At 42.8% G+C, this 66,077-nt stretch overlaps 1 protein-coding gene across 3 annotated transcripts; it reads right to left on the bottom strand.

The window, feature by feature from the left end:
- Window positions 1-9,340: 9,340 nt before the first annotated feature.
- Window positions 9,341-52,517, bottom strand: LOC124015127 (homeobox protein OTX1 B-like). 3 transcript variants are annotated; one of them, XM_046330081.1, is made up of 4 exons: window positions 52,477-52,517; window positions 12,740-12,915; window positions 11,969-12,171; window positions 9,341-11,103 (listed from the first exon to the last, which is right to left on the bottom strand). In XM_046330081.1, exons 1-4 carry the CDS (start codon window positions 52,512-52,514, stop codon window positions 10,312-10,314), a joined length of 1,209 nt encoding a protein of 402 aa, XP_046186037.1. In that variant the 5' UTR covers window positions 52,515-52,517; the 3' UTR covers window positions 9,341-10,311. The 3 variants fall into 3 exon arrangements, with proteins under 3 accessions (XP_046186037.1, XP_046186038.1, XP_046186039.1); XM_046330082.1 differs by having other exon boundaries at window positions 11,969-12,120; XM_046330083.1 differs by lacking the exon at window positions 52,477-52,517 and adding an exon at window positions 14,928-15,243.
- Between the last annotated feature and the right edge of the window lie 13,560 nt (window positions 52,518-66,077).

Raw genomic sequence — 66,077 nt, 5'->3', positions numbered from 1 at the left:
TGTCTCTGTTCCCATATCTCTGTCTCTGTCTCTGTCTCTGTTCCCATATCTATGTCTCTGTCTCTGTCTCTGTCTGTCTCTGTTCCCATATCTCTGTCTCTGTCTCTGTCTCTGTCTGTCTCTGTTCCCATATCTCTGTCTTTGTCTGTCTCTGTTCCCATATCTCTGTCTCTGTCTCTGTCTCTGTCTGTCTCTGTTCCCATATCTCTGTCTTTGTCTGTCTCTGTTCCCATGTCTCTGCCTCTGTTCACATGTCTCTGTCTCTGTCTGTCTCTGTTCCCATGTCTCTGTCTCTGTTCACATGTCTCTGTCTCTATCTGTCTCTGTTCCCATGTCTCTGTCTGTCTCTGTTCCCATGTCTCTGTCTCTGTTCACATGTCTCTGTCTCTGTCTGTCTCTGTTCCCATCTCTCTGTCTCTGTCTGTCTCTGTTCCCATGTCTCTGTCTCTGTTCACATGTCTCTGTCTCTGTCTGTCTCTGTTCCCATGTCTCTGTCTCTGTTCACATGTCTCTGTCTCTGTCTGTCTCTGTTCCCATCTCTCTGTCTCTGTCTGTCTCTGTTCCCATGTCTCTGTCTCTGTTCACATGTCTCTGTCTCTGTCTGTCTCTGTTCCCATGTCTCTGTCTCTGTCTGTCTCTGTTCCCATGTCTCTGTCTCTGTTCACATGTCTCTGTCTGTCTCTGTTACCATGTCTCTGTCTCTGTCTGTCTCTGTTCCCATGTCTCTGTCTCTGTTCACATGTCTCTGTCTGTCTCTGTTACCATGTCTCTGTCTCTGTCTGTCTCTGTTCCCATGTCTCTGTCTCTGTTCACATGTCTCTGTCTGTCTCTGTTCCCATGTCTCTGTCTCTGTCTGTCTCTGTTCCCATGTCTCTGTCTCTGTCTGTCTCTGTTCCCATGTCTCTGTCTCTGTTCACATGTCTCTGTCTGTCTCTGTTCCCATGTCTCTGTCTCTGTCTGTCTCTGTTCACATGTCTCTGTCTGTCTCTGTTCCCATGTCTCTGTCTCTGTCTGTCTCTGTTCCCGTGTCCCATGTCTCTGTCTGTCTCTGTTCACATGTCTCTGTCTCTGTCTGTCTCTGTTCCCATGTCTCTGTCTCTGTTCACATGTCTCTGTCTCTGTCTGTCTCTGTTCCCATGTCTCTGTCTCTGTTCACATGTCTCTGTCTCTGTCTGTCTCTGTTCCCGTGTCCCATGTCTCTGTCTGTCTCTGTTCCCATGTCTCTGTCTCTGTCTGTCTCTGTTCACATGTCTCTGTCTCTGTCTGTCTCTGTTCACATGTCTCTGTCTGTCTCTGTTCACATGTCTCTGTCTCTGTCTGTCTCTGTTCCCATGTCTCTGTCTCTGTTCCCATGTCTCTGTCTCTGTTCACATGTCTCTGTCTCTGTCTGTCTCTGTTCCCATGTCTCTGTCTCTGTTCACATGTCTCTGTCTCTGTCTGTCTCTGTTCCCATGTCTCTGTCTCTGTTCACATGTCTCTGTCTCTGTCTCTGTCTGTCTCTGTTCCCATGTCTCTGTCTCTGTTCACATATCTCTGTCTCTGCCTGTCTCTGTTCACATGTCTCTGTCTCTGTCTGTCTCTGTTCCCATGTCTCTGTCTCTGTTCACATGTCTCTGTCTCTGTCTGTCTCTGTTCACATGGCTCTGTCTCTGTCTGTCTCTGTTCCCATATCTCTGTCTCTGTCTCTGTCTGTCTCTGTTCCCATGTCTCTGTCTCTGTTCACATGTCTCTGTCTCTGTCTGTCTCTGTTCCCATGTCTCTGTCTCTGTTCACATGTCTCTGTCTCTGTCTGTCTCTGTTCACATGTCTCTGTCTCTGTCTGTCTCTGTTCCCATATCTCTGTCTCTGTCTGTCTCTGTTCCCATGTCTCTGTCTCTGTTCACATGTCTCTGTCTCTGTCTGTCTCTGTTCACATGTCTCTGTCTCTGTCTGTCTCTGTTCCCATATCTCTGTCTCTGTCTGTCTCTGTTCCCATATCTCTGTCTCTGTCTCTGTTCCCATATCTCTGTCTCTGTTTCTGTTCACATGTCTCTGTCTGTCTCTGTTCCCATATCTCTGTCTCTGTCTCTGCCTGTCTCTGTTCACATGTCTCTGTCTCTGTCTGTCTCTGTTCCCATATCTCTGTCTGTCTCTGTTCACATGTCTCTGTCTGTCTCTGTTCCCATATCTCTGTCTCTGTCTCTGCCTGTCTCTGTTCACATGTCTCTGTCTCTGTCTGTCTCTGTTCACATGTCTCTGTCTGTCTCTGTTCCCATATCTACATATCGGCAATGACATCATCTCGGTACAAAGAGAGGTTATGGTTTAATCGCAAATAAATCTTATCCTAATCTGCAGCTTTTGAAGGTTAATCCATGACTTAAAAGACACTAAAGACCAAACACTAAAAACCATCCTCAAAAAGTAACTTAAGGGAATGGGTGACATTAGTGACACTGATTTCCAAGTCCAAAGTAGACCACTAAAACAAAGTAACTCAAATGTCCATTGGCAAACAACAGAAAGCAACTGATAATGCAAAATGAGAATGCATTGTTTGAATGAATTGTATGTCAACTCTTGGCGATAACCTCAAAATAGTGGATACCACTACCACTGTTTCTAGGGGCACATTTTCAACCTTTATGGGGGTGCCCTGACATGAACCCGACACCCCCGGGAAAAGCAGTTGTTCAAACCCCAATGAGTTATAAGGGCTTTACCGAAAAAGAGTGAAGAAAAGTACCAGTGCCACATGAAGGTAGTCAAATGTCTCTTGGACATGTTGGTTGCTGCCTTTTGGCCCCTAAAATAGCAGTGTTTGTTTATGCTTGGTCAACCTTAATCCCAGGTTTCTAGTGTTGCGCTGGCCTGTCAATCAAATGGTGACAGCACCACCGAAGGGCTCTTCAGATCCGTACACACACACACACACACACACACACACACACACACACACACACACACACACACACACACACACACACACACACACACACACACACACACACACACACACACACACACACACACACACACACACACACACACGCACACGCGCGAAGACACGCCACCAAACACCTAAACAATGTCAAATGGAAACAAATACTGATTTGTCTCTTTGCTGTGCCACAATTAGTAAGACTACCTTAGAAGCGATGTTACGCCATGTAGGACTAACACATCGAGATACTGAGTTAGAAACTGAGAGGGGAACGGATACAGTTCACTGTAATATTGTAAATAACTGGTGAAACACAGTGTCAATTATGGCAAGTCGTAACACAGTTGTAAATTGACCCATTAGGAGTCTGTGTAACCACAAAGCAAATCACAGGGCTCGGCTTCCTTTTACACCGAGGCCGACTGAGTGATGTCACATGACTCCAGAAGGCCCAACTGTTACTTCCTTTCAAAGATCTCCCTCATGTCCTCCTTTTTTTTTTTTGCCACAAAAAAAAAAACCCTGAAATGATTCATTTGTGAGAAAGATGGGAGCGTTCTTTCTCTCTCATTTGTGTAAGTGTGAGACAATTGTGTCAGGCCCACTCCAGCGCACACTGTACACACAGCACGTTGATATACCAGGAAGGGGAAATGAGTCACTTGGTGAAAATCAACCACTGGTTAATGTACTCCATGTGTAATGGTTCGGAGAAAAACATACACTTCTCCAAACAATGAAGACTCCCATTTGATCTGGAGCTTCGACGGGGTGTAAACGTCGACACTCTGAGCCCAAGTTATTGAAACCCGGTTAAAGGGAGTCCAGAAAATGTCCAAAATAAAATGCTCTGTAAGTACGTTTGTATGAAGTGGCGGAAGGGATTTTTTGTATTTATTTTTTATTAAAACGGTAAACATGGTCAGACATTTGATTATGGGGAATTGTGTTTTCTTTGGGGCTATTTGGTGACCAAGTTAAAATGATCGAGGCCCCAAGTACAACACCAGTAAAGAGCTATTTTTGGGTGTAGTGTAATGAATTAGTCCCTTTAAACCTGACTTCAATCAAAGCTCAGCAAAATGTCCAGCTCTCGTATTCCTCCTGGCACTCCAAGACTGAAGTTAATGGGGGTTGCCTTTAAGGCCCTAGTATTGAAAACATTTTTTTTGGGTTGTTTGTTTTCATCCTTGGGGAAACTTCCACCCGTATGGGTTTGTTTGAACCGAGCCACTGGCTATCCCACTAAGTACAGCCCCCAGTCATCTGAATCATTAGATTAGGCTTAGGCATGGCCTGACAAAGGTTCCCCATCAGTGTTTGTTTCAAGGAGAGGCCCTGCTTTAGCTCATAGATACTCAGCTGGAAGAGGCACTTGGTAGTAGTGCTTCCATGCCAGGGTATCCTTCATGATACACACTGTGTTTTTGTTCAGATACATTGAACTCTTGCTCTATATATTGAAATGCACTGTATTTGAACTGAAATACGGCATTATGTATGAAGGATGTTTTCGTGAAAACCGTAGCATCTCATACACACTACATTTGAGTGTACTGAACTTGTACTTCCATATCAACAAAGTTACTACAAGCGAGGAGTTGTTTCAATTCGTGGACTGTCCTCGGCTCCTCGTGATAGAATAACGAGTGGGGGAATATTCATGACGGGAAGGCCCCAGATTTGCTTTTTAAGTCGCGGAGGAAGGAGCCATTTTGTGTGAGAAGAAGGAGTCCCGTCCCGGACATGTCAGGGGCTGTTGACAGTCTGCGCTTGGGATTAGCGAGACAGCGGCGCACGGCGATCCTTAATCCCCCACTATATCGTAATCTATTTACCCGGCATGCTAAGGGGATTTTCATATGAAAATATACACAAGGAGGCTATATGATGGAAGTGGCAAAGTGCACGATATCAGAAGCCATGATTTGCCCCCCTCTGTGGTGTTTCGTTCATGCCCGAAGCACTGCTGTTGTGTTGTTTCGTTTGTTGGTGTTGCACAGGGTTGTGACTGAGGAAAATGTGTTCGGATGGAGAGGAGCCCTCCATTTTGTATTTTCTCCCAGATAAACATGTTAAGAGTGAGTTGGAGGATCTTTTAGAGGTTCGTCAGCCTTAGGGTATGACGGAGGTTTGACAAGGTGGGTGGAGAGAAAGCAAATCAAATGGTTAAATAGCGTTTGCGGGGTGTGTACGTTACACGACGGACCTCATCGCTTTAACATAATTCTCCGAAGACAATTCAATGCATTTCAAAATCTTAGCAATTCAACTCCCAACACAACTCCTTCTGAACCTTCTCTCCTACCTAGTTACATCATAATTACAATAACACGCTGCCAATTTTCTGTAGCCAAGGGAGGAGCAAGTCCAATCAGATTGGAAAACATTGAGGTATAACTGTTTCGCCTATCAGACAGAGATTCACTCATATATTTGATTCATATACTCATTCATAGATTTGATTATGGCTTTGAGTATAGCTGTTGTTTAGAGGCCCACAATCAGATGGCATGAGTGAAGCCTCCTGTACTGCACCTGATGGTAATTACTACAGCCTGTATCAGACCTGGGTTCAAATCACTCAAATACTTGAGCTGTGCTTGAGCTTGTCTGGCACAAAGGACCCAATGGAATATTCCAGAACCTCAAACCCTGCCCATCTGGGACTCCAGGCAGGTTCAAGTAAACGCTCAAAGTATTTTTGGAAGATGTTGAAAGATTTCAAATACTATTTGATCCCTGGACGGGCCTGTATCCAGCCATCTCTCTGAGGATCTCCCTTCCTTCCAACTCAGCCGGCCCTCCACATGCAAACTTTAGACGACTGTCGCGGTTCAGCTGGCGGACAGACGCCTCGTCTACGAGCACCCAGGTCACCGGCAGGTTCCAAGGCAATCAAAAACGGAGCTCCGTTCACTGTCGGCTGCCACATCCCCTGTGAATTATTTAGGCCGAGGTTGACTAAGGCCGCCACGGTCAGAGTGTCACCTGGTTCTAGTTGAGATAGGACTCAAGAGTGTCTTACTTGAGGGGTTACTGAGGGTAAGGACGGGGTGAGGATGAGGATATCCCCTTTAAAGCAATGTCAACTATATTGATCCAAGTTTATAACCGCTTTCTGTACTTACAGTGGGCTCCAAAAATAATACTTTAAAAAATATAAACAATATAATTATAGAGACAAACTCAAAATACCAACACGTGAGAAATACTGTACTTTACTAATGCTTCAATGGAACCAACCAATCATTTATTGATTCAAATAAGAATAACTGTCCTCCAAATGAAGGTTTCATAATTAATGGCACACTTCAAGATTATTGCAAATAACATCTGCCAAAATTAAAATAGGAATTAAATTCCACTTACATTTAAGTTTATATAAGTCTTAAGGAACTATATTGAGCCATTTTCATCCCTTCCTGTTTCACTAGGGTATAGAAATGAGGTAGCACGCATGCAATATCCCTTTGTCATCCAACACCATGAAGAAAATAAGAGAACTGGCAGTTCAAAAGAGACAGATGGTCGTAGTCCTTCATAAACCCGGTAATGGCTACAAGATCCACAAACGATTGAATATACCACTGAGCACTGTCAGGGCAATTATTTAAAAATTAATAAGATATGGAACAGTTGAAAACCCCACGGGTAGAGGAGGCAAATGCATTTTGCCCCCCAGGATAGGGAGGAGGATGGTGAGAGAAGCAACAAAATCCCCAAGAATCACTGTGAAAGAATTGCAGGCCTTGGTGGCGTCTTGGGATGACCAGGTTTCAAAAAGCACCATCAGACTTTAATTCCAGAGGTCCAGGGGTACGTACTGGTTAAGATTGATGGCATAATGAATTCCACCAAGTATCCGGCAATTTTGGCTGACAATCTAGTTGCCTCTTGTATGATTTTAGTTGGTTCCATTGAAACATTAATAAAGTACAGCATTTCTCACATGTTGGTATTTTGAGTTCATCTCTATAATTATATTGTTTATATTTTTTTAAAGTATTGTTTGTGCATTGCTGGTCAGGGGTGGCACTCATTATGGAGCCCACTGTAGTTGTTTTTGGTTGTGTGAAAGGATAGGCCACTTGATATGTATTAAAAATGTAGATTGATTGTAGGTCTATCCACATATGGATGTATATCCACCTGTAGATTCCCCAAGCCATGGCGGTCAGCATAGTCAGAGATTATATGCTGACTTCAATTCTAATCATAAGCAGTTAAGTAATCTAAATGTTTGACTTTTTAGTATGCCATCATAAGCAAATGTTGCTGTTCATCAAACGGTGATAATCTAACAGGACAACGTGATGCTAGTAGGACAATGCCATTTGTCAATAACGACAATACAGAGCGCTGTCCCCGCACTGTCGTCAAAGATTCCACATCTGAACAGCACTGTTGTCAAAGTTTCCACATCTGAACAGCACTGTTGTCAAAGATTCCACATCTGAACAGCACTGTTGTCAAAGTTTCCACATCTGAACAGCACTGTTGTCAAAGTTTCCACATCTGAACAGCACTGTTGTCAAAGTTTCCACATCTGAACAGCACTGTTGTCAAAGTTTCCACATCTGAACAGCATTGTTGTCAAAGTTTCCACATCTGAACAGCACTGTTGTCAAAGTTTCCACATCTGAACAGCATTGTTGTCAAAGTTTCCACATCTGAACAGCACTGTTGTCAAAGTTTCCACATCTGAACAGCACTGCCATAGGAGCAGTTGGGTGCTGTCGTGATGGGACATCAGAACAGGTGTTTGGGACGGCTCAGCAAGATGAACTGCCATGATTCCTTGAACATGGCCTGGAGATGAGTTCTTCCTCGTTGGATGCAAATGTAGTAAATTCAGGCCTGTTTGCATGGGGGTGGGGGGGATTGGTGGCGGCATACTGGCACTGCCCAGCGGGAGACAGCCAGGCAAACACACGTCATGTCGGCTACTTCTCCTGGGCGCCATGTTTGCCCAAACCTGTTTGTCCAGCTGGTCGACTGTGGTGTGGAACAGCGCAAGAGCAGGGATTTCTGTTAATTAAAATCGTGATTTGTCCTCTTTCTGTGTCTTGGATCAACAACATTATATATTACTGTCAACATGCAAAGAAAAATGCTCAGCATGCCAGGATACATGTTTGCTAATCTGAATTTGTTTTGATTGAACCTCTGTGAAGTTTATTCATTGAGCTGGTGGCCACTGGAGGGATTGTGGTCGTGGAAATGCAAAGAGGCTTGTGATTTCTAAGTATAGGAATATTACAATTTGCACCACATAGTTTTACATATATACACATTCATAGTTTTCTGTGTCCCCCCGTCCCCTGTCCCCCCCCCCCTCACACCACCACCACACGTGTTTTACTATCCTTGTGGGGACGAAACAATTGATTCCCATTCAAAATCCTATTTTCTTTTTTTACCTAACCTATTTACCTAACCCTAACCTTAACCCCAATCCCTTAACCCCTAAACCTATTTTTTTTATGTCCCCACCTGTCTGAATTTTCCTTGTTTTACTATCCTTGTGAGGACTTCCGGTCCAAAAGGATAGTAAAAACAAAAACACACACGTTTGACAGCCCTTCAAATTAAATCACAGAGCCCAAAATAAACATGAACATAATTTTGGGTGTTAACATCGAATACATTTGAGGATGCATGATGGAGTTGGCATCTTAATGTGGATCACAATTACAAATCTCTTGGGTAAAAACACCAAATTTTCACTCCACAAAACAAATAAACGCAAAACCTGAAAGTTATTATGCATTTTGTGACGAAGGATCGCTACAAATATGTAACTTTATGTAACACAAATTATAGGAACCGATAGCCTATTGCAATTGTCATTCTTAGGCCCATTTCATTCCCATTTGAGGCCGCAACTTCAATTTAAAAAGACAAACGTGTTAATGAATAACCTATATCAATGCAGTAGGCCTATTTTAAAATGCGATAATCTAAGGACAATATTTTTGCTGTTTTATTTTGTTTTTCCACCGAATGTTCAGTCAAAAATAATAGACCCGTCTTCGATTTGACATGAATAGAGACGGGTTGAAGAGGAGGTCAAAAAATGTGTGTGTTCATCATAAAATGTGTTGCGCTATTTAGTCTCATCAACATTCATATTAAAAATAACAACTTCTCTCAAAGGGATAATGAAAATAAATCATAATTAGGGCCCTGTGTTTCTGCGTAACCTGTATTTTAAGCGTTATGCAGAAACTAGAAACACACCCAAAATGAAAGCATTTGTCTAAGGATGGTGCTGAAATATCTGACATGAAAAGAGGATAGTTTGATGAAAGTTTTTTAAATACATGTTCAAATCCAGGCATGTCACACGATTGCGCAAAAAACAGAGCCCTAAATCACAATGGCAGTAAAGTGGCACATGGATAAAGAAATTAAACCATCTTTAGGCCAAGTCCATTATTATCCTTTGAATTAAAAATTAAATTTGTTTACAATATACTACTTGTAAAATATGTTCTATCTTTGGTTATATAGTTCTGAGGCCCGTCTAAGTATTTAAATTAATGTAATCTAAACCTGCCAAAAAAAGCACCACTAGGCACCATTACAATTCAGATAAGAACACTCTTTATATTGGAAAAACCAACCATGTTTTTAACGAATCTTTATTATAAAGACACGAATGTACATTTTTTATTTCATTGGAATACTGACATTGCGTGTCTAATTCACATTTTCTTCGTAAAGAACAATAGCAAAATATTTTACCTTATAAACAAGTGCTGCAAATAAACTTCCAAAATACAACACTACAGTTCGGACAATGAACAATATTCAAGTTGGAATTAACATAAATTTGAATATCAGCAAACTGAAAACAATAGCAGCATCTTAATTTCTCAATTTAAATGGTCTCTAATGGGTAGGCCTATATCAAATACATGAAAATAAAATATCATATTTTTCCATAAAACAAATTTTGTGACAAAAGGTACGCCCTCAATTGATCGTTCTTGGGAATATTTATGGAAAATCCATAACACAGAGCTCTTGCTCCATCCTGAAAAAACAATTCTAACTCAAAGGGATAAACTACATACTTTAAACTTGTTGAAGGGCAATTTTCAGAGTTCACGTGTAGAAAAATACTCCTTGATGTTCCAAAGTACGGGTGAGGGGGTCCAATTCAAGCGTGTTCTAAAGTTGATTCATGAAATGGTCAAAGAAGATGCCACCCTTACAGGCTTTTTCATCTGTGAGCTACTTGATTTTTCCAAACATTAACTTAAAAAAGGCTTGATAATTGTCTCTACTATTAGTTAACTTCTTAATGCTTTGAAGAAAAAAGCTCTTCGACAAAAAAAAACGAAACAAAAATACTTATTTGAAAGGAGTAAAAAAAAAAGTCACAAGACTTGGAAACGCCAGGAGGAAGCCTGGTCTTTGTAGTCCAAGCAGTCGGTGGTGTTGAAGTTGAGTTTCCATGAAGAGGCTGCGGCCGCGGCCGTTTGTTCTTTGTAATCCAGACAGTCTGAGGAGTTGAAGGCCAGGCCGGCCCCGCTGTAGGCCTGGTGGTGGTGGGGGTGGTGATGGTGGTGGTGCCCTGAGGTCTGCCCTATGTGGTGGTGTGGATGGCCAGACATAGAAGAGCCCGTCATGGGGCTGAGCTGGTGCGTATGGTGGGGGTGGTGGTGAGAGTGCATGGGGGCCAGGTACGAGCTGCATTCCACCCCTCCGAAGTAGGAGCCCGTTGACGCCGGGGCGGAGTAGCCCTGCCCATAGGACGCCGCTGTCTGGCTGTAGGACACCGGGTAGGAGGACGTGCCTCCAGTACCTGACACAGACCTCTGCATGCAGGAGGCATTGGTGGGGGGAGTGGGGTCGGGGACAGGGGGTGGTGCGGGGGCCGGGGAGATGGGCGCAGGGCTCCAGATGGAGGACACTGGGGCGGTGACGGAGGTAGAAGTGCTGCTCAGGCCTTGGCCTCCATGGCCGGAGGGATGAGAGCCACCGGACGAGGCAGAGGAAGAGGAAGAGGAGCCGGTGCTGGACACTGCCGGAGGGGTGAACTGACCACTGCTCTCTGAGCCTGTGCTCTCCCTGGTTGGAGAGGACTTCTTCTTGGCCGGCCGGACTTTAGCATTGTTTCCACTCTGGGCCTGCTGACGGCACTTGGCTCTCCTATTCTTGAACCATACCTGCACAACAAGAGGCAAGGGGTCGACTTTAAAATGCTGTCTGTCATCAGGCCAAACACATTTGCAAAACATTGATTCATTACAACAAACTGAAAATCTATTTCCATTTGAGAATATTGAATGCTTTGTAATTTGTACAATCGCAAAGGCATAACTAGTGTCAACTTTATCAACCAATCGTTAATATCTTCTTGTGGGTCAACAAAGCACCATTATTCTTTATTCACTGGTTCTCCTCTCCCATTTTAGGCATAACAAACACTTGGAAAGGACATGAAACTGTTGTGCAGTCAGTGTTCCATTTGCAGGCTACCTCTGCACAGGCTTGGCTGCCTACCCTGCATACTGTGCACATTTCTCAGCTAAATCTGTGAAACTCGAGAGGAAGCTGCCATAATTGCAGTAAGCCTGTGAGAGGGGTACAAAAGCTGGTTACATAAAGGCGTGTCACGCCCATTTCAAAAGGGGTCTCATAACTTCTAAAGATGGCCCTTATGTGAGAGCTGAACATAAATGATATTTGAAAACATGGAATTGTATGCATTTGTTGAACTATCAGAGCCAGTTATGATAACAGATTATGCATATTGTTTATTCCTGTAGTATGCAATTGCAGATAAAAGCTGAATTGTAGTGTAGGATAGATAACATTTAGCCCAATTAAATACTTAACTGTGTTGAAACTCATTCAAATCCAAAATAAAAGGTAACGTTTTGATTGAAATGTGCAGTAATAGGCCTTGTCCTGGTCGCTGCAGTTTTGCACTGGAAGTTCAGCAAGTTCCCACAAATGGCAAACAAGTTCACACAAACAATAGTAGGCTACAGTACAGTAGTAACTATATAATTGAAATTCTGCACAAACCTGGACTCTAGACTCAGGCAAATTGATTTTCAGTGCGACTTCTTCCCGCATGAAAATGTCTGGGTAGCGCGTCTTGCCGAAAAGGGACTCCAGAATGTCCAGCTGAGTGCGTGTAAAAGTTGTCCTCTCTCTCCGCTGTTTCCTCGGATGCGCTGAAATGGAATAGAAACCTGTCAATGGAAACTCTTCGAAGCCATTTCGATCTGATAATGAAACGAAATGAAAAAAACATTGTTCATCAAAACAAACGAGGTTCAATATAAGTATTCAAAGCTTCCATCTCAAAATGTTCATATATTTCTGAAGTAGCTAGCTTCAAAATCAAAGTCAAGTGTTTCTTCAAAACGAAATTAACCTACGAATGATATATATATATATATATATATATATATATATATATATATATATATATATATATATATATATATATATATATTTAACCGTTTTAAATCACAGAATATTATGCACTTACAATATACCTTCACCGTAATCACACTAGGTCTAAAGTTACTTAGTCACGTAACATGTGGAAACGGAAAATAGTCTTGTTATTAAATCATCCCATCCTATAGACTGACAATAACTTGTGCTTAATTATGCGTTTCCGTGCATATTGGAAGTGTCATTCTCCAGAATGTAATTGCGGGAGAGCAGTGTGTGCTAACTGGTCCTATATTTGTTCGTGATGAGCAGCAGATAACTGTCCAATATAACTTCACAGGTGATTCGGATTTGGCACAGTTAGTGTGAAGTGTTTGGGGGGCGTTTTACCTGGATACCCCACTGATGGGTGTAGTAGGTCCATGGCCGTACCGCTGAGCCCCATTCCGTTCATGCCGTACGGGGCCTGTTTGAGGTATGACATCATGCTAGAAACGGACACGGGGAAACCAAAGTCCGTGCGGAAATGTTCGTTTCCCCCGATGTTGCAGTCCCTTGATGAAATCCTGCAATGGAAAACTCATTGTGAGTAGAATGTGAAAATATATATTTATGTTGGTTACTCATTTATATTTAGTAGCCTACAAAGAGCAATTCAGCAAACTACATTTGATTATAATAATTGAAATGGCCTTATATTTAAATGATGGTTAATTCCATTGGAAATAGACTGAAACCATATCAAAGCCAACTTATATTTCCAATTTCAAAACGTTGCTATTTTCGAGTTGCCTATAGGACTTTTTGATTGAGACTTCCAACTTTTACGCGAGTCGTATCAAAAAAGGGAATCAAAAAGCCGATTCCCTCTCCAAAAATCCAAAGATTAGCCGTTTACAAAGGGTTCCAACAAAGTATGACATGACGCGTTAACGTGGCTAAACGATATCCAATTATAAACTCAGGTTGCAGTCATCCATCACTACAGTAAAGAAATAATTACGGATGAAATCTGTCGCCAGTCGTGTATTAATTCCATTTGACGCATGACTCCTTATGGCCAACCTCTAAACCCTTGTTTTGATCAATGCATCCACCGTTAAAAACAGTACATTCCCCATTACGCACATTTTCGGTGCATGGAGAGGCCTGCAATATAAGATTAATGACTTTGATCAATAAAATAAAGCATGCATTTGGATCCAGATAATTGGGCACACACAAATACGTAAAGTGTCATAACAGCCTGCATAAAAGACAAGTACACGCACACGCTTCACATAAACAGCTTTATAATCCATTTCACTGTTAATGTAGGCCATGTTATGGCAAAATCAGCCCAATTTATTAGACTAGTTCATACGTAGTTTGTCTAGGCCTATAGGCTATAACAGGGCCGAAATGCTACCCTGCGTAAAATAACAAATGGACCAAAGTTTAATGTTGAAACGACAATGGAGTCGGCTGCTTGTCAAAATATTGCATGACATTATATTTTACAAATACATATTCTAGGCCTATATAATATCCACATCTTCAGGAGTGTGTTCCACAGGGTTGCCTTTAATGGAACATTCTCTTTCAGCAGAGACTAGATGTGACACATTATCAAATGTCTTGTTTTTAATCTTAGATTTTTTTATATATACAAAAATAACACAAATTCTGCATTTTAATAGTTGTTTTCGGTGTTATTACATGGTTATATCCTGATAATAAGAATATCTATCCGATTGAAATATGCTCCAAGCCTATCAAGTTATAAAAATATTTAAATACAAATTTGAAATCAAACCAACAGGCCTGATGGCATATATGATATCATATGTAGATGCATTTCAGTAATTGGACGGGGGTGCCTTAATGTAAAGGTTGAAATAAATCGTTTAAAAAAAATGTTTAACTTCATTGACTGGCTATAATGTCTTTGGTCCCTAAATAGACCTACTTGGGTCCATGCTGTGGACACGGACCAGCTGATGGATTTGTATTGAGGCGTAAATACTTCACTCTATTTCCATAACCGCAGGAAGGAGTTTAAGCAAATGTAAATGGCGAAAAACTCTGTGCAAATGAACTCTATTGCGATTCAGATGAGAGCTCCAGGGATACCATTATGAGAAAAGGTCTTACGAGCAAAATAAATTAACAACACCTCAAAGATATACATTACATTTGTCCTGTCAGGCCTCGGAGTTTTTCCATTCAGATAATAAGTGCACAACCAAACCAGAAGTAGTATTTAGAATATTAATTGACCATAAAAACTACATTTCCAATAGGGAGTTTCAGGTAATTATTAATAGCTTCCCCTGACGAGCGTGATTGTTTACAAGGACCATGTACAATGGCCATTATCAATGAGCGCACAACCGTAGCCAACGCAAATTACACCCAAATGCAAACTTCGTAGTCTTATCAAATACAAATATATCGTTTTCGAAGAATGCGAATAGCTTAAAGTAGGCTCAATTGTATAAATCATTTCATCAAAATGACGAATAACCCAGAAGGAAGTAGCCTAACTGGACGACATAGGCCTATATAAGACAACGAAAACTTTGCATTTTCCACTCACCTTGCGTTTGGGATCCTGTTTCCTTATTTGCTTTATTTGTAGTCAAACCAAGAAGCTCCGGTAGATCAAAAATATCCACATGGAGAAAATGTTCTTGAAAGCGAGACAACGGTAAGAAGGTGCGCACACAATTGGAGGAGAAATACGCAAACTGCAAATAAGGAGTTTACGTCAACCAACGCTGTTTTTCCAATCCGAACCCCAGCGGTGCGTCAGGGGAAGATTTCACAATTGGAAAAAATATTATAAAAATCAAATCAATCGCATTATCTTGTGCGTCTTGCACAGTGGTAAGGTGATTGCCAATGTTGACGGATGGAGATTGATCTCCTTCTGCCTACCCTGCCCTTCTATGAACGAAAGACACATGCAGAACCGCCCACTTCGTCCAATCCAAGCGCCCGTGCGGCCTTACAGGCAACAGCGGTAACCAGTCAATTGCGAGGGTTGTTAAGAAAACCCCTCCCCTTCAAATGGTTAAATAAATCTATACCACGTGAGAGCCCACAATTGGAAAAAGTTATACTGAATAAAAAACGACATTACATTGAATGCTCTACTTAATGTAGGCCCACGTCGTTCTTAATTTCATTTGCATCTCGTATATTTTGCGTTTGCATAAAAACAAAGTGTAGGCTACCGCAAAAGGGACATTTAAACAGGTCTCAGTGTATATTTCACTCATCAAAAAAACAAACCTATGAATTAACAATTTTCCCATCAAAAGGGATGAGTTGAAAAGTGAGTTGGGAACAAGGCCTACATGAAAAAAATGCGAACTAAGTAACTAAATTAGAGTACCTAAAACACAATGTAATATCTTAAAACGTAATATAGCTTTAGTGTAGCCTATGTGATTGATTAAAATAACAAGAAAACCAGCCCTGCCCTCGGTAGTAATGCATTTTGGACCCTGTGTGTGCATCTTCAGAGAAAATCACCTTTCAACGTTCTCGTTTTGGCTGTAATTGTTTGTGAACAACACCATCGTTTATACAAATTGGAGCATTTTTTTCCATAGCAGCGGAATACTTTCCAATCGTGGTAAAGAGGCTCTGATTTTAACCGTGTAATATATTTTCATGAATATTAATGAATGAGATAATCCTCACATGGATTTCCATTTCAGAATAATAGTGCAGTTCATCCAAACGAGGGTGGGTCTCCTCTCAAATAAAGTTTTATATGAATTAAACTGGAGGTGGAATCGACCATTCTATATGCTATAACCTCAAATAAAAACATTTAAAAAAAATCAATATATAAATGTGCATAAAGAATGGAAAATACAAGTTATATTTATATTCGGGATTAATTGTTGAGACCGTCATGAGGCGTCTGTCTCCACTGCAACAGCCTTGGCTGGTGCTTTGTCGAGTTCCTATTAAAATGAACTCTAATTGTAGCCGGAGCTGCAATAATCAATCACGAGCAAATAATCAAAAGACTGTCATGGACATAAGTTAACTAAATGTGATATCAAACGAAGGCATTTATTTTTAACATCCTCTTTTGATCTTTAGAATGACGTAATCGAAACAAGGATGTAAACAGCGCTTAAATACAAACTGCTTCTGGTTGGAGGAAAATCAAAGAGCGTTTCGAATGACAACAGGTTTGCACTTTACACTTTACACTTTACATTTATTCACACAAAATCATAGGTGGCATTTCATGTGGTGGGCTTTGGCATTGAACGAAATAAGGCTAATATTATTCATTCAAGGTAAATTCCAATAGGCAAGTCAATTACGTTTTTGTCAGGGCCACACAGGCCCAATGCATATTACAATGGCCAGAGGAAAATATAAAAGCGCTATTTCTCGGCTAAATCTCACACGTTTGACTCAGGCGCCCAACATCTAGGCCTCGACCTGTCAAAGCCAATGTGATCGATCACACACAAGTATCAAGATATCAAATAGCAAAATCCCATTGTTAAAAGAGTATTGGACCTAATCCCAAATTGCAGTAAAATTTTCTTAACGCTAAGCCCGTAAAACCAGGGATCAGGGCAACTCAAGGGGTGGGGGGTGTAGGTTTGTCTATTTAGCTGGCAGGATTGGAGAAGGTCGTGTATGTTGTCGGTGCTTATTAAAACGATGATGCATAAAATCCCCCCAAGTTGTCAGAAAGCATGAGCACACGGAGTCGGTATTCTCTCCCCCTACTTTTGTTTTAAAAAAAAAAACGTTAAAAAAAAAACTCTGGCTGTGGACGGGGCTTTGCAAAATTCACCCATGATCAACACCTGCATGCGCGGTAATAGCGACAGACTTCAAAGCTTGCACATCTGCAATACCCAGGGAGGCTATCCGTTCTCCCAGAAAGATATCTATGGCATGTATGCTACAGCTATAGCACTACGCAAAAAGACCAGCACTTCATTTTGAACTAAAAAAAAACTTTATCTATGGGTTTATTAGTCGGTGTCAAGGATTGAGTGGCTTTTTTTTTCTTTTTTGGATACACGCGTAAAAGGGAAGCATTACGCAATGGTGGAAATACACAGAGGTAAGGTACGCACCTTCCTCTGGATGGAGGCAGTAATCAAATGATCACGGTTTGTCATGCACATATGTGGAATTTTAGTTTTGAGGCTCGATATTGTATTTTAAAGATTTCTATAACAGCAGGTTTAACTGCAAATGTCAAAATAATGGTGAGAACTGTTTTCAATAAATAACATATGCCATTCATAACGAAATAGCCTATAGGCAAGTTATAAATAGGCTTTATTTTTTTCTAAACTATTTCAAACATTCTTTCACCGAGGTGTAGCCTATAGGCTACGACTGTAAAAACGTTCAATTGAGAGATTTCCACTACATTAGTCAATGGAGTATAGGTCTACTACAATGAAAACTCCCATGCAGATTAAATGACTATATTGTTGACGTACATGGAGGCCGTGCCATTTCTTTGACGGAGCTGAAACTGAATTAGATCCGACCACAGAAGTCAAAACGTTTTTTCGAATAATAATATTCACATGATAATACGTATGAGTAAGACTGGTGCTAATTGCATTCCGTTCCATCCACACATTATTATAGATGAAATTGTGTTGTGAAATAGTAACCCATGTGAATAATCTTCTGATTTAAAAAAAAAAAACATTCTAATCATGAAATTCAAATCTCGGCTCTATTTAAGGAATTAGTGGAAATAAATCCAGGCTATGTAAACACTTAAACCATTTGATGCAAAAAAAATCATAGGAAAATTGATCCATGCTGGAATCCTAATCATGCATAAAACAATCCCATATCAGTTTAGCTTCAAATGCATATCAATATCAAAGTAAATTGTAATATTTGTAAAATATAAAAATGATGAATGCATTGTTATTAAGATGTTAGCCATTTTGTTTTAGAGTAGCCTAGTCTGATCCTCTAAATTGTAGGCCTATACCATAAGTGAAAGTAGGTCATTAAATCTCACACGTATTACTATCGCAATAACATGCGGAATTATGAAACCACATGAAAAACAAAACAAAATCTTGTTTACAGTAAAGTCAATTGCTACGTCATATTTACAGCAAGGACTATAAAATTATTATTAAAGGGAGTCGGGGGAGACTTTAAAACATATTTGTGATGCATTTCTGTTTTAAGTTTTAATCTCTCTGCTCATCAACTGACTCCTTTGACTAATAGATAATTGTTGCATCCTTTCCATTAACCATCTTTACATAATTTATTATCAATCATAATAAACAGGCCTATTAGGCTATGAAATAGCTCTGCAAGTGCTTAGAGATCACATGACCAATAGGGTGAGTGAGTGTGATGTGTCGTGATACTCTGCTGCTTGATACTGTGCTGTAATGATGTAAACACTTGGAATAGGCATGTACTGTACTGTTTCATATAGAGCTAGTTTCCCAGTCTGAAATATCACCTGGTGTCCTCCTCACAATGGAGACACGAGCATCATGTAGTCCTAGGCACGCCAGCCTTCAACAGGGCACTGGGAGGTCAGATGGGTTGACAGGTAGCTAGCCTACTCACTGTCCCTGCAAAATAAAAACTGCTCGCCTACAATCAAAGGTAACAGTAGCCTATCATATGCATTCCAAATTTGTCCCCAAGGCAGTTGAAGGACAGTTTTCCCATACAGTAGGTGGTGGATAAAAACAAAAACAAATGGTTCTCATGTAATGTGATCTGAATAACACAGTCAGAAGGATATACATTTTGAGGACCATGCACTTATCACGCAAGGCTTGTCTACTGCCCTGGCACTCAGTTTCTCTTTGTCCCACACTGGCACTTAATGGGGGAGTCAAGGGTATAGTCACTTAGCCAGGGTGCCCAGCACTTTCTGCATTCAACAACATTGTATCATTACCTAGCCTAGAGAATGACCAAAACTCAACAGACTGGCACTCAGGCTAGCAGTTAGTAGGCTCCGTACACCTCATATTATTTAAAAGACGGACAAATGTGATATTTTTGAGTGAAAGAAACAATATCCGTCTATTTTGTTCTGCACACAAATGGATAAATGGGCATGACGTCCCTGATGTGACATACATGACTTACATTTAAATGTGAGTCTTGAAGACACCATTACTAAAGTTGGTGTTGGTGAAACAGTAGTGCTTCCATAAAGAATTGAGAGTGCAACATGTCATACCTATTTTTAACACCTCTTAAAATAGACTTCATATATTGAACATTGTGCAATTTATCTTCTTTAAAAAATTACGTTCACTTCATTTTCATAGGCCCTATTTGTAGTATTGGCATGATGTCAATTTCCGAAGTGAGTGGAAATACTAGGCTACACTGCAACTTACAGCTCACATGAATAAAGGACTAGAAAGAAAGTCATAATTCATGACGTGTCATGAACTTAGCAGTGAAAAATATTCATACATGGACAATGGGAGAGACAGAAAAGGAAGAGAGAGAGAGAGAGAGAGAGAGAGAGAGAGAGAGAGAGAGAGAGAGAGAGAGAGAGAGAGGTGAGCAGAGAGGGAGAGAGAGCAAAGAGAGATAGCAGAGATACAGAGAGTGAGCAGAGAGGGAGAGAGGTAGAGAGCAGAGAGAGAGAGAGAGAGAGAGAGAGAGAGAGAGAGAGAGAGAGAGAGAGAGAGAGAGAGAGAGAGAGAGAGAGAGAGAGAGAGAGAGCAGAGGGGAGCATGTAGCTGTCTGTCACAGGGCCGGGCCTTCCCGCCCCTCTCATTAGGAAGGTAAACAATGAGGAGGAATGATGAGAGACACGGCAGAACAAATGAGGAGCAGGAGGGAGAAATCAGACACCGGCTTAAAGATCCCACAGCCCACAGTCACCCAACCAACCCAAACCACCATACAAACACCCCCATCGCAATCCCCCCCAAAACAGAGTGAGTGAGGGGGTGGTTGGGGTGGGGGGGGTGGGGGGGACCCTGAGCAAAGAGTAAGGCAACTTTCAATCCTTTTAGGATTAGGCTCCCCCCCCCACCCTGTATCCCTCACTCTGTTCCTCCTCTCTTTCACTCTACTGCCCCCGGGCAATCACGTTAAAACTTGCATGGCCAGTGCTCATTCAGATATCCCTAACAATGCGCACCAGTGGTAACCATGTGAGCGTTGGCAAGCCACACAAGAATGCACAGGTTCAGTTCCCCGTGACCCTCCCTATGCACAGAAAAGAAGAGGAGGAGAACATACTGAAGGCGACGCTGCATTTCTCAGGAGCTTGAGGGAAGAGAGACTCGGGGTGCTCGTTTACCAAACCTAAAACGACACATTTTACGCCAATCACGATGGTTTTAGGAATCAAACTCGTAATTCAGTGCTTTTTTACTTTTCGCCGGATGAGCCTAAATCCTTTGGGAAACAGGATAATCAAATGTATGACGCCACACTGGCAAGGGAGGAGTTAACCGGGGTAACAAATTACCTGTAGAGTTCTTACCAGCCCAATCTATTTCTACTCTTTTCAGGTCATTCAAATGCCGTTAGAATGGCCTACTTTTGAGTTGAAGTGGATTTGCCTCATCGATATACAATGAGCTGCTGAAAAGGATTCACTTTTAACCACAGGGTTACTTGGTTAACAAAGACCTGGCAAGATCAGAGACTAGTGCATATTTGTGAGGGTTAAAGTGCTTTGAAAGTAGGCAAAGGAGAGACGCACTATGCAACACACGATTATTTACCAATTCTGAAAATAGCTACAAAAGTGCAATTGGAGCACAGGAGCAAATAACAACTTCCTACTTACAACATATACTAACACTATTTTTCTTTTCTTTTTTTCTCTACCCAGAGTGCAGCAGGAGGGAAGGGAATTGCCATCCAGCCTTATCTCCAGTTCCAGTCAACTAGAGGCCCTGAAAGAGTGTGCACCATCATCAGAGCTGGCCATTTGATAGGATTCTGGCACTGCACCTAATCAATCTGTGGCATAGAGCCGCCAGAAGACCTGTAACAAAGCTCAAAGAGCCTCACAAATGGCCTAGTGCAGGGGATAAGCCCCTGCACAGGATTACATATTGATTTTGAATGTATAAAAAAAAATATATATATATAAAAACGTATCATACAAAACCCGAGACGGACTACAAAAGTAGGCAGTAGTCTGTGCATGAATCTCCCCTTTAAGAGCAGGAGCGTCAACTTTCAAATACGGAGACCCCGAGCATGAACCAAAACCTCGAAAAAATGCCTAGAGAAATCAAAAGCCAGGGGGGTGAGGTGTGGTAGCAGTGCATTGTTGCAGGGAATCACTACAGCTCCACTTTGCCTTTTTGAGGTGAAGGGTCAATATGGTGGCTACACATATTACTCAAATGAAAACGTGCATACTTGCTACGTGTCAGCCGCTACATCCGGGTGTAGTGTACGACACTCGACAGACAGTTGCCCCCCCCCCCCTTGAAGCAGGGCAGTGTAAACATTATTGTCTTGTTGAGCCCACAGTATGAATGGTACTAGCAGTGCAATGTTTTTGAAACGGCTGAAATGTATAGACATTTTCATCATATTTTAGAGTTGTTTTAATTGAGCTTTTACCTGAAATTGCAGTGATAGCCCGTTACGTTCTGGAATTGTTGCAGTAGCTGCTGGCTGCACTGAGCCACGTAAAACTATGGAAGCCCATCCCTACCACCAAAAACATGTCAAATGCAGATCATACAAGTATGTTTTGCCTTTTTCCTTTGTAACATTGTGTGATGATTTCAGAGGTGGCACCACTGGTCCCAGAGTGGTTGGGGGGGGGGGGGGGGTGGGATTGTTTTCCTGGGGCTTAGAGTTTTTCCTAATCTGGTAGTAGGCTATCCTAACCAACTCCGGACCCTATTTGTTGCGTATGACGTTGTTATAAATCAGCAGTAAAAAAATCCTACTTTTTTTTTTGTGGGTTTTATACGGGCTATGATGGGACCACATAACTTTTCTAAACATATGGTTTAAAAAATATATTATAATACTCCCTGGGAAAACTCCTGCCCCATCGGGAGGATGAAAACATTAAAACCCTTCACACAGACAAAGAGAACAACTGCGATTGGCCCAAAACGAACATGAAAACGAACAGGGCTGAGTTCGCTGTATGCAGGGTTGCAGGGTATAGACCTTTGCGTCTGTAATTCAAAAGATACTCATACATTATGACATCACTATTGGGTTGATTGATTCATTCCAGTCAATACATTTTGGATTGAAAAGGCCAAGGCAGCCAAACCCCCTGAAGTGTGAATACAAAAAAAAAAAACACATTTGATCACATTTTCTCAAATCACAAATAAATAGGCTCTAAGTAAATAGCTTAAGCTATTAAAAACATGACGCTATGTTTCCCCTTGGCCCAGATGGGATCAGAGCGCACAGGCTTCTCTTAGCTACCTGCAGCTGTTGTTATCAGTAGGCTACAGTTGATCAGACTGAAGCACAGACTAATTGTGCACGTTGACAAATCATAAGGGAAATTGTATGACATTTTTGGTGTGGCGGTTTCGGGCTTCCACATAAAACAGCTTGTTGGGGTGAATTCACATAAACCCATGTTTTCAAGTCGCAATTTGCTTGTACCACATGTAATGATTTGCATCGCATTGATAAAAATGACGCCTGGTCTGTTTAGGCTAACGGTACTCGATGAAGACATGCTGTCATAGCAGCTGTGTTACTGTCTTGAAGCTCAAACGTAATGAGTGTAGCCTACAGATATGAAAAGAAACCCTGTAATTGTCTGCACACACACGCTAGTGAATTGTTGCGTTATTCAAGAGTGTAATATGGTCAGGTTGCACTATTCAATAGTGTAATATGTTTTAGGAGAAAAGTTTGAATAGTTTGTGCTTACTGGCTACTGTGATGTTTACAGTCAATTTGAGCTGCGGACCAAGAATGTCGGGTTGCCTGCCACAAGGAAAGGTAAGGCAGGGATGTAAATGTGAATTGAAAAGTAGAATTCTCTTCCGACCACCCCGCCACTCAGACTCTCCTTCATATCTCGTAGTGAGAATAGTAGCCTTAGTAGTAGGTTGATGACTTCATTTGGCAAACTTTCGACACCTCACTGTTTGTTTGCTGTCACCTTGCAGAGTCGGTCTCACCTTCACCTCCCTTTGACTACGCTAACGTTTGTCAGTCTGACAGCTAGCCGTCAGTCCCAACAAGGGAGTCTCACACACACACACACACACACACACACACACACACACACACACACACACACACACACACACACACACACACACACACACACACACACACACACACACACACACACACACACACACACACACACACACACACACACACACACACACACACACACACACACACACACACACACACACACACACACACACACACACACACACACACACACACACACACACACACAGGGCACACACAGGGCACACACACACACACACACACACACACACACACACACACACACACACACACACACACACACACACACACACACACACACACACTCACACACACACACACACACACACACACACACACAGGGCACACACACAGGGCACACACACACACACACACAGGGCACACACACACACACACAGGGCACACACACACACACACACACACACACACACACACACACACACACACACACACACACACACACACACACACACACACACACACACACACACACACACACACACACACACACACACACACACACACACACACACACACAATGTGGTTCTGACAGGAGCAGCACTGAGTAACCAAGCAAAGCTATTCAGAGGACAGATAGATCTAGAACCTCATGTCCTTGATAGGAGTGCAGAACAAAATACAGCTGTTCCCCCTTCCATCAATAATCCTCACTTAATAATCAGGAGATTAACTGATATCAGGTGTGCAGATGACTGGCGGCAGAATAATAAACAACTACGCCGAAAGAGAAAAAAACAAGAGAGAGCGCAGAGTCCCCTAAGCCAAGCCCCCCCCCCAAACTAATTACAATTGATTTCTTATGGATCGGGTACCTTATCAGAAGGAATTACCATGGCGAGCCAAAGGGTTGTTGCGGGTCGTCGTCGAATGGCAAAATCAATCTGCGTGGAGTGACTGACTGTACCCGTCTCCCTATTGTAGAGAGGGCAGACATTGTCACTGGTGTAAAATGTACATAAGAGACGTTGATTCAACGTAACAGGGATATAACACAAATTGGAAGACGTTACAGGGAGATGGACAAAAGCCCTACATAACTTTCTTACAAATAGATAAATATGTTGTCTAAGAGCTACACTTTATCCACAAAGACTGGAGTCTAACCCAGATGCTACATTTACTACTGTATGATAACATTATTCAAAGTCAGCAATAATGATATTACAGGCACAAGCATTATTTAAGAAACGCCCCAGAAACTACTGCTCAAATCCAGAGTACTAAACATTGACTCTCCACCTCAGTGTTGAAACTGGCTTCAGTTCAGCCTCTCCACTACAAGCTCTTTTCTCCCTGGGCAACTTGGGAAAAGTTCATCAATATGTTAATTACTTAATCTTTAAACACTTAAAGAAACCATTAATAAACATTGATTTGAACACTTGCCACCAGTGACTCGCATTAATCCACTGCAAATAGCTGATACACAAACTGCAATGGGGGGCAATTTGGGTAGGGATTACCAATAGTAATAGACGAGAGGAGAAATTGATCACACTTTCTCTTAACAGGGAAGAGAAGAAAGCTCATTCAACCACTTTGCATTTATGACTCTGCTTTTTGTTGTTGTTGTGGAACTGGAATGAACTTCAATTGATTTTCTAACTGCTTTTCTACTCCAAGGGGGAAAATACAGTACCTTCAGAAAATATTCATACCCTTTGACTTATTCCACATTTTGTTGTGTTACAGCCTGAATTAAAAATGGATTCAATATTTTTTTTTCTTCTACACACAATACCCTATAATGAGAAAGTGAAAACATGTTTTGGGATTTTTTGCAAATGTATTGAAAATGAAATACAGAAATATCTCATTTACATAAGTATTTACACCCTGAGTCAATCTGTTAACTTAGATGAGGAGCGGTGGTGAACAGCAATCTTCAAGTCTTTACATAGATTTTCAATGGGGATTTAAGTCTGGGCTTTGGCTGGGCTATTCAACAACTTTCACATTCTCGTTCTGAAGTCATTCCAGTGTTGCTTTGGATGTATGCTTGGAGTCATTGTCCTGTTGGAAAGTAAATCTTTGCCACAGTCTAAGGTCTTTTGCACTTTGAAGCAGGTTTGCATCAAAGATTTGCCTGTATTTGGCCCCATTCATTGTTCCCTCTATCCTTACCAGTCTCCTAGTCTCTGCTGCTGAAAAGCATCCCCATAGCATGATGCTGCCACCCCCATGCTTCACGATAGGGATGGTGTTAAATGGCAGATGAGCTGTGCCTTGTTTTCTCCAGACATAGCGCTTTGCATTCTGGCCAAAGAGATACATTTTTGTCTCATCAGACCACATAATCTTTTGCCTTATGATCTCAGTCTTTCACATGCTTTTTTGCAAACTCCAGGATTGCCGTTATGTTCCTTTTCCTCAGGAGTGGCTTCCGTCTGGCCACTCTGCCATAATACCCAGATTGGTAAAGTCAAATCGAATCAAAACTTTGTCACATGGGCCGAATACAACAAGTGTAGACCTTACCGTGAAATGCTTACTTTTACAAGCCCTTAACCAACAGTGTAGTTCAAGAAGAGTTAATAAAACATTTACCAAATAAACTAAAAGTAAAAAATAATGAAAAGTAACACAATAACATAACAATAACGAGGCTATATACAGGGTGTACCGGTACCGAGTCAGTGTGCGGGGGTACAGGTTAGTTGAGGTTATTTGTACATGTAGGTAGGGATGAAGTGACTATCCACAGATAATAAACAGTGAGTAGCAGCAGTGTACAAAACAACTGGGAGGGGGTTCAATGTAAATAGTCCGGTGGCCATTTAATTAATTTTTCAGGGGGTAGAAGTTGTTAAGGAGCATTTTGGTCCTAGACTTGGCGTTCCGGTACTGCTTGCTGTGCAGTAGCAGAGAAAACAGTCTATGACTTGGGTGACTGAAGTTTATGGGCTTTCCTCTGATACTGCCTATTATTTAGGTCTTGGACGGCAGGAAGCTTGGCCCCAGTGATGTACTGGACTGTATGCACTACTCTCTGTAGCACATTAAAGTCAGATACCATACCAGGTGGTGATGCAACCGCTCTCGATGGTGCAGCTGTATAACTTTTTGAGGATCTCAGGATACATGCCAAATCTTTTCAGTCTCCTGAGGGGGAAAATATGTTGTAGTGTCCTCTTCACGACTGTCTTGGTGTGTTTGGACCATGATAGTTCGTTGATGATGTGGACAACAAGGAACTCGACCTACTCCACTACACTAAAGTGCTGTAGAGACGCTTATCCTTCTGGAAGCTTTTTCCTTCTCAGCCAAGGAACTCTGTAGTTCTGTCAGAGTGGTCATTGGGTTATTGGTCCCCTCTCTGATCAAGGTCCTTGTTGCCCTGTTGCTCAGTTTTCTTGGATGGCCAGCTTTAGGATGAGTCTGGGAAATTCCATATTTTTTCAATCTCCCAATGGTGGTGACCACCAGGTTCTTGGAAACTTTCAACATTAGACATTTTTTTGTACCCTTCCCCAGATATATGAAAATATCTATCTAGGAGATCTAGGGACAGTTCCTTGGACTTCATGGTAAAGTTTCTGCACTGTCAACTGTGGGACCTTACAGTATATAGACAGGTGTGTTTCTCTCTAAATCATTCAAACAATTTAATTTGCCACAGGTGGATTCCAATCAAGTTGTTGTGACATCTCAAGGATGATCAAAGGAAATTAGTTGCACCTGAGCTCAATTTGGAGTGTCATAGCATGAATACTTTCTGAAGGCACTGTAGCTAATTACTCCAACTAGAGACAACACAGTATACAGTGCCTTGCAAAAGTATTCACCCCCCTTGGCGTTTTCCTATTTTGTTGCATTACAACTGTCACATTCTGACCTTTATTTCCTTTGTTTTGTATTTATTTAGTATGGTCAGGGCGTGAGTTAGGTGGGCAGTCTATGTTTGTTTTTCTATGTTTTGGGGTATTTCTATGTTTCGGCCTAGTATGGTTCTCAATCAGAGGCAGGTGTCATTAGTTGTCTCTGATTGAGAATCATACCTTGGTAGCCTCGGTTTCACTGTGTGTTTGTGGGTGATTGTTCCGGTCTTTGTGTTTGCACCAGATGGGACTGTTTTAGGTTTTCTCATGTTTTTTGTTAGTTATCTCATGTGTAGTGTCTTTATAAATTAAAGAACATGAATAACCACCACGCTGCATTTTGGTCCGCCTCTACTTCACCTAAAGAAAACCCTTACAACAACCTGCAATTCAAATTGATTTTGATTTTGATTTCATGTAATGGACATAAACAAAATCATCCAAATTGTTGAAGTGAAATGAAAAAAAATACTTGTTTAAAAAAATGTAAAAACGGAAAAGTGGTGCAAGCATATGTATTCACCCCTTTCGCTAGGAAGCACCTAAATAAAATCTGGTGCAACCAATTACCTTCAGAAGTCACCTAATTAGTTAAATAATGTCCACCTGTGTGCAACCTAAGTATCACATGATCTGTCACATGATCTTAGTATATATACACCCGTTCTGAATGGCCCCAGAAAATGCAACACCAGTAAGCAAGGGGCACCATGAAGACCAAGAAGCTCCCCAAACAGGTCAGGGACAACGTTGTGGAGAAGTACAGATCAGGGTTGGGCTATAAAAAAAAATCAAAAACTTTGAACATCCCACGGAGCACCATTAAATCCATTATAAAAAATGGAATGAATATGGCACCACAGCAAACCTGCCAAGGGAGGACCACCCACCAAAACTCACAGACAAGGCAAGGAGGGCATTAATCAGAGAGGCAACAAAAAGACCAAAGATAACCCTGAAGGAGCTGTAAAGCTCCACAGCGGAGATTGGAGTATCTGTCCATAGGACCAGATACTCCACAGAGCTGGGCTTTACGGAGGAGTGGCCAGAAAAGACATTGCTTAAAGAAAAAAATAAGCAAACACGTTTGGTGTTCGCCAAAAGGCATGTGGGAGACTCCCCAAACATATGGAAGTAGGTACTTTGGTCTAATGAGACTAAAATGTAGCTTTTTGGCCATCAAGGAAAATGCTACATCTGGTGCAAACCCAACACCTCTCATCACCCCGAGAACACCATCCCCACAGTGAAGCATGGTGGTGGCAGCATCATGCGGTGGGGATGTTTTTCATCGGCAGGGACTGGGAAACTGGTCAGAATTGAAGGAATGATGGGTGGCAGTAAATACAGGGAAATTTTTGATGGAAACCTGTTTCAGTCTTCCAGAGATTTGAGACTGGGACAGAGGTTCACCTTCCAGCAGGACAATGACCCTAAGCAAGTTTTCAGTTTTTTAAATCTTATTTCTTGTTTGTTTCACAATAAAAACATATTTTGCATCTTCAAAGTGGTAGTGGTGTAAGTGGTGTAAATCAAATGATTACAAACCTCCCAAAAAAATACATTTTAATTCAGGTTGTAAGGCGACAACATAGGAAATGCCAAGGGGGTGAATACTTTCACAAGCCACTGTACATGGGCAACAATCATAGTTGATGATTACCATATACAGTTTCTTCAGAAAGTATTCATACCCCTTGCAAATTTATTGAAAATGAAATACAGAAATATCACAACAAAGTCCATACTTTGCAGAAGCACCTTTACAGCTGTGAGTCTTTCTGGGTAAGCCTTTAAGAGCTTTTCACACCTGGATTGTGCAACATTTGCCCATTATTCTTTTAAAAATTCAAATCGGTTCTTGATCAATGCCAGAAAGACCTTTTTGGAGGTCTTAAATTAAAACTGTGACTCGGCCACTCGGTAATACGTTCACTGTCTTGATAAGCAACTCCAGTGTAGATTTGGCCTTGTGTTTTGTTGGATTTGCCCCCTAACATAACACTTTGTATTCAGGACCAAAAGTTACATTTCTTTTCTTTAGTGCCTTGTTACAAACAGGATGTATGTTTTGGAATATTTGTATTGTGTACAGGCTTCTTTCTTTTCACTCTGTCAATTAGGTTAGTATTGTGGAGTAACTACAAGGTTGTTGATCCATCCTCAGTGTTCTCCTAGCACAGCCATTAAACTCTGTAACTGTTTTAAAGTCACCATTGGCCTCATGGTGAAATCCCTGAGCAGTTTCCTTCCTCTCCGGCAAATGAGTTAGGAAGGACATCTGTATCTTTGTAGTGACTGGGTGTTTAAGCTATTTATTTTTATTAATTTGTACACATTTCAAAAAAACATAATTCCAATTTGAGGTATTGTGTGTAGACCAGTGACAGAAAAATCTAAATATAATCCATTTTAAATTCAGGCTGTAACACAACAAAATGTGGAAAAAGTCAAGGGGTGTGAATACTTTCTTAAGGCACTGTAGCAAAAAGCAAACAATCCAATTTTAATAGCACTGGTACAGACTTGTAAAAACAGGCAGGCACACACACACACCCTGAAAAAGAGGACTTTTATTTGTGATCCAGAGAACTTTGTTTGAACACCTGTGATTGACAGCGCACCACAGGACGTGTGCTAAATGTGTATTAAATAGACAAACATGAGACACTTAGGACGATGCCCATGTCAATAGACAAACTGGTATTTCTTTGTTGGGCAAACAGCTTAGATTACTGCACTTGCAAGAGCAGGTGTGTGACTTTGCTAGGCACAAGTGTGTAGTAGCATCACCAGAGAAGGCATTTGCACGCACGCACGCACGCACGCACGCACGCACGCACGCACGCACGCACACACGCACACACACACACACACACACACACACACACACACACACACACACACACGCACACACACACGCACACACACACACACACACACACATACACACACAACATGCTCAGATAGATAGAATAACTCAAATACCATTAGGTGTCATTGTACGTGAATGAGGAGAAGTAGAATGGGAGGGTGGTATGATGTTTCTGTTTCCTGGGAAGAGAACCATCTCTTAACTGCCGATGCACAGAATGGCATTTTCATATTCAGGCGTGAAGTGTTTGAAAAAGAGATGAGACCAAATAACGATGAAAAGGCAGAAATATGAAAGAGTTAAAACAAAAGCTTCAAGATGTTTCCTCTTGTCCCACTCCAGATAAAAACACTTCAAAATGTAATTGTTGTACTAGTTTTTGTGCTAGTGGGAAGGTAATAAAATGGGGTTGTGTCTCATTAGCCTTCCTTGAATGGAAATAAAAGGTCGTCACAGCTAAACATTTGGTCCTGGATCAGGGCCTGTACTCAAAGCATCTCTGAGTAGGAGTGCTGATCTAGGATCAGGTCCACCCACCCCGTCAACGTAATCGTACCCATTACCATCTAAAAAGGTCAAATTGAACCTAGATCAGTACTCCTACTCTGAGCTGCTTTCCGAATACTCAATACTAGCCTGGAAGGAAACAGCTTGGACTGACATAAGATTCAGGGATGGCGGTAGACCTCGGCGGTCTGTTTCTCCAGAGGAAATCTTTGAAGAGGGCGGTCTACTACTCCCAGGCAGTCCCCGTGCTCCTCACCTCAACCCCTTGAGCCCCTTGAACTACGACCTTGTGGAATAGATTGAGCTGCTGTTGCAGGGATTGAGGCAGCAGTTTGTGGTTTGTGGGGCCCGGGTTTATGGGGACTGGGCTATGTCCCCAAAGGCCTTCGAAAACCAACCAGGGAGACCCGAGCAGAGCCTCAATAACCAAATAAGATTAAGATCACCATCTTAGCCGCGGCTACATTAAAAAGATAAAGCTAATGAGAGTGGCCCCAGTGTCTCAATTCTATTACTTTGGATCTTCAGCTGATTCAAAATGAGGGCCTTTTGTGAATACGCTCATAGAATTAGGCTTGATTCTCCTTTGTTGTTTCTGCTTCATCAGGATTGCTAGTGTTCCTTTTTTTAATGTTTCAATATGTTCCGCATTATAGGGCTCAAGTCATTTTTTAAATGAATGTGTGTCTGGTTGGGAAATTATATTATTTACTTTCGTTGATTCATTGAGACATGAGGTGCAACATTTCAACATTTTAAGGATGGACTATCAAGGCTTTGCATCATACACATATGCATACACGCATCCAAAATATCCTGCTAGGGTTCGTTTTCCTTGTTCAAATAAATATATCTTTGGGATAACACCTTCCTCTAAACCTCAAATCTCACAAAAGACCACCAGAAATGGACTTAAAGCTCTTGTCACGTTGTTATAGTACAATTTTTCCTGTTTGCTTTAGATAACAAATCTTCAGTTGACCCGGAGGGTTAAGGGAGCATTACAAATTAATCCCGGGTTTTAATAAGTCTGTCTTAAGCCAAGGGGTCTTTACTCCAAAAGAAAAGAAATAAAAGAGGGAGGGAGAAGAAAGAGATCGGAGAGGAAAATAAATATATTAAACCCTGTGATCACAGCCAGCTTTTCTTGTTTGTTATCCCTCCGTTTTCCGTTTAATCCAATACTCACTAATCCAATTTGTCTATCGGGCTTCGACCCTAACTTCTCCTCATCTAGGTTTTTCTTTCTCCGACGTAGCCGTTTGAAGTGACCACTCCTCGTTCTGCGGTCTAACGACTCACTGAAACAAACTGCAGACTAAGAGGTAGATGGATAGAGTTCCAAAAAGGAGAAGGAAGAGAAGAAAAAAAGGAGAAGAAAAAAAGGAGAAGAAAAAAAGGAGAAGGAAGAGAAGCAAAAAAAGGAGAAGGAAGAGAAGCAAAAAAGGAGAAGGAAGAGAAGAAAAAAAGGAGAAGGAAGAGAAGAAAAAAAGGAGAAGGAAGAGAAGAAAAAAAGGAGAAGGAAGAGAAGAAAAAAAGGAGAAGGAAGAGAAGCAAAAAAGGAGAAGGAAGAGAAGAAAAAAAGAGAAAGAAAAAAAGGAGAAGGAAGAGAAGAAAAAAAGGAGAAGGAAGAGAAGAAAAAAAAGGAGAAGGAAGAGAAGAAAAAGGAGAAGGAAGAGAAGAAAAAAAGGAGAAGAAAAAAATGGCAAAACATGATCAGCTCATGACACAAACATAAAAGTAAGAGCTCGTTATGGACAAAGTCGAGCGGTCTTCACCCTGAATATGCATGAAGAGCCATAATCAGATGTGGGGCAGTCACCCACTGAAGGAGAATATTGGAGAAGCACAAAGGGATTGATTTAATTACTTGAAGTGGGCCTGTGTGTGGAGGATTCTTGTTAAGTGAGTGAAAAGGCTGGCAGTATCCTTGCACTATTTTTTTGTGAAGGGGTTGGAGTTGGGGGCAGATGGTGGGATATACCAGAGTAGTCTAGCTCCTTAAGTCAGCAAAACTAATCTCGGGGTCTAAAGCACTTGTGATTGAAAGGGTCTTCATTGATTGCGAAATGGACATAGAGTGTTCTCTGTTTAACGTCAACTTGGATAACCGTTATCCAAGTTCTGCTCAATTATTTAGCCTTTATCCAGATCATCTCTTAAAAATGAGCAAAAGCTACATATGTTACTTTGACAGAGAATGTACAGTGCCTTCAGAAAGTATTCCCACCCCTTGAGTTTCCAACATGTTGGGTTTACAGCCTGGATTTAAAATGGATTCAACTGAGATTTTGCGTCACTGGTCTACACACAATACCCCATAATGTCAAAGTGGAACCATGCGTTTAGACCATTTTTACAAATGAATTACAAATGAAAAGCTGAAAGGTTTAGTCAATAAGTATTCAACATATTCGTTATGGCAAGCCTAAATGAGTTCTTGAGTAAAAATGTGGTTACAATTGTTACATAAGAAGTTGTATGGACTCACTCTGTGTGCAATAATAGTGTTTAACCGGATTTATAATGACTACCTCATCTCTGTACCCCACACATACAGATAACTGTAAGATCCCTCATTCGAGCAGTGAATTTCAAATACAGATTCAACCACAAAGACCAGGGAGTCTTTCCAATGTCTCGCAAAGAAGGGCACCTACTGGATGATGCATACATTTTTTTTTTCATCAGACACTTAATATCCCTTTGAGGATGGTGAAGTTATTACACTTTGGATGGTGTATCAATACACCCAGTCATTACAAAGATACAGGTATTCTTCCTAACTCAGTTTCCGGAGAGGAAGGAAACCGCACAGGGATTTCACCATGAGGCCAGTGGTGACCTTAAAACAGTTACAGAGTTTAATGGCTGTAAAAGGACAAAACTGAGGATGGATCAACAACATTGTAGTTACTCCACAATACTAACCTAAATGACAGAGTGAAAAGAAGGAAGCCTGTACATAATACAATTATTCCAAAACATGCATCCTGTTTGCAATAAAGCACTAAAGTAAAACTGCAAAAAATTTGGCAAAGATATTATCTTTATGTCCTGAATACAAAGTGTTATGTTTGGGGCAAATCCAACACAACACATCACTGAGTACCACTCTTCATATTTTTAAGCATGGTGGTGGCTGCCTCGTGTTATGGGTATGCTTCATCAGCAAGGACTAGCTTTCTAGGATAAAAAACATGAATGGAATAAAGCTTATCACAGGCAAGATCCTTGAGAATAACCTGGTTCAGTCTTCTTTCCAACTGAGCCAAACAGAGCCAAATTCCCCTTCCAGCAGGACAATAACCTAAAACACAAGGCCAAATTTACACTGCTTTACCATACAACATTGTTGCTTACCATACAGTTGCTTACCATACAGTTGCTTACCATACAACATTGAATGTTGAGTGGCATAATTACTCAACTTGAAAAGACTTGAAAATGGCTGTCTAGAAATGATCAACAGCCAACTTGACAGAGCATGAACAAATTAATTACTTAAAAATCATACAATATGATTTTCTGGATTTTTGTTTTAGATTCCATCTCTCACAGTTGAAGTGTACCTATGATAAAAATTGCAAACCTCTACATGCTTTGTAAGTAGGAAAACCTGAAAAATCGGCAGTGTATCAAATACTTGTTCTCCCCACTGTAAGTATTCACACTCTTTACTCAGAACGTTGTTGAAGCACCTATCACAGTGATTACAGCCTCGAGTCTTCTTGGGTTACAATTTGGCGAGTTTTCCAAATTCTTCTTTGCAGATCCTCTCAAGCGCTGTCAGTTTGGATAGGGAGCATCACTGCACAGCTATTTTCAGGTCTCTCCAGACGTTCGCTCGGGATCGAGTCAGGGCTCTGGCTGGCCACTAAAAGACATTCAGAGACATGCCCCCAAAGCCACTCCTGCATTGTATTGGCTGTGTGCTTAGGGTCGTTGTCTTGTTGGAAGGTGAACCTCTAGACAGCCATTTTCAAGTCTTTTCAAGTTGAGTAATTATGCCACTCAACATTCAATGTTGTATGGTAAGCAACTGTATGGTAAGCAACTGTATGGTAAGCAACAATGTTGTATGGTAAAGCAGTGTAAATTTGGCCTTGTGTTTTAGGTTATTGTCCTGCTGGAAGGTGAACCTTTGTCCCAGTCTGAGGTCCTGAGTGCTCTGGAGCAGGTTTTCATCAAGAATCTCTCGGGACTTTGCCCTGTTCATCTTTCCCTCAGTGCTGACTAGTCTCCCAGTTCCTGCTGCTGAAAAACATACCCACAGCATGATGCTACAGTCAGTATCTGGTGTGGCCACCAGCTGCAATAAATATTGCAGTGCATCTCCTCCTCATGGACTGCACCAGAATTGCCCGTTCTTGCTGTGAGATGTTACCCCGGACAATTCTGGGGGGGAATGGCCCCATCCGTCACCCTCCGATCCAACAGGTCCCAGACATGTTCAATGGGATTGAGATCCGGGCTCTTCGCTGGCCATGCCAGAACACTGACATTCATGTCTTGCAGGAAATCAAGCACAGAATGAGCAGTATGGCTGGCGGCACTGTCATGCTGGAGGGTCATGTCAGCATGTGCCTGCAGGAAGGGTACCACATGAGGGAGGAGGATGTCTTCCCCTTAACGCACAGCGTTGAGATTGCCTATAATTACAAGCTCAGTTCGATGATGCTGTGACACACCGCCCCAGACCATGACGGACTCTCCACCTCCAAATCGATCCCACTCCAGAGTACAGGCCTCGGTGTAACTCTCATTCCTTCAACGATAAAAGGCAAATCTGACCATCACCCCCGGTGAGACAAAACCGCGACACGTCAGTGAAGAGCACTTTTTGCCAGTTCTTTCTAGTCCAGCGACGGTAGATTTGTGCCCATAGGCGACGCTGTTGTAGGTGATGTCTGGTGAGGACCTGCCTTACAACAGGCCTACAAGCCCTCAGTCCAGCCTCTCTCAGCCTATTGCAGTGTTACGAACCCCTTTGGCCCTGCAGTCTAGGGGAGAGGGAAACGAGACCCGTAACATATCTCATGCAAATCATAACAGTGAAAAGGAACAGTGAGAACTAAAAACAACAGAAAACACAAATCTACCATCAAACACTTTAGGTTTATTGTTCAAACACACGCTAATGGGGGGGGGGCTTGTTATTACAGATGTCTGAGCACTGATGGAGGGATTGTGTGTTCTTGGTGTAACTCGGGCAGTTGTTGTTGCCATCCTGTACCTGTCCCGCAGGCGTGGTGTTTGGATGTACCGATCCTGTGCAGGTGTTGTTACACGTGGTCTGCACTGCGAGGAAGATTAGCTGTTCATCCTGTCTCCCTGTAGCGTCTCGCAGTACGGACATTGCAATTTATTGCCCTGGCCACATTTGCAGTCCTCATGCCTCCATGCAGCATGTCTAAGGCATGTTCACGCAGATGAGCAGGGACCCTGGGCATCTTTTCTTTTGGTGTTTTCAGAGTCAGTAGAAAGGCCTCTTTAGTGTCCTTAAGTTTTCATAACTGTGACCTTAATTGCCTACCGTCTGTAAGCCGTTAATGTCTTAACGACCGTTCCACACGTGCATGTTCATTAATTGTTTATGGTTAGTTGAACAAGCATGGGAAACAGTGTTTACACCCTTTACAATGAAGATCTGTGAAGTTATTTGGATTTTTACAAATTATCTTTGAAAGACAGGGTCCTAAAAAGGGATGTTTCTATTTTATTATGAACTGGTTATAATCATAATTAGAGCAGTAAAAAAAAAAAATATATATATATATATATATATGTAACTGCGTATGTACAGTTGAAGTCTGAAGTTTACATACACCTTAGCCAAATATATTTTAAATTCCGTTTTTCACAATTCCTGACATTTAATCCATATCCATTTTGCCACAACTTTGGAAGTATGCTTGGGGTCATTGTTCATTTGGAAGACCCATTTGCGACCAAGCTTTAACTTCCTGACTTATGTCTTGAGATGAGACAATTATCATTATGGCCACACAGTTCTATTTTTGTATCATTAGACCAGAGGACATTTCTCTTAAAATAACCATCTTTGTCCCCATGTAGTTGCAAACTATAGTCTGGCTTTTTTTATGGCGGTTTTGGAGCAGTGGCTTCTTCCTTGCTGAGCATCCTTTCAGGTTATGTCGATATAGAACTTGTTTTTACTGTGGATATAGATAATTTTGTACCTGTTTCTTCCAACATCTTTACAAGGTCCTTTGCTGTTGTTCTGCGATTGATTTGCACTTTTCGCACCAAAGTACGCTCATCTTTAGGAGACAGAACGCGTCTCCATCCTGAGCGGTATGACGGCTGCGTTGTCCCATGATGTTAATACTTGAGTACTATTGTTTGTACAAATGAACGTGGTACCTTCAGGCGTTGAACCAGACCTGTGGATGTCTACAATCTTTCTTCTGAGGTCTTGGCTGATTTCTTTTGATTTTCCCATGATGTACTGTTTGAAGGTAAACCTTGAAATACATCCACAGGTACACCTCCAATTGATTCAAATGATGTCAATAAGCCTATCAGAATCTTCTAAAGCCATGACATCATTTTCTGGAATTTTTCAAGCTGTTTAAAGGCGCAGTCAACTTAGTGTATGTAAACTTCTGACCAACTGGAATTGTGATACAGTTAATTATAAGTGAAATAATCTGTCTGTAAACAATTGTTGGAAAAATGACTTGTGTCATGCATAAAGTAGTCCTAACCGTCCTAACCGACGTGCCAAACTATAGTTTGTTAACAAGAAATGTGTGGAGTGGTTGAAAAATGAGTTTTAATGACTACAACCTAAGTGCATGTAAACATCCGACTTCAACTGTGTATATTCATTAAATAGAACCCGCAATACACCAGTCTCAACGTCAACAGTGAAGAGGCGACTCCGGGATGCTGGCCTTCTTGGCAGAGTTGCGAAGAAAAAGCCATATCTCAGAATGGCCAATAAAAATAAAAGATTAAGATGGGCAAAAGAACACAGACACTGGACAGAGGAACTCTGCCTAGAAGGCCAGCATCTCGGAGTCGCCTCTTCACTGTTGACATTGAGACTGGTGTTTTGCGCTGTTCTGTGAAGGGAGTAGTACACAGCGCTGTACGAGATCTTCAGTTTCTTGGCAATTTCTCACATGGAATAGCCTTCATTTCTCAGAACAAGAATGGACTGACGAGATTCAGAAGCCATTTTATTTCTAGCCATTTTGAGCTTGTAAATTGAACCCACAAATGCTGATGCTCTAGAGACTCAACTAGTCTAAAGAAGGCCAGTTTTAATGCTTCTTTAATCATTACAACAGTTTTCAGCTGTGCTGACATAATTGCAAAATGGTTTTCTAATGATCAATTAGCATTTTAAAATGACATATCTTGGATTAGCTAACACAATGTGCCATTGGAACACAGGAGTGATGGATACTGATAATGGGCCTCTATACACCCATGTAGATATTCCATTTAAAAAATCTGCCTTTTTCCAGCTACAATAGTCATTTACAACATTAACAAATGTCTACTCTGTATTTCTGATCAATTTTATGTCCTTTTAAATGGACAACATTTTTTGCTTTTCTTACAAAAACAAGGACATTTCTAAGTGACCCCAAACTTTTGAATGGTATATATATGTGTGTGTATATAGTGTATATATAGTACCAGTCAAAGTTTGAACACACCTACTCATTCAAGTTTTTTTAATTAAAAAATATATATTTTCTACATTGTAGAATAATCGTGAAGACATCAAAACTATTACATAACACATATGGAATCATGTAGTAACCAAAAAGTGTTAAACAAATCAAAATATATTTTATATTTGAGATTCTTCAGTAGCCACCCTTTGCCTTGATGACAGCTTTGCCCGCTCTTGGCATTTTCTAAACCAGCTTTTTTATTATATTTTATTTTTTGAATTGTACTTGAAACTGGCTCTCATGAGGGCGAGGACCGCCACAGGAAAGGAAGATGCAGAGTTGCCTCTGCTGCAGCGGATAAGTTCATTAGAGTTACCAGCCTTAGAAATTGCATCCCAAATAAATGCTTCACGGAGTTCAAGTCACAGACAACTCTCAACATCAACTGTTCAGAGGAGACTACGTGAATCAGGCCGTCATGGTCAAATTGCTGCAAAGAAACCACTACTAAAGAACACCAATAAAAAGACGAGACTTAGACTGGGACATTAGACATTAGACTGGGGGAAATCTGTCCTTTGGTCTGATGAGTCCAAATTTGAGATTTTTGGTGTCCTAATTAGAGATTTTTTGTCTCCGCATGTGTGGTCCCCACCGTGAAGCATGGAGGAGGTGGTGTGATGGTGCTTTGCTTGTAACACTGTTGGTGATTTATTTAGAATTGAAGGCACACTTAACCAGCATAGCTACCACAGCATTCTGCAGCGATACGCCATGGGACTACCATTTGTTTTTCAACAGGACAATGACTGAAAACACACCTCCAGGCGGTGCAAGGGCTATTTGACCAAGAAGGAGAGTGATGGAGTGCTGCATCAGATGACCTGGCCTCCACAATAACCCGACCTCAAGTCAATTGATTTGTTTTGGGATGAAAAGCAGCCAACAAGTGCTCAGCATATGTGGGAACTCCAATGTGTTATGTGTTATTTCATAGTTTTGATGTCTTCACTATTATTCTACAATGTAGAAAAATAGTAAAAAATAAAGAAAAACCCTTGAATGAGTAGGTGTGTCCAAACTTTTGACTGGTACTGTATAAATATATATATTTACAAAAATATATATGTGGGATTGGAAGTAATGCAGACAATTACATTCATGAAAGCTACAATCTATCTGCAATATTAAAGCTGATCTACCCCTTTTTTAATGATAATAACATTGTACAATGCAAGTGTGCAAAGCTCTTAGAGACTTACTCATAAAGACTCACAGCTGTAATCACTGCCAAAGGTGATTCTAACATGTATTGACTCAGGGGTGTGAATACTTATGTAAATTAAATATGGATGTATTTTATTTTCAAAAAAAATTGAAAAACTAGTTTTCACTTTGTTATTATGGGGTATTGTGTGTCGATGGGTGACAGAAACAAATCTATGTCATCCATTTTGATTTCAGGCTGTAACACAACAGAATGTGGATTAAGTCAAAGGGTATGAATACTTTCTGAAGGCACTGTAAGTGACCCCCCCCCCTATAAATCTCACAACATGAATTGTTTTGTTGGGTGGGTGAATTGAGGCTTACAGAAGAACACATATACATACATTTAGGCATACTAAAACACAGCACACACACAAGGGAGAGGATTTTCCTCCTTACTAAAAACCTTTCACTGTTTCAAATTAGCCAAAGGCAGATGTACTGCAATATAAAGCTGTTCGTCCAGATTCAATTTACTTCAACATTCTATACCTCTCTCCTTCAGTGTGTGTAGCTCTACTCCACTACGTAGGAAAGGGGAAAAGAGGGCAAATGAATTAATGAATTGAAACATATTTGATCTTTCTATGACCAAGAGAGGTTGCTTTATTCATCTCCCTTTTTCCTCCTGCCTCGACCTACCTTCTGTAGCTTTTGAATTTGTTGAAGATGATGACAGATTCGAGGGTCTTTAGCGGGAAACAGAGCACTTGAGGTTTTCCTGAGGGTGTAGTAGATGGGAGACCCCTGAGCAGCGCTCACCTGATAGAGCCCTGGAGAGGTGTCTCATCAAAATACCCCCTTTTACCACATAAACCAGACAATGAGCGCAGGGAGACGAGTCGAGGGGCTTGTGCTCAACAGGCACCGGTGACAACAGAACCCTTTATAATCTCATGACAAAAGCCAAAAGGCATCATCCTATTAACCAGTGTGCCTGGGCGCTAATATGAGTAACTGCCCAGGAGCCTTCACAGGGCTCAGTGCTATTAAAGGGGGTCTGAAACAGCCAGCGGGAACCGAGGGCCCATTCACCTTTCATCTGCCATGCTGTTGTTTGGCCCACTATAGCGGAGGCCGATTCAAGATGTTAGTGATCTGATTATGGTGCTTGTGAGAAACACCCGCCAAAATGTGAGCATCTTCTCCCTTTTCTTTCTTTCTTTCTTTCTTTCTCTTTCTTTCTTTCTTTCTGTCTTTCTTTCTGTCTTTCTTTCTTTCCGATTTCAAATCTCAGGATTATTTTTTCTTTCTTCATCAGTGGCTCCAGTGCCTTGTGCACCCATAAATCGATTATCGGTAAATATGTCCATTTTTCGTGGAAGTTTACTCATCCTTACCCCCTGTTGCACCTCTTTCTTATCTTTTCTTTTCACGGAGGGAATATTCAATGAGCAGTTCCGAGCCTGAGAAGCAAGCCGCCGCCGAGAGTCCCGGCTCCGCTATTTTTTTCCTTCTCGGATTTCTCATTTAGTTGTCTTTATGCTGCTCGCGCCATGTGGTCCTTGAAGGTGTTGAAAACATGGGAAGCGCCGGAGGGATCAGAGCGGCCTCATTAGCATCGGCTCAGAATTGGAGTGGCCGGGGCTGTATGGCGAGGCCTTACTCCTCCTCGGGGTCCGAGACAGCCGCCAGTGGTGCGCCTTGCCTTCGTCCCTCATTGTGCTTTTGTGTCCTTTCAAGTCATTTTCTTTTTTGTTGTTGTCATGTCGTCCGGGTTGTTTTCCTAAGACTCGAGGTGGCCAAAAGGATCATGGGGGAAAAAAACAATAAGATCATTGCCTTCCTGTACTTTGAACACTTTCTTAATGAGAAATTCCTTGGGTTTTTGTTTCTAAATGATTTAAAGAAGTCCCTTTCAGTGAATGCTTGTGGCTCCTCTTCACGCCATTTTGCAATATATGGGCCTATAGCCTAATGTGTATCCTAAAGAGAAGCCAAAGATCAGTCAAAATTGCCAACGGTGCAAGACGGGGGTCTATTCCATTATTCCATTATATTCCATTATTAGACCAAATATGAGGCAGGTTTGCGGGCAAAGCAAGGAATGTGAGAAGCCGTGTTAACATAGGCCTACACGTGCAAATATACAAACCTACCTTCCGAATAGCTTGACAGAACTCATATTTATTTAACGCAGACAGCACATTCACGTCAATATTTATGAGGGAGATAGGACTATAGAGGGGTTACATTGCCAAGCATCGTTTCGTTATCCTTTTCCAGTTGTGGTGAAATGTGAAATGGATAAAGGTCTCAGTGGAAGGGTTTATCTCCTAAATCCTGGTGGTTGGCCCAGCTATCTTGGACAATGACCCCAAAGAATGTCAACAGCTCATTTCCACAAGAGCTGGAGGGAGTTATAATCTGCTACTGCTGCTGCTCAAAAGCCCATATCTCAAACACTGAATTTGAAGGGGGAAAAAAACACGCCCTGGTATCATTATGCAGACCATCTCCATCTCCTCTCCCTTTGACAATCTGCATTTGAATGAAATTGATACATTATTATGACAATAATGTTTCAGCAATGGTACAGCAAATCAAAATAAATAGGATTCCCAGCATCGGAATTGCTGTCCCCTGAACGCCATTACAAACACATGCCACCACCGCCATCAGGGAGTAAGTGCACGGAGGACGGAGGGATGAGGCAAATCCAAAAACACTTTAAAAAAGAATTGTCATTAGTGTCGAGCAACATCCTTTCATTAGCGAGTTTATCGGAGCAACCAGCCATAGGAGGGAGATTCATGCACCCTTGAGCACAAAGACTCAAGTTGTTCTACATTTACAGAATCATTTGACTTATTTTAATTATTCTTTAAATTACAATTGCAAATAAAGTCGCCGCCTGTGGGTTATGCATGGCCTGGAAAAAGAGCAACATTTTTAGTGATGACTTTCCTCGTTCCTAACTAATCTCCGAGGGGGAAAGAAATGAATGAGAAAGGGGCGATATTCTCTGCCTGCTACTTTAGTGGAGAGGCCATCAGTCGCCAGCTACACGGACTGCTCAGGACCAGATGTTGCAGAACTGACCAACAATTGGGCCTAAAATAGAGGGAGTGGGGGGGGGGGGGGGGGCTCGAATAAATTAATTGCTAATTTCTCCGTCTTTGATGGAATTAGGCTCACTCCTTTCCCCCATGTGCTGTGTGAATGTCCATGCGTTAAACGTTTTTTCTTCTTCTTTCTTTCTCCCCCTCTGCTTTCTTGACGGTTAAGGGCCACCCAGAGGAGAGCGAGTGATGCAAAACCGAGGAGTAATCCCTCTGTTTATCTCAGCTTCGAGGCTCGGCCCCAACCCCTGCCTCTATTATCCCACGGATTTAAGGCAAACTTTCATTTATTGGCTGGCCTCAGTTTTCTATCCAACTCTGTTGCCTGAGCTCGGGATCCCCCCCAGCCCCCGATTCCAATGTGAATGGATTTGCATCAAGCAACAATGGATGTTGCCGGGGCACTGATTAGTCAACGGTAGGACGGCGCTCCTCGTATGCGTGGTTTGCCCCGGCACACATGGCTATGGAAGAATGTTGGGCTCGGGGGGGGGAAGAAGCAGCGCCTGCATGACATAACTAGGCCAGCCACCAGATCAGGCCTCCCTCTGCCTCAGCCAACCAGATGCAGCTGGAGTTTGGAAACGTTGGCTAGAGTGATACCAATAGTGATTAAGTATACTTAATGCAATACTGTCTATAAGCCTCTGATCACTACTGGCTAATGACTATATAGACTACTTTTGTCAATACCTAGCAAACAAATACGTATTCAAAGCAATTCTACTACTTACAACCAATTTGAGTTCAGCTCACACATATTCCTCAGAAAGGTGGTTCTACTGATGCTCGTCTGGCCGTTGCTTGTGAGAGGGTCCATGGGAGTGTGTATTGGTGACGGTGGCCATATGTTGTGTAGGGCCCTTGGTGTGAGACTGCAGACTATTGACTCAACAGTGCTCCAGATGAGTGCTGACAGAACGGCAGGGAACACAATGTAAAGATAGGCCTGCAGAGACCTGAATGTAAAAGCCTCTTCACCTGCAGGTAAATAAGACTCAGACCACCCATCCCCACACCCAAACAAACAGGCCTTATCGCTCTCCTAGCACAGGCCATGCACTTCCCATCGCACTCCAGATGTACAGACAGAGGAAAAGAGAACGGTTGGAGGAGAAAGAGAGAAGTGAATGAGAGGAGGAAGAAGAAGACATGAAAAGAGGAGCGAAAACAGAGGTGAAAATACATTAAGGAAAAGAGCAAGGAAGTGAGAGAGAGAGAGAGAGAGAGAGAGAGAGAGAGAGAGAGAGAGAGAGAGAGAGAGAGAGAGAGAGAGAGAGAGAGAGAGAGAGAGAGAGAGAGCGAACGCAAGCAGAGCAGTGGAAAGAAATAGCTAGTCAGTCAGTTCTACTACAGTCTGTTGACAGTACCAATTCAATTTGCATAATTGGCTCCGCCTCCCCCATTAGCACCGGGCTGTTTGGCTCCCCCAGGGCATGTGTTAGAACAAATTTGAGCAGTGTCATATTGCACGCGTTTCAGCAGGGTTAGCCTCACATTAGCTTAATGAATTAATCTGCTCGGGCTAATGGCTGCGCTAACACCATTAGTCTACGGCAAAGCATCTGGAGGAAGGATTCCAACAGGGAGTTTTTTTCCTCTCTATCTCCTTTAAAAAAAAAATTAAGATAGCTAGGGGAAGGCAAACGCTCTTCCCAAAATACAAGAGGGTAATTTCCTTCCTTATTACCTTATCTCTTATGTAATGTGCTGGTTTAACTGGTGTTCGCTGCTTGTTGTTGCACCAGCATGGGCCTGGCTCGAAAGGCCAGAACCTGGTGCTATACTTATTAAATATGGGGTGGGGGGTAAGGCAAACACCTAAAAGAAACATCTTGAATGTTAACTGTTAAATAGAAGTAGTGAATATAGTTTAACATTAGGCCTGCTCACAAAGTATAGATAGTTTAACATAAGGCCTGCTCACCAAGACTAGCCTTACTCATTCAATTTTTATTTTATTTTTTATTTTACCTTTATTTAACTAGGCAAGATCAGTTAAGAACAAATTCTTATTTTCAATGACGGCCTAGGAACAGTGGGTTGACTGCCTGTTCAGGGGCAGAACGACAGATTTGTACCTTGTCAGCTCGGGGGTTTGAACTTGCAACCTTCCGGTTACAAGTCCAACGCTCTAACCAATGACATTTGTGTGGTTGTAAAATTGCAAAACAAAAATGTGAATACGTTTACAAGAAAACAATCAATTGCATTTCCTATTCATTCCAATGTTGCTCATCAATTGAGTTACAATTCCTGGCATCTGGATGTCTATCAGCCAAAACAGGCTCTAGGCTAATGGACATAACAACTACTTACGGAATGGAATGGCTAGTTTAGCAAGTCAATGAAGTGGCATCATTAGCAGGCTCCCAGTCATTGACCATTAACTGATATGAGTGTCTTGGATCAGTTCGCATGTCGATGGACCACATACATCAAATCCAATTACACTGTCAGGATATCATTTGTAAACTAAATGATGATCAATTAGGCAAAGATACCCTTGTCCTCCCTCGCCTAATGGTTGGCTTCTTCTCGTTTAGATGTGGCAGAATTTGTAATCCTTCTCCCAAAAACATTGAGGGAACTAAATGTGGATTAAATGAATGGACTATCGAGAGTCGGCAAACAGTATCGCCTTTCGATTGATTAAAATGAGGGTGCTAAAGGGTTTGTCAATACACATGGATTGGTCATCAAGCTATGGGGGGAAATGTTAGCCTATTTAGTTTTTTATTCCAACTTTTTGGGGGGAGAGGCATGAACAAAATGCTCTGGATTGTTGTTGACAGCGACCCTTGGCCATAACACATTTGATAGACATTGTAAACCCTACTATGAAATTCCTATCCATGACAATATGGTCAATTCTGAATAAGATGCTGCAAGATTAAAAGGAGAATAATCCTGCCACAATATTTCCATTAAGCTGATAATACAATGAGCGCCAATCACTGTCCTATTTTTGGCCATGTGCTGTTGCCATGCCAAATCTCACCAGCTTATTGCTGACATCAATATTCAGCAGCTGGAGAAAGTGTCACCGGCAATGCAAGGTCCTTATGATAAGGGTTGGCTGGCTTGCTATATCAAAATATCAATATCATTTTCCTCAGTGGGCTCTATCGCTTCTAAGCACCTCCAACATACCCGCCCCCACCACCACCACCACCACCACCACCACCACCACCACCACCACCACCACCACCACCTGCCCCCGTACGCTACAAATCCCTCCCAGTCCCATCCCCTCCAGCTCCCCTCCCATTCCACCAAACCAATGCTTTTTATCTGCAGATTTTCAGACAATGCCTGGAGGATCCCGTTGCCTAATCTTCTCTATCCCCCATCCCTTTATCCCACTGTTAAAGAATGTTTGAAACGGGTAACACCGAAACGAGAGAAAAAAAAGGAGAGAAAAAAAAAAATCACATCAACATCTGTGGAAAATGGGGTGGGGAGGAGGGGAAGGGTGGAGAATTTGCAAATAAACAAATAAAACGGCTTTCGTTCTAGATCATGTAATTTGCGTATTGCATTCTGTGTGAAATGGTGGCGTTCGTGGAGTTTGTGCGTCGGCCAAACAATGTTAAAGTAATACCCAAAATAACAAACCCTACTGATCTTACTAAATGTCATTCCAGTGAACATAAAACATGCACATTGTTACAAGGAGAATATATATAAGATACTTCTTCAAACTCCTACAGTTATATTAACACATCTATATGTTCATCTCTTACGTTGTCTGTATGTGTCATTTTTTTCCCTTCTGATTTTGAGAAATTCACATTTAGATATTGGTATCTGCTAACAAAACATGATAAAATCATCAGGCAAAATGAGCATCTATAAATATTCTGTGATTTCATCTCCACCTTTGCCCGTTGAGGGAGTTTTTAAACATCGCAAAAAATAATTCCAAAAAAAGCTCCCCAAAAATGTCAGTATTATTTTTTTTGAAATGGTGACACAGATAAGTTAATACAAAACAACTGAAAATCCCAAGCAGTCAAAAATGTCAAATATCTAGTTAATGCCCAGATAAACAACAAGCTATGTCAGCCCTGCACTTCACATCACAGACCTTCTCCCACTCACAACTTGGAAGGGTATTATGTTTAAAACACTTTATTCCTCCCTTACTTTGGATAGATTATACTAGTTATCCCATTAAAGTTGAGTAAAAATGCCATTCTTGTGTCTTTAAGCTCTTGCATAGGAGGTCAATAAGACTAGCCTCCGCTTACAAGACTGGCCTGGGTGTAATCTGTGCCGAACTTACATTAATTAAATGGTAAGCTTCTTTTGCAATACGTTCCTAAAGGAACTTGGCTGATAATATACTTAAAGCGGGGTGCGGGCTGTTTGTTTCAGAGCCAGCAGACATTTAGCCATGCGTCTCACGTACGGCGGCTTAAACCTTGGGCTAAAACCAGGGACTTGACAATGAGCTCGCCGGCTGGCACAAGAAGTGCATTTTCAACTTATCAAAGCAAAACATATTTGTGCTCAATGTATGTATTTTTGTCTCATGTACTTGTTATTTTACATAAAATTCACAGTTGAAATTGTGAGAATGAAGGCAAAAAAACAACAACTTACAACCTGAGAGTCTGAGTGTAGCCTAGAGGTGAGCGTGTTGGACTAGTAACCGAAAGGTTGCAAGTTCAAATCCCTGAGCTGACAAGGTACAAATCTGTGGTTCTGCCCCTGGACAAGGCAGTTAACCCACTGTTCCTAGACCAGTTAACCCACTGTTCCTAGACCAGTTAACCCACTGTTCCTAGACCAGTTAACCCACTGTTCCTAGACCAGTTAACCCACTGTTCCTAGACCAGTTAACCCACTGTACCTAGACCAGTTAACCCACTGTTCCTAGGCCGTCATTGAAAAGAAACATTTGTTCTTAAACTGACTTGCCTAGAAAAATAAATCTAGGAAACTTTTAAGTTAAGGGCTTGAGTAAAATAAAGAGTATAAGTGTTTTATTTGAATGCATATAGAGGTTAGAACATGTCCGTCTACCATGAAAGGATCGCTGTGTGTGTGTTTCAGTAGTAAAAAAAATACAATCCCCCAAATCTGGCATTTAGCAAATTCAACCATTGTGTTGTTATCACAATTATGAATTCATCTAATAGTATTATTTCCCAGTGTTATTTTCCTGTAACCCCTGATGAAAGACTAACAAGTTAATTAAATATGCTGGCTGCTCTGAGCTCTCTGGTGAGCATCATTAAGGCACTACTGTAATTAACGGTAGTGAGAAAGGGAATTCCCCAACCAACGATTAGGAAACTATTACCAACTACTATTTAATATGGAGGACAACAAAAGCAGCCACAATAACCTTAAAGGGCAATTGTGGAAAAACCTACTTAATTATGTAAAGTGGGATATTAAAATCACTCAATTTAGCACTGAATCAAAAACCTAATTCCTTCATCTTTTTTTCATATCATATTCATGCAGGCAGAGAAATATGTTTAACTATGATTCACAACTCTTGTTTTAGCATAACTACACCTGAATTGTCATGGACGGAGGAAAGGCCTAAATAAAAGTCTGACTTTCTTCTATGAGTCTCTGTTCCCGAGCCCACTCCCCATGGCAGCACCCCCTGCCTGCTCTCTCTCCAAAGAGCCTCCACTCCCCTGCGGTCTATCAAATATCACCCCTCACAAATCAATTTTACACATGATCGCCCCCTCCCTCCCTCACTCCTCCCGTTGCCCCGCCTGTCGGCCCCTCCCCACTAATTAAGTGGCGAGATTAGCATATATATGATATCAATGGTAAACATCACTTGGCTGGTAATTCACAAACGCTCCTGGATAATGGGAGGGTTGAACACCTATTAACCCTGTGCCGACAGCACTGGGGCAGGTAGGGAAATTCCCTAACCTTGCTGTATCTCCCCGAAGAGATATTAAGGGTGGCTCCTAGGATCTGGCATGGCATTGCTGTAATGATTTAAATGATGCTGTGTGTCTTGACGAAATTGAACACTGTCATGCAAATTCGGTCGTTGAACTGAATCAACTCCAATTGTTCTACTATGGTTTTTGAAAACAACAAACCACATTAAAGCAGCTGCAATTGTTTCGTTTGAAGGAGGAACACTGATAACTCTCACACAGACACACCAATGTGTTTTGATGGTAAATCCCGTTGGGGCTAGGGTGCGTGACTAATGAGGCGAGCTGCAGTGCGACACAGGCAGTTATCCGGCCCTACTGCAACCTACAACACAACAACAGCCGTGGCCCTTAGCATAGGAACAATCACCGATGGAGGGCGGAGGAGGGTTTCTCCCCAAGCCCCATTCTCTTGCCTCCAGGGGCATGGGGATATCCATTCCTCCTGGGGACAGGGAAGCTGTTTATCCTCCTCCTTTAGCCCTAAAACCCCACAAAGAAACATTCAAGGCCCTAAGACTTTGCATAGGAACGGGCTGTATATCTCGGGGGAGAGGGAACTACAGCACATAGAAATAGAACTCCATCAACATGGTGACACAAAACAGCAACAAAAACAGCTGGCAAATTCATTCTCAATGTGTCCTTATTTAGAGCACAAAGAGAGATACAGAGAGAGAGAGAGAGAGAGAGAGAGAGAGACTTCGATCTTGAGCCTGCTGGGATTTGACAGCGAAAAAATATTCTACATTGAAAATCAATTAACTGTCGGCCTGTCCTGACTCCGTGCCCCCACACACAATCCTGGGGGCATCTTCAACCAAATCCACCCTTTCCAAAAAGGTCGCGGTCAACACGACTGCTCCGTGTGCTGCACCAAGGAGCGGGATTAGGCCTTGTTCCGGGGCTTTGCTGCTCTTTAAACTAAAACCATAATACACACCGCAACCTTCCCTGGCAGTCGGTTGCTCATCGGCATAGGAGATAAACCTCTGGCTCAAGCGCTCGGGTGTCAGAGGCCACTCAAATAAATGGTATTTGTTTAAATTCCCCCAAGCCCTCTGGAGGCCTAATGATGCAAACACCACAGAGTAGTGCAGAAATCCGAGGGGGTTAAGAATGTCCAGTGTCCACACAGGAACAGGGGTGAATCATCCACAAGGGTCCAGGATTCGTGGATGATGGGAGGGAGAGTTAAAGACATCATCAGCTGGGTCAGCTGGATCCGCAGGAAGTGATGCAAACATTCCAGAACAATCAGCAGAATAATCCAAGTGGCTAGTAGGTGATAATAACAGGGAGGTTATGTCCCAATTGGTCCAATCCAAGACACTTAAAAGGAAGGTAAAACTGAAATAAAGCTCTACCTTTTATTACACTTATCTTAGGTGTTGTCCAGACAGTCAGCAATCCGGAAAATACGTTTAGCATCTACGCTAAACTGCAATGTCATCCAGTTCCATAGGATTGGTAGTAGTTGGTGGTTCAAAACTAGTCCAATCCAAGAGTATAAACTGGTCCAAAACTGGCCCATAGAGCAGACTGCGCTAACAAAAAGAGCAGAGTGTGGATGCCGGCTGTGTAGTGGCAGGCAGCTTGGCAGAGCCGTGTGTTAACGGTGATTGACGAGCGGTTAATGATGAACATCCACCGTGTTGGAAGTCTGAGGTAGAATGGCCAGGGGTTACCGAGGTCACTGGTGAGGGCTCCCCAGTCAAAGAGCTCGTTCAGGACAACCAATAACGACTAATTAACAAGCTGATACTGTCAGTCAATGCGTCTCTATTTCAATGAGGAGGACAGAGACGACGTATAGAAAATGGAGCTCTTGAGAAATCATTTTCTCTGCTTTCTCTCAGTACAGCCACATGTTTGTGATGTACTGAGGGAATATTTTCCCAGATAGTGACAGTCAAAACAACACTAATCGCAAATACAGAAAAACAAGCGCGAGATGGTCAAATTAAACATGATCGGGGAAACGGGCCAAGTCTCCAAGCTGAATGTAAAACAGGGCTGGTCATGGTTATGAAGATTGGTCGTTCTTCTGTACCACCGGTTTGGTTTGGTCATGGGCGAAGTGTCGTGAAATCCCTTTCTGTGTGAGTCAAGGGATTCCCACTTTGCCTTAACGTGGTAAACAAATATGGCCGACAAGAAATTCAATAAACATGCCCAGGGTGCGTTTGGGAGGAAGGAGGTCATTCATTCCACAAACCAAAAGGTTGTTCATCCAGCACAAGGACTGCTGTTGAGAGAGGCACTCTTGATTTACCGTACTCTTATTAAGGTGTTCCATGAAATAGCAACTGCTGACAGAAAGTTATCTTCGTCAAACATCCCAAGGACTTCACGTGAACAACGACAACGATAAAGACAATTGCACAGACCAACGAATGCACACTAAATACAAAACTTAGGAACATAATACACAGGAGGATTATATTATATACGTCCAATTTGTAAGTCGCTCTGGATAATAGCGTCTGCTAAATGACTTAAATGTAAATGTAAATGTAAGAGTGTCCTTCTATTCATCTTGCCGGTAAGACCTAACATTTAGATGTGATGTGATTAATAGCCATGCAAATACTGTATAAGAAATATGTTCACATATATAACACTTACCGGTCATTTAAAGCTGCCATATGTAACTTTTTGGGCAATCCAACCAAATTCACATAGAAATGTGTTTATAGATATGTCATTGACATTGAAAGCAAGTCTAAGAAGCTTGTATATCTTTTCTATGTGCACTATTTCTAGGCTTCCCATTCTTAAATTAGATTTTTGCTTACTTTTGGTTTTGTACACCAGCTTCAAACAGCTGAAAATACAATATTTTTGGTTATGAAAAATATTTTTTCACAGCGGTTTAGATGGTACAATGATTCTCTACACTATAACTTGCTTGTTTAGTCACATAAACTGAAATTAGGCAAACTATTCTAATTTTTGCAACCAGGAAATGGACTATGCAGAAATCGCTCCGCCACATTAAATGTTCTTAAATTTCCTTTTTTGACATGTTGCTACATTGTCCTTACAATAGTCATTGACGAGTGGGGATTGACACACACCAACCATTATCTTTCTCTGTGACTTTCCAGAAACCACAGAGGAGGAGGGGGGGCTTTGGAACCTCGTTGAAATCCAAAGCCATTTAGCTCTATCTTTTTAGAGCTTAACAATACAAGCCCCGAAAACTAATTAGGTACATTTCGTCCATTTCCATGTTAATGTTTTGTTTGTTGCCATTGTTTGGCCACACAATGGGCCCAGATGCTAATGAGGCAGTCCCAATAACAGGGGCCTAATGGGCAGGCCGCTCATGGCCATTAGTCCAGAGGCACTGGTGGTGCAACCCTCCCCTCGGGGAGCGACTGATGCATTTTAAGGCCAAGCTGGGGCTTAACGAAGGGCAGGTTACAACGCACAAAGAGAGAGAAACCCAACCGTCAACAAACCACTCTGTCTTGTGGGGGCCTGAATGACACTAGTTCATCTTTCGCTGATCAGATAGGAGTGATTGTGCATTTGTGTTGGTGCATGAGTGTGAGTGTGTGTGAGAGAGATAGAGGGTGTGTGTGTGTGCGCGCATGGCAGATAGTGCGGGGAGTGTGCTCGTGCATTAATTCTCACTTATCACCACTTCCTTTCAAAGCAAACATACACGTCACCTGTTCTCACCGGGTCTAAGACGAATGGCAAACAAGAGTAAAGCTTATTGCAAACAAGCCCTTTATGGACAGTAGGCCTGAAATGACACTTACCCGATCAGTCTTCTTGTCGCTGTGTGTGACTGTGCCATCGACAACCCTGCAACAACAAAAATAAGTGCAAATGGTGATATCGCTCTGAGATCAACATCTAAAGCATTTCGAATTGGAAATGGTAATACATGTTTTGCCTGCGGTTAAGAACAGGTAGAATGATAATAGTGCTAAAGATTTGTGTCGGTATAGAAGTGTCACTTTATGTAAATATACGGCACATCTTTAAATAGAAAAAAAAACAGGCTATGAAAAACAGCCAACCTCTCATCCCTCTGAGCCTTTTGAAGCGCGTATTGTCATGGAGTCGAGCCGGAGTGCATGTTTCCCCATTGGTAACGTAGCCTCGGCGCGGCTGTCGAGGTGTCGGCTTTAAAAAAAAAATACGAAGCCTCCTGTGAAGCTAATAAGGTGCTAATCCCGGGCCGCCGCTCCCCCCTCCGGCCCGCGGGGGCACGGGTGAACACCGAGGGTGAGGCACGGGGAGAAGGAGACGAGCCGCCTCTTATCGCTGCTCTCCAGACAGTGGCCCCAGATCAATGCACGCGCGGCGCGATCAATGCATCTGATAAGGAATTAAGACGGGGGAAATAAACTGTACATGTTATCGGGGAACTCGGTACACGGCCTAATTATGATGCGCCGCGTGTGTGTGTGTGCCGATGATACGGCGGCGGGACGGCGGTGGGGGTGGTGTTGTTGGGGTGGGACGAGGCTGGAGGGGTTACAGGGGGGCTGGGGGTAGACAACATGGAGGGAAATGGTGGGGGGGGGGGGGTGGTTGTGCATTCATGATGCACACACTTCATGAGGAACAGAACAAACCTTTTACAGAGGGAAGACACACAAGGGAAGACTGAGTCCCTCAATATAGAGATCTGACAAGAATGAGCGGTGCTCTATGGAGTAGAGCAGATTCAGTCAACAGTGTACCAAATGAGCTTTGGCCACCACCCCCACAATAACGCAGAGAGACACAATGTGGAGAGAAATGGACGGGGTGAAGAACAAGAAAAGCAGACCGTCATCACGCTTCACCAGGCGTCAACACACCAGGAGAGGTCAAAGTGAAAAACAAAAAGCGTTCCCATGTTCGTCCCGGTAGTTTCCTCAGTGGTGCTCCTCTGCCAGGGCTGAGGGAAACAGGAGGCGCATGTGACGGCTTGATCAGCAGCCTCTCTCTCTCCGACAGCAGGCTCTCCGTTCGGAGGGACCCTTTGATCTCCCATCAAGCCAATTCAGGAACATCAACTGACGGGGCGGCACGAAACACCCCGATGCCCAGACCCCGATGAGCCCCCCCCCCGCACCAACTATGTGCTTTCATTTAGGCCAGATTCCTCAACAGAGAGGAGGGAGGGCACAAAGCCGAAACCTACCTCTATAGCATGCTGAGAAAGACAAGAGTGGGTGAGAGTGACAGAATATTAGATAGTACAGCCCCTTCAAATTCACTGCTTAACGAGAGAAATTGCTTGACTGCCTTTGAGAGGGAAGGAGGATAATAGGGTCCTTGGGTGTGTTTGTTTGTGCCGAGGACCGACCGGCGTGTGATGACCGGGGAGGTCTGCCGGCCCTAATTGGCCTGTTTAATTGTGAATTCCCAGCAAGCATGGCACAACAATAGAAATTAGTTGGGGTTCTCTCTCTCTCTCCTTTTCATCATTATCTTATTACAACCAACCGTCCCAAATAGGACTATTGAAGGGCTTGGCGATAATACTGTACCAACCAAGCAGACACCTCAGGATGAAAACATCATTGGAAGAGAGCTAAAAGTTCACGTTAAGTCTTGACGACCTGGGGAAAAGTTCAGGTAACCACACGTGTCAAATCACATCCTCAAGAAGAGAAATGCGATAATCCCATTGAAGTCATCTGCAGCAGGTGACATTAGCAAAACACCTCGTGGTCTCAGAGGAGCAGAGGAGAAGAACCAAAGGCCAGGTGTCAATTTGTTTTCAAACGTTTCTTCCAGAAAAAGACAGGAAAATGCTGTGTTCAAAAGTAGGCGGGGCAAAGGGAGTGGGTGCCTCACTTCAAAGGGTTTCTCACTACCCCCTCTCCCCATTCCCCTCTCTCTGACACCGAGGTCGCGGTCAACTTTGACAAGTCACAATTCTGCCATTAAGTTAAGGGGTGGAGTTGGGCGCGTCTGTCTGTGTGAGCGCCTCTGAGTGTGTGTGGGGGGAGGGTTGTCATCGGTGAAAATCAAACGGAGACCCAATTAAACTGATTCTAACATGCCAGTGATCACGAGGAGGAGGCTCACCTGGACTCTCCCCTCCCTCCCTCTCCTTGCTTGCACATGCCTTTGCCTCCCTGACTCCCAGGCCTAATTGCCCAGGCCAAAAGCCTTGGGAATCTGCCTCTCCGATGTGCTAACAGCCCTTCAGCACCGAGGGCAAATTCCCACTCGGGGCCAATTCTCCACGGTGATTTCAGTCTCATCTTTAATGAGACAATTTAGGAAATCAAAGGCGCCACTTGGGACCAGCGGCGTGCGGAGAAAAAAAATCCTACTTCGTTTTCCAGCTGTGACAACCGGCGACAAGACGCAATATCTTCAAAAAAAGTGCAGAGAATCGAGATAGGGTCCCCATTCGTCACTTTAAACAACGGTCTGCTAATTACCCATTTTCTCAGAGCAGGGGGTCCTGACATTGCATGGGGGTCTAGACTTAGGCGTCCGTATAGATTATTGAGCCCACCTACGAGGAGCGGCTGCAGAAAAGTATAAAACTATTAACGCTATTGCGCCACCATCAAAGGCTGCTCGGAGAAACACTAGGGCCATACATGGATGGAGAGAGACGGGTGGGGGTGGGGGGATGAGAAATTAGTGTAGTCACATCAAAAGGGAAAGGCACAGGAGTTCGGTTGAGGACAATGGGCCACAATTACCATGGCACATGACAAGCACATGGCAGGGGCGACACCCTCACTGCTCCTGACTGATACACAGAGGGCCAAGAGCCCGCTCTGGAGGGAGGAGCTGACAGATGCTCTTTGTGCTGGCCGTCTCAACATCATGGACCATACCGAACATACAGTACTATTTTTTATGGAGTAACGTTGCCGTTTGACCATAGGATAGTAGACTACATGCCTACAATGCCTGCCAACAATGATTGCCCATAAAGTTGATTGAATTGAATACTGTCCTTGTAATGAACTTCCTCCTCTTCTTCCGAAGAGGAGAGGCGAAACGGATCAGAAGACCAATATGCGGCGTGGTAAGTGTCCATGGTTCTTTTTAATACGTGAAGGTACACATGAAGAACTGACTACAAAAAAACAAGAAATGTGAAAACTCAAAACATTCCTATCTGGTGCAAAGACAGAGACAGGAACAATCACCCACCAACACACAGTGAAATCCAGGCTACCTAAGTATGATTCTCAATCAGAGACAACTAATGACACCTGCCTCTGATTGAGAACCATACTAGGCCGAAACATAGAAATACCCAAATCATAGAAGAACAAACATAGACTGCCAACCCAACTCACGCCCTGACCATACTAACTAAATACAAAACACAGGAAATAAAGGTCAGAACGTGACAGTCCTGTATGTGCTTTATTGCAGTTTGTTCAATGTAGAGCACTTTTTCTATGGTAATTTTGAATATTGCAGAAACCTGTGTTAACGTCACTGCAATGTCTTATTTCTGGATATAAACTGTGTGGTTCGAGCCCTGAATGCTGATTGGCTGACAACCGTGGTATATCACGGGTATGAAAAAAACATTTATTTTTACTGCTCTAATTACGTTGATAATCAGTTTATAATAAACTCAGCAAAAAAAGAAACAGCCCTTTTTCAGGACCCTGTCTTTCAAAGATAATTTGTAAAAATCCAAATAACTTCACAGATCTTCATTGTAAAGGGTTTAAACACTGTTTCCCATACCTGTTCAATGAACCATAAACAATTAATGAACATGCACCTGTGGAACTGTTGTTACAACACAAACAGCTTACAGATGTTAGGCAATTAAGGTCAGTTCTGAAAACTTAGGACACTAAAGTGGCCTTTCTACTGACTCTGAAAACACCAAAAGAAAAGATTCCCAGGGTCCCTGCTCATGAAAAAAAAGGATGAACAGCTAATCTTCCTCGCAGTGCAGACCACGTGTAACAACACCTGAAAGATGCCCAGGGTCGCTGCTCATCTGCGTGAACGTGTCTTAGGCATGCTGCAAAGGAGGACTGCAGATGTGGCCAGGGACATAAATTGCAATGTCCGTACTGTGAGACGCCTAAGACAGCGCTAGAGGGAGACAGGACGCACAGCAGATCATCCTGGCAGTGGCAGTCCACGTGTAACAGCACCTGCACAGGATCGGTACATCCGAGCATCACACCTGCGGGACAGGTACAGGATGGCAACAACAACTGCCCGAGTTACACCGGGAACACACAATCTCTCCATCAGAGCTCAGACTGTCTGCAATAGGCTGAGAGAGACTGGACTGAGGGCTTGTAGGCCTGTTGTAAGGCAGGTCTTCACCAGATATCACCGACAACAATGTCGCCTATGGGCACAAACCCACCATCACTGGACCAGAAAGGACTGGCAAAAAGTGCTCTTCACTGACGAGTTGCGGTTTTATCTCACAAGGGATGATGGTCGGATTCACGTTTATCGTCGAAGGAACGAGCGTTACACTGAGGCCTGTACTCTGGAGCGGGGTCGATTTGGTCGTGGAGGGTCCGTCATGGTCTGGGGCGGTGTGTCACAGCATCATCGGACTGAGCTTGTTGTCATTGCAGGCAATCTCCACGCTGTGCGTTACAGGGAAGACATCATCCTTGCTCATGTGGTACCCTTCCTGCAGGCTCATCCTGACATGACCCTCCAGCATGACAATGACACCAGCCATGCTGCTCGTTCTGTGCGTGAATTCCTGGAAGACAGGAATGTCTGTTTTCTGCCATGGCCAGCGAAGAGCCCGAATCTAAATCCCATTGAGCACGTCTGGGACCTGTTGGATCGGAGGGTGAGGGCTAGGGCCATTCCACCCATAAATGTCTGGGAACTTGCAGGTGCCTTGGTGGAAGAGTGGGGTAACATCTCACCACAAGAACTGGCAAATCTGGTGCAGTCCATGAGGAGGAGATGCACTGCAATACTTAATGCAGCTGGTGGCCACACCAGATACTGACTGTTACTTTTGATTTTCATCCCCCCTTTGTTCATGGACACATCATTCCATTTATGTTAAGTCACATGTCTGTGGTACTTGTTCAGCTTATGTCTCAGGTGTTTAATCTTGTTATGTTCATACAAATATTTACACATGCTAAGTTTGCTGAAAATAAACGCAGTTGACAGTGAGAAGACGTTTCTTTTTTTGCTGAGTTCAGCAATAAGGCACCTCGGGGGTTTGTGATTGTATGGCCAATATACCATGGCTAAGGGCTGTATCCAGGCACTCTGCATTGCGTCGTGCGTAAGAACAGCCCTTAGCCGTGGTAATATTGGCCATACAATCACAAACCCCTGTACCTTATTGCTTAATTAAGGCACTGACATTCTAACTCCTTGAAAACATCATCACATTCATTTAACAGTAATAAACACAGAGTATTGCCTTGCAGGCATGCTTAGTCTAAAGAACTAACACTTCAATGGAATAATGTGGCTTATGAGAACATATGGGTCCTCATAATGAGGGGGTCATATGTTCAAACCAGCGTATTTCCACGGATAATGTCAAACACGCTATTAATGACACGTTGCTTTGAAGCCTTATCAAGGCTTGGATTAGAGGATGGTTGTATCTGAGATCAGCGCGTCTAAGCCCGGTGAAAGAGAGACAGACTCCGAGAGAAAAAGGCTGAGGGTGACGTGAAGCTCTTTCCCTGGGAGCCAGGATTCTGCAGTGTAATCTTGTTATGCCATACAAACGTCTACTACGCTCTGGCTTCCTAAAACGAAAACGTGTAGCTACGCACATGAAAATGCACACACACACACACACACACACACCTATATACGCACATACACACGTTATAGGCCTACAAACATGTGCGCGCACACATACACACTCACACACACACACAAAACACCGACATCAGCAATAAGATACTAGGGCACATAAATAATAGAACGAGGAGGAGAGAGGTAATTGACCAAAATGTAATCTTGATCATAAATAGCAGCGAATGCTGCTCATCTCCCTCTGTCACTGATATGAGAGGCTTACACCAACAGCTTAGGGATATCAAAGCATCCATTTTAAAGCTGCTGGCTAATGCCCCCCTGTTGGTCGCCCAAAGTCATTATTTTTCGAGGTGACAAAATGTCAAGAGAGAATGTCATGAATGGAGGTTGGTCCAGCAATCGTCCTGTCCAGTGACGAGTCATCATTTACCGAGATGGGTCAGGGAGGGAAAGTGACTTGGGGAGGCCCAGAGAGATGCATGAGAGAAAGGTCCAATAGAGCAAGTATCATACACGGGGGGGGGGCAGTTTCCCAGAGCCCGATTGAACCTAGTTCTTCGTTATTCAGACATTATTCTCAACGTCTGTCTTCCATCTAAATCGAAGGTACTGAATATGGAGCATTCCGTGGCTAAGTGGACAGGACGCCCTTGAGGCAAAATGAAACCGCGTAAGAGGATGTTAAATTGTAGTTAATTAGTCAATAGACCTGATTGTGTAAATGTGTCATATTGGACCATATGGGAAGCAAACTCCATAGCAACGCTGATGGCAGATGAGGAACCACGAACTGGGGAAAGGGTGTGCAGGCGTCTCAAGAGAAATGCAGCGTATGGTCTTTGCTATGACAGATATGATTGTTTCTCTCCCTTTGGATCCCACCTTTTCACTGCGTGCATGGGAGGGGGTTGAAAGTCGACCCCTGAAGGTTACATCCTTGACAGAAAATGTATGACCGAAAGTAAAGTCACCTTTATGCTTGGGTGGGTAAAAGCTTGACATATTGGACACGATACTTTTTAAGCTACAGATTGAGAGTCCATATTTAGGATTATTCTCTTGAAATTGTACACCAACACATTGAATTACAACCCTTTCCACGTCTTGTCATTGCACTGTATATTATTCATTATTGAAACCATATTTGAATTGTAAATATATTCCACTATTATTTCATTTCTGTATTTAATTAGTTAATACTCTCATCACGTAAGCTTATATGGCATGTGGCAGCCTCTGGGGAAGATGACCTTATCATCGTAGTGTTTATGGATCACTGGGCCGGTGGCCTTTATATCTGCTATTGAATTATGGGAAATTCATTATTTTTATTGAAGGAGCGGCTTCCAAATCCAATAAGAGCATCAGCACTCCTCGGCCACACGGTGATGTATGTTACGGGCCTACATTTCCCAAAACGGACACAGTGTGCATAGCAGCAACGGCATCCAAGTTTGATCCGTGGCCGTTCTCCAATGGCAAAGACGTTTCTTTAAGGAGCCTTATGTAAAAGAGAGCAAAGGCCATTGTCCACTGCAATGTCATGAAGACGAAACGTAAAAGGAAAAGGTATAGGCCTGAAACCAAACCGTTATGGAGGATACAACCAAACCCGTGTAGCTGCCTTCTCCATTCACTCACAAGACAAAAACGGACTCATGCAAGTTGAAGTTCGGTCCGGGGTCTTCTTTACCAGAGGGAGAAAGAGATATCGAGAAAGAGCACTGGCTGTAATTTAATTAAAATGTGATAGTGAGCACTTCATGAGGAGGGATAAAAGCCTCTTGGGTTAAAGGTGCGGTGTGTATGTTCCTCTGGATGTCTCTGGCCTGAGGAGCTGGATTGATCTTTGGTGGTGGGTTGCAGAAGAAGGCCTGCCTCCCCTGGGCTTAAGGGCCACACACCTGTGTGCGCGTCGGGGCCGGATAAGCCCAGATTAAGCTAAAGTTACCCGCTCTCTCTCCGCAATGTCATTCAAAACCTCAACGGCAACCATGCCGGGGACAAAGCGCCTTTTGGGCCGTCCTAATAAACGCCATTAGCTTTGAGACATCAAACATGAAGGATTATGGGATTTTCAGGAAGGGAAAAAAAGATGGAGGGTCCATGGGACTCCCTCACTCAAGCGTCCTTTTCTCTCGAGAGAGATTACAATACAATTTGTTTTCCTTTTTCCGCCATTTTGTACATCCCTCCTCTTTTGCGGATTCCAAAAAAAGCCGTACAGTAATCCCCTGCAGATGAAACTAAGGACCCACCGAAAAGGAAGATTACACAGGGCTTTGTAAAGCGCTCCTATACCGATGTGCGTGGGTATTGGGGTGATTTTTAAGCACTTAACACAAGAACTGTGTAAGTAAGCACACACACACACACACACACACACACACACACACACACACACACACACACACACACACACACACACACACACACACACACACACACACACACACACACACACACACACACACACACAGAACAGAAATCTGGCTTCCTTCTGTATCCACTTCTTAACACTACTTCTGTTTGCTGAAAACAACACGTTTAGAAATATGAAGACCGCAGAAATAAAACCCACGGACACTGAAGTCAAGACGTGGATTCAGAAGGGGGATTAAGCTGAAAACTTATGTTGAATGACAAGAAGTGCCACGTCAATCTGACATGCCCTGCTTCTCCCCATTTGCACAAGGAGAGACAAAACCCACTGTGTTGAAGGGCTCTTTCATTCCCTAAGCCTGGGAATTTCTCTTTGTAGAGTAGCGGGTGGTTTAGCTGGTATAGGTCGAGGGAAAAGGAGGATATATCTATATATTTAGCATTCTTCATTCCCACTCCTTCCTCCTAGTGGTTTGTGGAACATCAGTTTCTTATCAGTCCAAGTCCAGAGAGGTGGTTTAGAGGTGAAAAGATGTCAATATCCGTCAAACTAAAAAAAAAAACAATTCTGTAGCCTTTAGCAGTGGAAACCACAACGCAAAGAACTAAGAAACCACAACCACAATTCAGTAGTAGCAGTGGAACAATTCCTTTCCCATGATTAATGCTACCTGGACCAGGGGCATCCCTCAAAAATCTCCCAAAATCACTTACCACAAAGACAAAAGGGGAAGAGGGGAACTGTTCAACAGTCAAGCTTCAACCCCTGAGGATTACTCTCCTAATGTTGCACAGATTAGCAGCAGCACCAACCTTTGACTCCTGCGCTTCTGACTCGGTTTAAGGCAACGAGGACTCTGTGAAATGAATACAACGGAACATGCTCCCACTTTATCTACTGCCATAGTGGACCCCAAAAGGTTTCTGTTGCCATTGAGATCCGGACTGATCCAAAAGCAATTTTGACAAAGCTTGAAGGTACAACCGCATCCCACACAGTACAAAGCGGCGTGTGCCCAACAACACAGACCAACGCAACGAGAGCAGGTGTCGATTTGAGGACAATGGAGGGGAAAGAATCAACATATATGAGGGGATCAGTTATCATTTGTTTGTGTGATATCAAAGATCAATATCCGCCAAATACGTGAATGCTAATGAAGATTCAGTTCAGACTGATCAAAGGCAGGGGGGGGGGGGGTCAATACACATCTCCCATCCTGGCCCTATTGCGACTGTGAAGAAAGGTAGGCTGAGCGCAACCGTTGTAATCCAGAGTGTGTGATGGGCAGATATTTTCCTTAACAAAATACACCCCATGTTCGTACATCTTGTAACCTGTTGGATTAGATAGGAGCGGCCAATAAATCAGATAAGGATATTAGGTTGCGATGCTATCACCTCGAACGGAACGGACGAATGACTGGGGCAATAATTCAATGTATGTCTTCAATAAGGGATTAGTGGCCATTTTGAAAATCAACATTTTTTTTTTTTTTTTTTGCATCTCAAGATGACACAGGTTCAATGACTGTTTTCTTTTCCCCTATCGTTCCGCTGAGAGCCGGATCGGTCTATTTTGCACAACACACACACACACACACACAGCCCTCGTAAGCGTGGCCTTCAGGCGGCGTAGGCATCAACACTCTAGCCACGTTCAGAGGAGGTTGCATCTGCCACTCCCCTCGCCCGACGTTGGGCAGGCTTCTTCTGCCTTAATCCTCTTTGACTTTATTCATGGAAAGGTCATCTCTGATTCTCCAAAATGGAGGAGGCGATGGCTGCAGCCGCTCTCCAGACATGCCAGAGAAACCATGGTAGCGCCTGGGAGAGAGAGAGAGAGAGAGAGAGAGAGAGAGAGAGAGAGAGAGAGAGAGAGAGAGAGAGAGAGAGAGAGAGAGAGAGAGAGAGAGAGAGAGAGAGAGAGAGAGAGAGAGAGAGAGAGAGAGAGATGACAGGGGGACACTGCTGGTTGTGTTTTTTTTGGGGGGATGGGTTTGTGGTTTTAGGTTGTGCCATGAAGTGGCCAGGAATTCAAAATGGTCCAATTTTGGAACGAAACAGTGTGGTATCATTAGCGATTCAGAAAGGGCCATCTTGCTGGAATGGAGAATGTCAAAATGGCTGACTATACAGTATGGAATACGGGCAAAGCCGCGCATGACCAAGGAGAGAGAGACAGAAAAAGTGCAAAAGAGGAGGGTGGGGAAACAAAAGACAAAAGACAAAAGACAAAAGTACTCATTAACAGGAACCAGTCCAGTGCGTTCACATGGAGACCATTAAAAAGCCATCATCTGTCATAAGAGACCTTGTGCCAGGACTTCAGAAGCGAAGTCAGTTGTTCCACTTGAAGAGTTTCGACCAATCCCTCTACTGTAGGACATGGAGAGAGAGAGAGATTAGCTTCAAGGCCAATAAGACCCAAGTGCCAAAAGAGTGCTGACTGTTTGAGATGATGCAAGACGATTTGGTTTGCTGAAATGTTACAGGTCAGGCTTTTAAAGCAATGCAGAGCAAAAAAAAGGTTCAGGATTGTTGGTGTATTGTCTCCTGGTGCAGCTACAGCATGATAACACTCACAGACAGAGGCGTCCGTTTCCTACAATGATATCCAATGACATCTCTTTGTCAAAGAAACGGTTCCCATTTCCAACAAAACTCATTCTTCCTTCTCTTTTTTTCTTCAAAGCACGCCGCTCTGTTTATCGGCAGTTGGTGCAATTTGTCCTCGCCAAGATCTTTTCATAAACACGTGGCGTTCCCTGTTTGCTCGTTTTATTTGCTCGCATTGTTGTGTTTTTGTTCTCTCCAACTCCTCGTCCCTGCCTGCCTGATTGTTTGCGGTTTAATCGCAGCTTATTCCTGGGCCTGGTTTCCTTGTGTTTTCATTTCATCCTTCCTCGTCTCTGAGGGCTTGTTTTCTGTTCGTGCCATGGCTCTTTTCATGTGTCCCTCGCCGGCAGAAATCAACGCTTAAGATACACAGCAGGGAGGAACAAAACAAATAGACAAACACAGCCACAGCACAGATGCAAAGTGACTCCGTCTCTGATTATGACATTGGAACGAACCAGAGGAGGGAGAAGGAACGGTTGCGTCTCATGAATGTGGTACAGGGTGCAAAAAGAGTACGGTTCTGAATGACAGTCTACGTTGCATATACATTCACACTGTACATAAATAGGTATAGGTACATAGACAGATGGTAGGCTCACTCCTAGGGTTGCAGTAGTACGTCTTCATAGTAGTAGACCTCCCTTACTCTATTCTATCAGTTACCAGGTTACCACCTGAACTAAACAATGTTATCGTGGCCGTTCCAGGCCCTGGTGGTGCAGAAGGGACTCCTGAGAGGCTGCACCGCCTGACCCGGACACAGACAGACCCGTAGTGGAGCGCACGCCAGACTGTGCCATGCACCTCGCCACGCCGAACGCCAAAGCATAGATAATGAACAGAGAAACCCCAATTGGAATTAGGAAAGCCGCCCTGGTTGTAATCAGAGGAGGCGTGAGAGAGGGGGAGAGGAGGCCAGGTGTGTCAGAGTGAGCTGGTGTTATCACATATTACAGAGTCCGGGCCTAACGCGGTGGTGATGGCGATAAAAAAAGGTATTCCGGTATTCGGCCGTTGCGAAAGCACTTGACATTTCCGTTGACATTTGAGCCCCTTTGAGTCTGCTTGAAATTGCGGTGTTTCATCCCGGCGTAATGTTACACTTTAGAGAACCCATCTTATCTCTGAGATTATACAGTGGTATTATGCAGAGGTATTATGCAGCGCTAATAGTGCATGTAGATACTTCACAAATGACACACACAAAAAAAAAAGCATCACATCACACGTAAGGAGGATTTGGCCCGTCACTAAAGGAATACTTCCGAATATGCAAATACCCCTCGGAAGAATAAGGGCTTAACAGATTTGACTCACTCAAACAATGACATGCGCCTCTTTCCCAGGATGCAACTGTCCGTCAGAGAGCGAGATTAGGGCTCTGGGTTGTGACAATGTGTTAAATGAAAGAGGACAACGGGACACCTCCTTCATTACCGGGATATGACTATAAATGTTTCTCCTATTGTTGTATCCAAAGAATGATTAAAGCCCTGCACTGGGAAGAGAGAGAAGAGGGTGTAGTAGGAAAAGGCTGTGCACTGCCCCCTATAGACTATTCCAACTTGCTGCAGCTTCACGCATACTGGTAGGTCTTCAAGCAGGGCTGCCCAACCCTCATCCTGGAGATCTACCGTCCTGTGGGTTTTCAGTCCAACCCTAATTTAACACACCTGATTCTACTAATTAGTAGAATTAATTAGCAGCTAATTAGCTGCTCAACAAGACCTTAACTAGCCGAATCAGATATGATAAATTAGGGTTGGACTGAAAACCTACAGGACACTAGATCTCCAGGAAGAGGGTTGGGCAGCCCTGGTCTACAGTGTCATCGGTTCATTCTGGCAATGAGTCTGAAAGCTGGTCCTCAAGTACCCCTGAGAACTGATATGTTGTTGTTTTTGTGTCTAATTTATCTCTTCATCCATTTCAAGGGAAACCGACATCAAACAAACTCCCGTATCAAGAGATATCAAGTCATAGCTTGAGAATGGTTCTGGAATATTTTGGAAATGGAAATGAAGATCAAGCCAATTCAATGACAGGGGCTTGGGAACAAGATTCAATGTCCACTTGTCACTATAAACCACACAGAGTTACAGTGGTTACCGAGAACAATATGCCTGTACTGTTACAGTTACAGGGCATGTTCAGTAGCATGTGAGCCATGGGCCACAAATGCTGAGACACCAACAGATGTCCCTATATTGATCCACAGCTGGTCCAAGTGCCAGGGAGGAAGGGGGTCATCACTGTTAAAGGGGATAGAGTTAGTGGTGGGGAGGATGCACTGGTTAGAGTCGCCCCCCCCCCCCCCCCCACCTTCTGTCACGTCCTTCTCGTCAATGGCCTGGAGCCATTTTGTGAAATGTTACCAGTAAATATCCAGCCTGGATTAGTGAAGACACAACACACCACGGCCATCTGCCCTACTTACAGCAATTCAAATGCTTTTGATGGCATCAGTTGATCATCTGTGTGTACACAGCACATCATAGCTTAGCAAAAATGAAGACTGTTTTGTTTATGCATCTCCAGCTCAGCCAAGGTGAGATACTGTACGTTTATAGGGAGCTGGAACAGGAAGTTGCCCCTTGTTGTGTATGGTGGAGCTTGTCTCTGGGGGGGGGGGGGGGGTCAGTCC

This window comes from Oncorhynchus gorbuscha, linkage group LG26 (genome assembly GCF_021184085.1).
Source record: "Oncorhynchus gorbuscha isolate QuinsamMale2020 ecotype Even-year linkage group LG26, OgorEven_v1.0, whole genome shotgun sequence".
Lineage (NCBI taxonomy): Eukaryota > Metazoa > Chordata > Actinopteri > Salmoniformes > Salmonidae > Oncorhynchus > Oncorhynchus gorbuscha.
The sequence above is the reverse complement of the archived record's forward strand: the minus strand, read 5'-3'. Positions and strand labels throughout refer to the sequence as shown.

Bases quoted from the DNA above. Each gene is read 5' to 3' on its own strand.
- LOC124015127 (XM_046330081.1), bottom strand. From the start codon at position 52,514: ATGGCACAGTCACACACAGCGACAAGAAGACTGATCGG. The intron at 12,172-12,739 runs GTAAAACGCCCC...TTTCATTATCAG, and splicing joins CCCATCAGTGGGGTATCCAG to ATCGAAATGGCTTCGAAGAG. The intron at 11,104-11,968 runs GTTTGTGCAGAA...CTTGTTGTGCAG, and splicing joins TGCCTGAGTCTAGAGTCCAG to GTATGGTTCAAGAATAGGAG.